This window comes from Coregonus lavaretus (genome assembly GCF_964263955.1).
Source record: "Coregonus lavaretus genome assembly, contig: HAP1_SCAFFOLD_2356, whole genome shotgun sequence".
Taxonomy (NCBI): domain Eukaryota; kingdom Metazoa; phylum Chordata; class Actinopteri; order Salmoniformes; family Salmonidae; genus Coregonus; species Coregonus lavaretus.
In genome coordinates, this window is record NW_028164549.1 from 19817 (window position 1) to 82736 (window position 62920).

Here is a 62920-nt window from a genome sequence, read left to right on the forward strand (position 1 = left end):
ACGGTGTACCAGTACCGAGTCGATGTGCAGGGGTACGAGGTAATTTAGGTATATACTGTATGTACATATAGGTAGTGATAAAGTGACTAGGCAACAGGATAGATAATAACCAGTAGCAGCAGTGTATGTGAGTCAAAAGAGTTAGTGCAAAACGGCTCAATGCAGATAGTCTGGGTAGTTTTGGTTAACTAATTAACGAACAATTTAGCAGTCTTATGGCTTGGGGGTAGAAGCTGTTCAGGGTCCTGTTGGTTCCAGACTTGGTGCATCGGTACCGCTTGCTGTGCGGTAGCAGAGAGAACAGTCTATGACTTGGGTATCTGGAGTTTGACCATTTTTAGGGCCTTCCTCTGACACCGCCTGGTATAGAGGTCCTGGATGGCAGGGAGCTCGGCCCCAATTATGTACTGGACCATAAGTACTACCCTCTGTAGCGCCTTGCGGTCGGATGCCAAGCAGTTGCCATACCAAGCGGTGATGCAGCCAGTCAAGATGCTCTCAATGGTGCAGCTGAAGTACTTTTTGAGGATCTGAGGGCCCATGCCAAATCTTTTTAGCTTCCTGAGCATTGTCGTGCCTTCTTCACGACTGTGTTGGTGTGTGTGGACCATGATAATTCCTTAGTGATGTGGACACCGAGGAACATGAAGCTCTCGACCCGCTCCACTACAGCCCCGTCATTTCCTGTAGTCCACAATCAGCTCCTTTGTCTGGCTGACGTTAAGGGAGAGGTTGTTGTCCTGGCACCACACTGCCAGGTCACTGACCTCCTCCCTATAGGCTGTCTCATCATTGTCTGTGATCAGGCCAACCACTGTCGTGTCGTTAGCAAACTTAATAATGGTGTTGGAGTCGTGCACGGCTACACAGTTGTGGGTGAACAGGGAGTATAGGAGGGGACTAAGCACGCAACCCTGAGGGGCCCCTGTGTTGAGGGTCAGTGTGGCGGATGTGTTGTTGCCTACCCTCACCACCCAGGGGCGGCCCGTCAGGCAGTCCAGGATCCAGTTGCAGAGGTGTTGATGTGAGCCATGACTCGCCTTTCAAAGCATTTCATGGCTACAGATGTGAGTGCTACGGGGTGATAGTCATTTAGACAGGTTACCTTGGCGTTCTGGGGCACAAAGACTATGGTGGTCTGCTTGAAACATGTAGGTATTACAGACTGGTTCAGGGAGAGGTTTAAAATGTCAGTAAAGAAACTTGTCAGCGCATGTTCTGAGTATGCTTCCTGATAATCCATCTGGCCCTGCGGCCTTGTGAATGTTAACCTGTTTAATAATAATAATATGCCATTTAGCAGACGCTTTTATCCAAAGCGACTTACAGTCATGTGTGCATACATTTTTACGTATGGGTGGTCCCGGGGATCAAACCCACTACCCTGGCGTTACAAGTGCCATGCTCTACCAATTGAGCTACAGAGGACCATGTTTAAAAGTCTTACTCTATCTTATTCCTGAATTGACACTTTGCCTGTTTGATGGCTTGTCCGATGTAGTAGCAGGATTTCTTATAATTGTCCAGATTGGTGTCCCGCTCCTTGAAAGCGGCAGCTTTAGCCTTTAGCTCAGTGTGGATGTTTATTTTTTAGTATTTATTTTATTTTATTTTTTTGATATATATATATACTTTTTCTTGTTTCAATTTTTTTTTAGGGGGTAGATCAGCTTTAATATTGCAGATAAATTGTAACTTCCATAATTGTCTGCATCACTTCCAATCCCCATATGTTTTTTTCCGCAAATATATATATATACACTACCGTTCAAAAGTTTGGGGTCCTTGTTTTCGAAAGAAAATCATTTTTTTGTCCATTAAAACAACATCAAATTGATCAGAAATACAGTGTAGACATTGTTAATGTTGTAAATGGCTATTGTAGCTGGAAACGGCTGATTTTTTATGGAATATCTACATAGGCGTACAGAGGCCCATTATCAGCAACCATCAGTCCTGTGTTCCAATGGCATGTTGTGTTTGCTAATCCAAGTTTATAATTTTAAAAGGCTAATTGATCATTAGAAAGCCCTTTTGCAATTATGTTAGCACAGCTGAAAACTGTTGTGCTGATTAAAGAAGCAATAAAACTGGCATTCTTGAGACTACATTTTACATTACAGTCATTTAGCAGACGCTCTTATCCAGAGCGACTTACAGTTAGAGAGTGCATACATAATATTTTTTTTTTTTCATACTGGCCCCCAGTGGGAATCGAACCCACAACCCTGGCTTTGCAAACGCCATGCTCTACCAACTGAGCTACATCCCTGCCGGCCATTGCCTCCCCTACCCTGGACGACGCTTGGCCAATTGTGCGCCGCCCCATGGGTCTCCCGGTCACGGCCAGCTACGACAGAGCCTGGATTCGAACCAGGATCTCTAGTGGCACAGCTGTGGCCTTAGACCACTGCGCCACTCGGGAGCATCAGCAATTGGAGTATCTGGAGCATCAGCAATTGTGGTTATGATTACAGGCTCAAAATGGCCAGAAACAAATAACTTTCTTCTGAAACTCGTCAGTTTATTCTTGTTCTGAGAAATGAAGGCTATTCCATGCGAGAAATTGCCAAGAAACTGAAGATCTCGTACAACGCTGTGTACTACTCCCTTCACAGAACAGCGCAAACTGGCTCTAACCAGAATAGAAAGAGGAGTGGGAGGCCCCGGTGCACAACTGAGCAAGAGGACAAATACATTAGAGTGTCTAGTTTGAGAAACAGACGCCTTACAGGTCCTCGACTGGCAGCTTCATTAAATAGTACCCGCAAAACACTAGTCTCAATGTCAACAGTGAAGAGGCGACTCTGGGATGCTAACCTTCTGGGCAGAGTTGCAAAGAAAAAGCCATATCTCAGACTGCACATCTTAATCTTTTATTTTTATTGGCCAGTCTGCTATAGGCTTTTTCTTTGCAACTCTGCCTAGAAGGTCAGCATCCCGGAGTCGCCTCTTCATGTTTTTCTTTATTTTTACTATTTTTTACATTGTAAAATAATAGTGAAGACATCAAAACTATGAAATAACACATATGGAATCATGTAGTAACCAAAAAACTAATCAAAATATATTTTCTATTTGAGATTCTTCAAAGTAGCCACCCTTTGCCTTGATGACAGCTTTGCACACTCTTGGCATTCTCTCAACGAGCTTCATGAGGTAGTCACCTGGAATACATTTCAAATAATAGATGTGCCTTGTTAAAAGTTAATTTGTGGAATTTCTTTCCTTCTTAATGTGTTTGAGCCAATCAGTTGTGTTGTGACAAGGTAGGGGGGTATACAGAAGATAGCCCTATTTGGTAAAAGACCAAGCCTATATTATGGCAAGAACAGATCAAATAAGCAAAGAGAAATGACAGTCAATATGGAAAATTTCAAGAACTTTGAACGTTTCTTCAAGTGCAGTCACAAAAACCATGAAGCGCTATGATGAAACTGGCTCTCATGAAGACCACCACAGGAATGGAAGACCCAGAGTTACCTCTGCTGCAGAGGATAAGTTCGTTAAAGTTACCAGCCTCTGAAAAGCAGCCCAAATATATGCTTCACAGAGTTCATGTCACAGACACATCTCAACATCAACTGTTCAGAGGATACTGTGTGAATCAGGCCTTGATGGTTGAATTGCTGCAAAGAAACCACTACTAAAGGACACCATTAAGAAGAAGAAGATAACTACTTGGGCCAAGAAACATGAGCAATGGACATTAGACCGGTGGACATTTCTCCTTAGGGCTGGTGTCCAAATTTGAGATTTTTGGTTCCAACCGCTGTGTCTTTGTGTGACGCGGTGTGGATGAACGGATGATCTCTGCATGTGTAGTTCCCACCGTAAAGCATGGAGGAGGAGATGTTATGGTGTAGGGGTGCTTTGCTGTGATTTATTTAGAATTCAAGGAACACTTAACCAGCATGGCTACCACAGCATTCTGCAGCGATACGCCATCCCATCTGGTTTGGGCTTAGTGGGACTATCATTTGTTTTTCAACAGGACAATGACCCAACACCTCCAGGCTGTGTAAGGGCTATTTGACCAAGAAGGAGAGTGATGGAGTGCTGCATCAGATGACCTGGCCTCCACAATCCCCTGACCTCAACCCAATTGAGATGGTTTGGGATGAGTCGGACGGCAGAGTGAAGGAAAAGCAGCCAACAAGTGCTCAGCATATGTGGGAACTCCTTCAAGACTGTTGGAAAAGCCTTCCAGGGGAAGCTGGTTGAGAGAATGCCAAGAGTGTGCAAAGCTGTCATCAAGGCAAAGGGTGGCTATTTGAAGAATCTCAAATATAAAATATATTTCGATTTGTTTAACACTTTTTGGGTTACTACATGATTCCATATGTGTTATTTCATAGTTTTGATGTCTTCACTATTATTCTACAATGTAGAAAATAGTAAAAAATAATGAAAAACCGTTGAATGAGTAGGTATGTCCAAACTTTTGACTGGTACTGTATCTATTCAAATATCTTGCATATCTTAATTTCCATCATTATCAATTAATATGTGTAGTAATGTCGGCAGTTCATGCGAAGGATTGTTACCTATAACCCGGATTGCCAATGCATTACATTACATTTTTGTCAAGCAATTACTATTTTAGCAAACAATTATTGTGGTTCATCCTATATTCTCCCTAACATCCTTACCCTCTTGCAACAGATGTGGGGTACATACACACACACACACACACACACACACACACACACACACACACACACACACACACACACACACACACACACACACACACACACACACACACACACACACTTACACACTCAACCCCTTTCCTCCACAATCAATCATAAGCTCAGATGCTCAATGGTTGTGCCATCCCAGAGCCCAACTCAAGAAAGGACCTGATTTATGAATGCATATACAGTTACAGCTGTTTGAGAAAGCATGCAAGATTGAGGAAAAATTTTCAAATATTTGAGATTTGATTCACCTATATCAAGTCCTAGGTGATGGAGATCAGATCCACCCCCTTCCCCTGAAACACACACACTCTGGTCCTCCATTGTAACCATTTTCCCAAGCACCTCCATGCAGTAATATGGCCCTTCTCTGATTGTCCGAGTGTGACCCCCTCCCCATGGGTTACTGCAGCCAGTGTTGCCAGCACTGCCACTACCTGGGTGGGGGTACCCCACCGGAATCCCCACCGGCTAGGTACAAGTTCGTCAAGGTTCTCATTAGCAGCTTTGAGAATGTCCTTGTATATTATGCTCTCCAATCAGGGGGCTCTGGCTTTGTAGGACCAACCCTGCCAGGCAGGCTCAAGAATCTTGAGGGGGCGGTGCTGCTCTAGTAGGTCTCTGACCGCATTTATCTTTCTGTTTTGGCTGCATATAGGCAACTTACAGCAGGGCCATAAAACAGATAGGGACTTCTCTTTGGTGTATGGGTCGCTCAGGTGGGTGTCTAGGATATAGGTTTGGGGACTGTTCCATCATGATTGGACAATAAAAAATAAATTAGATGTATACTTTATTTTAAAATGTATATCCCTCATCTGCACAAAATTGAAAGCTCTCTCTCACAACCCCTACTCACAGACACAAATTGGTTCTGGAATATGTAACCATTTCCTTTCTCACTCACTTAACGCCACACTTTTCCAAACACAAAAACGCACACCACATCTTCCATCACAATACATCCACACATACCCACATACTGTGCCTTCTATGTCTTCTGTTTGCTATGTTTTTATCTCCACTATGTTGATTGAGTACTTTTGTGTTCTAATTAGTTATATTTGAAGATTTATTATTTCACTAGTTATCCTTTCTTGTAATGCCGTCTTATCCCTTTATAAAATACTATAAATACTATAAATGTGTTTTATTAGTACAATCCCTACCATGGCTAGTATTAGTACAATCCCTACCATTAGAACTTTCAGAATAGCCATGGAGTAGTCTTTGTGTCGCGGAACATTTGGTTGTCAATATACAGTTTATCGACTACGAGAGCAACACGCTTCCCTTTTAATCTATTTACCTTGAAGATTGGGTACAGAACTTTGCGCCGTTCTGCAATCTCCCTCGGGAACTGATCATTCACGCCTATTTTCATGCCAGCAAGTCTTTCACCTAGGCTTTTAACCATTACTTGATCCTTAAAGAAAGCAAATTTGGCAACGATTGGACGCTCATATCTCTGTCCTCTTTGTCTGAAATGTTTGAGTTGGATTTTATCGACAGCCTCGAGTGGGATTTGAAGCGCCGTAAGAAAGAAGTCCTTCACTATTTTTTCGGGAACCTCTCCTTCTTTTTCTTGGAGACCCGTAAGTACTAGATTTTCTCTCATAGATCTAGTTTGTATGTCTAGTAAGGCTTCTCTCAGAAAGATGTTCTCCTTTTTAAGTTAATTAACGTCCGTTTCTATCTTAGTGACTGTCCCTTTTAGCTTTTTTGTATCTTTCTCCATTATCACAGGTTTTTCGTCAATCATTTCATGGCTCGCCTTCAACTCCTTTAAATCCTTAGTGACTAATTCTAGTATGCCCAGTTTGTCATTTATCGACTTCAACAGATCGCTTTCCACACTTACCTGTCCAAGTGGTGAAAAGCATAAATAATCTGTATCTGTCGAGGAGTCGCGGTTTCTCTTGGAGATTGACTCTCCTCGTTTATCCTCCGTCATGTTTGAGTGTTGCTCGTTGTTGTAATATTTGTCGATATATTTCTCTAGCCTTATGATTTGTTTTGTGTTATTATCCAGATTTAATGTTATTACCCACGAGTATATGAAGTGCTAATATCTAGTCTAACTTACTGATATTGAATATTGCGTTTTTATCTTGAGGTGATTCACACCGCTGTGTGTTCAATACGCTGTCTTGTCACGTGACCACAGTCTTGCAGTCTCTCAGTGTGGATGTTGCTTGTAATCCTTCTGGTTGGCATATGTACGTATCCACTGTGGGGATGACGTCGTCGATGCACTTATTAATGAAGCCGGTGACTGATGTGGTAAACTCCTCAATGTTATCGGATGAATCCCGGAACATTTTCCAGTCTGTGCTAGCAAAACAGTCCTGTAGCTTAGCATCCGCTTCATCGGACCGCTTCCTTATTGAGCGCGTCACTGGTACTTCCTGTTTGAGTTTTGGATTGTAAGCAGGAATCAGGAGGATAGAGTTATGGTCAGATTTGCCAAAGTGAGGGCAAGGGAGAGCTTTGTATGTGTCTCTGTGTGTGGAGTAAAGGTGGTCTAGAGTTTTGTCTCCTCTAGTTGCACAGGTGACTTGCTGGTAAAAATGAGGCAAAACGGATTTCAGTTTCCCTGCATTAAAATCCCTGGCCACTAGGAGCGCCGCCTCTAGATGAGCGGTTTCCTGTTTGCTTATGGCTCTAAACAGCTCGTTGAGTGCGGTCTTAGTGCCAGCATCGGTTTGTGGTGGTAAACAGACAGCTACGAAAAATATAGATTAAAACTATTTTGGTAAATAGTATGGTCTGCAGCTTATCATTAGGTATTCTAACTCAGGCGAGCAAAAACTAGAGACTTCCTTAACATTAGAGATCGCGCACCAGCTGTTGTTGAGAAAGTTACACACCCCTCCCCCTTAACCTTACCCAAGGCTGACGTACAGTCTTGACGATGCATAGAAAAACCAGCCTGATGTATATTATCCATGTCCTTGTTCAGCAATGACTCCGCGAAACTTGGATATTACAGTTCTTCAGGTCCCGTTGATAGAATAGTCTAGAACTGAGCTTTTCCACTTTGTATTCTAGTGATTGTACATTCACCAATAGAATGGAGGGTAGAGGCGGTTTATTTAGTTTCCGACATCAGGATGCCCGCTCATTTGCCTCTCTTGCGCCGTCTCTTCCTCTTTCGAGTCCCGGGGATTAGGGCCTGTTGCGGAACGAGCAGTACATCCAGAGATGCCTACTCGTTGAAGTAGAAATGTTCATAAGCTGTTTTCTGTCATAGGAAATGATGGCGGAAACATTATGTACAAAAAAAGTTAAGAAAAGCACACACAAAATAGCAGAATTGGTCAGGAGCCCATAACACGGCTGCTATCCACTGCAGCACCATCTCCTCCAAATGTGAGTTTGTCTCTATATCTGCTTCAATGTGTGATAAATAAACAAGCAGCCGTATTACCCCAGACGCCAATTTCAGAGCCAGCCGAAAGTTGTTTTCCACATTATATTAAAAAGGCAATTTCGTGATGAAATATGTGTTCATGCATCAAACAAGCTTTATTGGAATGCTTATGAAACAAAGTCAATAGCAGGAAAACAGACTTTCAGCTACAAGCAAATTAATGGGTGGTTTTCATTCAGGTAATGCTGTTCAGCATGGTTTGGGATCAATTCCATTTCAATTCCAATTAATTAGTATTTCAGCATGATCACTTTGCTCGCATCTACACGCTCTCCTCCTCTCACCTTTTCCCTTCGCTTCTGGACTTCAATGCACAACACAACAGCTGTCTGTGAACAGGCGAAAAAACCTTTCCAAGCCAAACTTTCATACCATAACCGCTAACCGCTACACACAGCCTACATCGTTGTCACCATATTAGCTAACGTCTTAGTCAACATAGCTACTAGAACTAACGCATTAGTAAACCCACTACAATCATGCAGTACAGTGTACAGCAAGCAGTTTAGCAGTTAAACTGGCAGACCCAGGTGGCAATACATTTATAAAACCAAAAGCTTACTTTGACTTGGAAGAGTTCCAGTGTTGGATAGCCATAGCCAGCTAGCTAACATAGCATCCCTCTCTGTTTGAGCTGGGTGTTGGAGTAGGCTAAACTACAGTATATTATTAAATCAGTATAAATATTATCCTCACATGAATATATATTTATATGTACACTGTGTAAGAAAACCTGACATTCAGCATGCACGCTGGAGGCAAAATAAGTTGTATATTAAACCCAATTAAGCCATCAAATGTCAACAGTAGCAACCCTCACTAACAACCATGTTGTCTGTCCCTGTTGTAATTTCACAGGTGTCACTAGAAAGTCTAATTTCCCACGCACAGAGAGAAGACTGTGATATACAACTGTCTCCTATTTGACAGTAAATAAGGGGAACATCCTGTTTGCCAAATGTCCTGTTGGACACTGAATATGGTGGGCATGTTAATTTGAAGATTAGTGAGAACTGAAGCATTCATGTGAAAGACAGTGTTAATGTGTATGCACACATGACTGTAAGTCGCTTTGGATAAAAGCATCTGCTAAATGGAATATATTATTACTATTATTCAATTATGAATATAGCCACGGCCAGGTAGAAACTGTATCAGACAAATCAAATGTTACTTTCTGGGGGGGGGGTCTCAAAATAAGGAGCAAGAGGAGTTTTGAGAATGATGTGTCTAACGCTGTGTATTAACAGATGAATGTTGAGTATATCAAGGAGAATTACACAGGCCCGGGGAATCGAACCCAAAATCCTGCCATTGCAAGCGCCATGCTCTACCAACTGCAGTAACTCTTTGATTACAACTGCTAGACTATGTTACTGTATCTAGCCTCTAACATGTTAGACTGTATCTCACCTAGTTTGTCCTCTGTGTAGACATTAGGCTCCAGTAGGTTCTGTAGCTCAGTGCTCTGGATAAGGTAACTCTTCAGCTGGGTCATCATCTGCCTGATTTCCTGCAGCATCTCAGTGCTGGAGCTGTGCTTCCCCATGGTCTCCAGGATATACACCCTGTGGTCAGATACATTCATTGATTAGTCCATCAAGGGTGTCCGAATCGATTACAAAATTAGGGTAATTGAACACATTTTCCATTTCCCATTGGACAGGGATATGAGTAGGTGTCCACATACTTTTGGCCATTTTAGTGTAGCTGGCTGCATTCGCTAACTAAGTAAGTAAAAGTGAAAGTGAAATAAATACAATGAAATATAGCTATTTCTCTCTCACTCTCTCTCTTGCTTCTACTTCATTTTTGAATAAATTAATTTGTTCAAAACTGTTCAACTATTGTCTTTCTCTCTCTTTGAGTCAACTACTCACCACATTTTATGCACTCAATGCTAGCTCACTGTAGCTTATGCTTTCAGTACTAGATTCATTCTCTGATCCTTTGATTGGGTGGACAACATGTCAGTTCATGCTGCAAGAGCTCTGATAGGTTGGAGGACGTCCTCTGGAAGTTGTCATAATTACTGTGTATGTCTATGGAAGGGGGTGAGAACCAAGAGCCTCCTAGGTTTTGTATTGAAGTCAATGTACCCAGAGGAAAACGGAAACTATGTCACGGTTTCGGCCGAGGCGGCTCCTCCTCCTTGTTCGGGCAGGTTTCGCCGGTCGTCGTCTCCGGAGTTCTAGCTGCCACCGCTCGATGTTTCGTGTTTGTTTGGTTTTGTCTGTTAGTCACACCTGTTTTGTGTTAGGTCTCATTTAGCACCCTATTTAGTTTCCTTGTTATTAGGTTTGTGTTGTGTGTGATTGTTCGTGTCGTGGTTGCGCTACCCGTGTCGGTACGCTATTTTCCTGAGCTTCCTCCTTGTTGTGTTGAGGAGAGATTTACGCACCTGTGTGTGCGCTTGTATTTACGCCTGTGTGCGTCTTTTGCCTCCGGGCTGTTTTGGATTACTTTTTCGTGCTCAGTAAAGTCTTGTTGGACTTACCCTCTGCTGCCTGCGCCTGATTCCACACCACACCCATACACAGCACCGTGACAGAATCACACACCATTAGATGGAATCAGCAGGAGCACCCGTCGACCCCATGGAGGAGCGTCTCCTTGGACACGAGCACCGGATCAACCGTATCGGGCACGCCTTGGAGGGCGTCATGGACACCCTTCGTCGATGGGAGACCAGCGGGGTTCCCATAGCCCCACCTATCGCACCATCACCTTCACCACCGGACAACCAGCCCGTCCATCGACCGGAACCCAGTGGGATTCGGCTCTCGCTCCCGAGGGCGTACGACGGCACCGCTGCCGGGTGTCAGGGGTTCCTCCTACAAGTGGAGCTCTACATTGCCACCATACACCCGGCGCCCTCGGGATACGAGAGCGTTTCCGCCCTCATCTCCTGTCTCACCGGCAAGGCGTTGGAGTGGGCCAACGCCGAGTGGAGGGGAATAGACTTCGCCACCGTCACCTATGCGGAGTTCTCCCGTCGCTTCCGTGCGGTCTTCGACCATCCACCAGAGGGGAGAGCGGCGGGGGAACGTCTATTCCACCTCCGACAGGGGATGAGGAGCGCTCAGGCGTTCGCGCTGGAGTTCCGGACTCTAGCGGCTGATGCGGGGTGGAATGAGAGGGCCCTCATAGACCACTTCCGATGTAGCCTTCGGGAGGACGTCCGCAGGGAGTTAGCCTGCAGGGACAGTACACTAACATTTGACCAGCTGGTGGACATGGCCATCCGACTGGACAACCTGCTGGCGACCCGCGGACGTCCCAGGTGGGGGCTCCCCATTCCACCCTCCAGCGCCTCCGAGCAGTGTCTGATGGAGCTTGGAGGTGCTGGCGCTAGAGGGAGAAGAGGTAGGAGCCCGAGGGGGGCAGTCTCCTGCACCAAGTGTGGGCGCGGAGGGCACACCGCGGCTAGGTGCTGGGGAGGGTCCCCTGGTGAGGGAGAGAGCAGGTCGTACAGTGGGGAGTCCACCCAGGTGAGTAGGCGCCCTACTTACCCAGAGCTTTCTGTTGTTCACATTACCTTACCTGTTTGTTTCCCACAGGTTGCACCTCGGTCCCAGCATAAGGCGCTAGTCGATTCAGGCGCAGCTGGGAATTTTGTAGACCGGAGATTCTGTGTTAAGTTAGGGATTCCCCTCCTTCCAGTCGACAAACCCTTTCCTGTACATGCCCTAGATAGTCGTCCGTTAGGATCTGGGTTGATTGGGGAGGTCACAGCGCCACTTCGGATGATGACGCAGGGGGGTCATGAGGAGACGATTCAACTCTATCTTATCGACTCTCCTGCGTATCCGGTGGTACTGGGGCTTCCCTGGTTGATGACCCATGATCCTACTATTTCGTGGCGAGAGAAAGCTCTTAAAGGGTGGTCTGCTCAGTGTGAGGGGTTATGTCTGGGTGTTTCCGTAGGGGCGACCTCGGTGGAGAGTCCGAACCAGATGTCAGCACTGCACATTCCTCCTGAGTATGAGGATTTGGCGCTCGTGTTCAGTAAGACCAGAGCGGCACAGTTGCCACCTCATAGACAAGGGGATTGTGCGATAGACCTCCAGACAGGAGCAGCGCTTCCGCGGAGCCATGTGTATCCTTTGTCACAGGAGGAGAAAAGGGCAATGGAGACTTACATTGCCGAGTCTCTGAGACAGGGATACATACGGGCCTCCACTTCTCCCGCGTCCTCGAGCTTCTTTTTTGTGAAGAAAAAGGATGGAGGTTTGCGTCCGTGTATTGATTACCGCGGTCTCAATCAGGTGACGGTGAAGTACAGCTATCCACTTCCTCTGATTGGGACCATGACGGAGTCCTTACGCGGGGCAAGGTTCTTCACAAAATTGGATCTCAGGAGCGCATATAACTTGGTGCGCATTAGGGAGGGCGATGAGTGGAAGACAGCATTTAGTACTACATCCGGCCATTACGAGTATCTCGTCATGCCATATGGGTTAATGAATGCTCCATCAGTCTTCCAATCGTTTGTAGACGAACTTTTCCGGGACATGCAGGCGCAGGGAGTAGTGGTGTACATAGATGATATTCTTGTGTACAGTGCTACTCGGGCCGAGCATGTAGCCCTGGTGCGCAGGGTATTGAGGAGACTGTTGGAGCATGACCTGTATGTCAAAGCTGAGAAATGTCTGTTCTTCCAGGAGTCAGTTTCCTTTTTGGGTTACCAGTTGTCTGCGTCAGGGGTGAGAATGGAGGTGGACCGAGTGTCCGCCGTGCGTAATTGGCAAACCCCAACTACGGTTAAAGAGGTGCAGCGGTTCTTGGGTTTTGCGAATTACTACCGGAGGTTTATCCGGGGTTTTGGACAGGTGGCAGCTCCCATAACGTCTCTTCTGAAGGGGGGTCCGGTGCGCTTGCAGTGGTCAGCTGAGGCGGACAGGGCCTTTGGGAGACTGAAGGACCTGTTTACCTCGGCCCCGGTGTTGGCGCACCCGGATCCCACTTTACCCTTCCAAGTTGAGGTGGACGCGTCTGAGGCCGGTATCGGGGCAGTTCTTTCTCAACGATCCGGTACACCACCTAAGCTCCGCCCCTGTGCTTTTTATTATAAGAAGCTCAGTCCGGCGGAGCGGAATTATGACGTAGGGGACAGGGAGCTGTTAGCCGTAGTACAGGCCCTAAAGGTGTGGAGGCATTGGCTTGAGGGGGCTCAGCACCCTTTCCTCATTTTGACTGACCATCGTAACCTGGAGTACATTCGGGCAGCTAGGAGACTGAATCCTCGCCAGGCTCGATGGACTATGTTTCTCGCCCGGTTTGTGTTCAAGATCACTTACATCCCTGGGTCCCAGAACGGGAAGGCAGATGCTCTGTCCCGTCGGTATGACACGGAGGAGAGGTGCGTGGAGTCCATTCCCATACTACCGGAGTCTTGTCTGGTGGCACCGGTGGTGTGGGAGGTCGATGCGGAGATCGAGCGGGCGTTACGCACCGAGCCTAGTCCTCCACAGTGTCCGGTGGGTCGGGTGTACGTCCCGCTCGAGGTCCGGGATCGGCTGATTTATTGGGCTCACACGTCCCCCTCCTCTGGACATCCGGGTATTGGCCGGACGGTGCACTGCCTTAGTACGAAGTACTGGTGGCCAACGTTAGCCAGGGATGTGAGGGTTTATGTCTCCTCCTGCTCAGTATGTGCCCAGTGTAAGGCGCCCAGACACTTGCCCAGGGGTAAATTACAGCCCCTGCCCGTTCCACAACGACCCTGGTCTCACCTCTCGGTGGATTTTGTTACCGATCTTCCCTCCTCCCAGGGGAATACCACCATCCTGGTCGTTGTGGATCGGTTCTCGAAGGCCTGTCGTCTCCTTCCCATGCCGGGTCTGCCTACGGCCCTACAGACCGCTGAGGCTCTATTTACTCACGTCTTCCGGCATTACGGGGTGCCCGAGGATATAGTGTCCGATCGAGGCCCCCAGTTTACCTCCAGAGTCTGGAGAGCATTTATGGAACGTTTGGGGGTCTCGGTGAGCCTTACCTCGGGTTACCACCCGGAGAGTAATGGGCAGGTTGAACGAGTCAACCAGGATGTGGGTAGGTTTCTGAGGTCATATTGTCAGGGCCGGCCGGAGGAGTGGGCGAGATATGTGCCCTGGGCCGAGATGGCACAGAACTCTCTCCACCACTCCTCCACCCAACTAACCCCTTTTCAGTGTGTATTAGGGTACCAGCCGGTTCTGGCACCATGGCATGAGAGCCAGATCGAGGCCCCCGCTGTGGATGAGTGGGTGCGGCGCTCGGAGGAGACGTGGGACGCTGCACACGTCCATCTGCAGCGTGCCATACGTCGACAGAAGACGAGCGCCGACCTACACCGCAGTGAGGGGCCAGTGTACGCACCTGGAGATCGAGTCTGGCTCTCAACCAGAAACCTGCCCCTCCGCCTGCCCTGCCGGAAGCTGGGTCGGCGGTTTGTGGGGCCTTTTAAAGTCCTGAGGAGATTGAACGAGGTGAGTTACAGGTTAGAACTACCTATTGATTACAAGAATATTAACCCCTCGTTCCATGTGTCTCTCCTCAGGCCGGTGGTATCTGGTCCACTCCAGGACTTTGAGATTGAGGAGACTCCTCCGCCCCCGTTGGACATCGAGGGGGCTCCGGCGTACACGGTTCGGACCATCCTGGATTCGAGACGCCGGATGGGGGGTCTCCAATATCTCGTGGAGTGGGAGGGGTACGGTCCGGAGGAGCGGTGCTGGGTGCCAAGGAGGGACATTCTGGATCCGTCCCTGATGACCGAATTCCATCGTGGTCATCCTACGCGCCCTGCTCCGCGTCCCCCTGGTCGTCCCCGAGGCCGGAGGCGGCGCGCGGCTGGAGCCGCGCGTCAAGGGGGGGGTACTGTCACGGTTTCGGCCGAGGCGGCTCCTCCTCCTTGTTCGGGCAGGTTTCGCCGGTCGTCGTCTCCGGAGTTCTAGCTGCCACCGCTCGATGTTTCGTGTTTGTTTGGTTTTGTCTGTTAGTCACACCTGTTTTGTGTTAGGTCTCATTTAGCACCCTATTTAGTTTCCTTGTTGTTAGGTTTGTGTTGTGTGTGATTGTTCGTGTCGTGGTTGCGCTACCCGTGTCGGTACGCTATTTTCCTGAGCTTCCTCCTTGTTGTGTTGAGGAGAGATTTACGCACCTGTGTGTGCGCTTGTATTTACGCCTGTGTGCGTCTTTTGCCTCCGGGCTGTTTTGGATTACTTTTTCGTGCTCAGTAAAGTCTTGTTGGACTTACCCTCTGCTGCCTGCGCCTGATTCCACACCACACCCATACACAGCACCGTGACAAACTAGCTGTCCTCCAGCTACTCCATGGTGCTACACAGACAGTGCTGTTGAGGCTACTGTAGACCTTCATTGCAAAACAGTGTGTTTTAATCAATTATTTGGTTAATATACTGTGGGGAGAACAAGTATTTGATACACTGCCGATTTTGCAGGTTTTCCTACTTACGCTGCAGGATTTTAATCCATGACGGCGTAGTGTGTTACTAATGGTTTTCTTTGGGACTGTGGTCCCAGCTCTCTTCAGGTCATTGACCAGGTCCAGCCGTGTAGTTCTGGGCTGATCCCTCACCTTCCTCATGATCATTGATGCCCCACGAGGTGAGATCTTGCATGGAGCCCCAGACCGAGGGTGATTGACGGTCATCTTGAACTTCTTCAATTTTCTAATAATTGCGCCAACAGTTGTTGCCATCTCACCAAGCTGCTTGCCTATTGTCCTGTAGCCCATCCCAGCCTTGTGCAGGTCTACAATTTTATCCCTGATGTCCTTACACAGCTCTCTGGTCTTGGCCATTGTGGAGAGGTTGGAGTCTGTTTGATTGAGTGTGTGGACAGGTGTCTTTTATACAGGTAACGAGTTCAAACAGGTGCAGTTAATACAGGTCATGAGTGGAGAACAGGAGGGCTTCTTAAAGAAAAACTAACAGGTCTGTGAGAGCCGGAATTCTTACTGGTTGGTAGGTGATCAAATACTTATGTCATGCAATAAAATGCAAATTAATTACTTAAAAATCATACAATGTGATTTTCTGGATTTTTGTTTTAGATTCCGTCTCTCACAGTTGAAGTATACCTAGGATAAAAATTACAGACGTCTACATGCTTTGTAAGTAGGAAAACCTGCAAAATTGGCAGTGTATCAAATACTTGTTCTCCCCACTGTATTTAGTATAGTTTTATCTAAAAAGGAAAACTTTGTTAATGTTTCGCTATTAAATTTTTCTGAAATTCACTGAGGATGGTCCTCTCCTTCCTCTGCTCCTCTCCTCTCTGCAAACCGCATAGCCCCTGACCTCTCCTCCTCTCCCCTACAGCACACAGTCTAGCCCTTCTCCTCCTCTCCTCTCCTCCTCTCCTCCCCTCTGCCTCTCCTCCTCTCCTCTCCCACACACAAAACCCCCACACTCCTCCCCTCCTGTCCTTCTCTCTAACACACATAGCTCTTCTCTCCTCTCCGCTTCCCTCCACACACCTCCTAGTCTCAGTGGTTCGTGGTGATAATCTCTCTGTTCCCAGAAGGCCCTGGCTCCCCGCTGCTTTAGGCTCATCATCCCTTATTATTACACTTCCTCAATAGAAGCCTGCGGTTGCTATGGAAGCCAGCAGCAGCTCTGGTCTAGGCACTGCCTGGTGAGTGTTAGACATAGAAATAGAATCCCTAGAATGGACTTGATTTCCATTCTAGTTATTCTATTTATGGCATTAGCTGTATTGGGAGATAAACAGTGTCTGGGATTTTTTGTGATATTTGGGGGCAGAAACGAGCTGACGAGGGAAAAGTTTTGTTGACGTGTGGCTTGATTAAACCATATTATGAAGTAAATGTGCGGTGAGTGGTTGAAATTGAGAGCCCTCTTATTGAACTGCGGTAAGTTGTATGCAATAATATTGCAATGATTTGACTGTTTTATGCGGAAAGAGTTTATTTGTTTATTTGGATCCCCATTAGCTTTTGCAGAGACAGTAGATCTTTTTCCTGGGGTCCACAAAAAACACAAAACATGACAAGTAACAAAACACTGGTACACTGATAGACAAGGACAGTCACACGAAGGTATATAGTGGGGTAAAATTTGAAAGCCCTCGCTTAATTTGCGGGAAATTCTTGATTTTGCAACCCCCAAAAAAATAAGAGGAGGGACTAGATAAGCCCTGGATGTACCTCACTTTACTGTTACAGCAGGCGGCAGCCACTTACAGTATCATGCAAAGGTCAAAGAAATACACTGGTATGAAATATTGAATACCTGAAGAACATTACATGGTGGAAAAAGGGAGTGTTATCTTTCCAGTCTGAACCTAGAGAGGACAGTAACAATATATTGAGAAGGTTTAAGGTAATGAACGTGGAAGTGTTTGGCAGCTCTGTAGGTATGGGGTTGTATTGGCATGTTTATTGAGTCTACTCTCCATTCCCTTTATTGTAGTTTTTCCAATGCCAGCCCACTAAGCCGGATTAACACAGGCGTATATTTGCAATTCAGCTAAATGGAAATTTCACAGGATATATATATATATTGTGTGTGTGTGTGTGTGTGTGTGTTATACACACATAGGTGTGTATCCATCGTCTTCTGTATGTGGTTACCTTTATAACATGAATCCAAGTCATACTACTGCCCCCTGCTGTAACAGTGTGTAATCACAGGAGATTAGACGCAGCATACAACTAGAACACAGATTGGGCTAAACTAACCACTTATTCTGTTCTCTCTCCCCAGACTCTACAGACTGACAGAGGAGAAACAGTTACTCTGGACTTGTACAGGACTCATCACAGGAACTACGCATCTCTCTCTCTCCGAGGCCTGTCTCATCAGTAGATTCTCTTTAGAAGCCCCACAGTGAAGACACAGTGATACCTTTGGACAATTGAAGCAAGCACACACATTTTCCTCAGGAAAATGCTGCTAACTGATGCTGACTCACATGATCAGCTGACACCAATAGACGTGGTCCTTCCGTGAGGACTCGGCCACTAGAAAGTCTACAACTGAAGATACGTGGATTTGTCATTTTCCTATGGAGCAATAAAGCCCAACTGCTATGTTCATTGTATTACTGAGGGGATTCCCAGGTTATGGAGTTGTGTAGTGAGACCTTGATGTCAGCAGTAGCACAGCAGACTCAATGGAACTGCGCTGAGATAGGGGATGCACCAGTCTGCATGGCTTAAACAGACCATAATATATCAATGCAATTATCCCAAGTGCATTTTTTTCAACAATGTAAAAAAATCTGAATGTATCTGTTAATTTAGTTGGGATTGATCAGGTACACTTGACTTTTGCCCCTAAAATAACTGACTGAGAAAACTGTAAACTGCAACTTTTGTTTTGGAGGACTACAACAGGAAGTTCAGCTCTGTAAAACTACAACCCCCATTACCCACCATGGTGTTGCCGCAGCCAGACAAGCGCCACGTGTGCCTGACCACCATGGTGATCATGACCAGCATGGCCTTTATGGACGCCTACCTGGTAGAGCAGAACCAGGGGCCCAGGAAGGTAAGAGGCCTTAAACATTTTTTTATTAAGCTGTAGTCTGTGATTCAAAAAAGAATAAAACTATACATCATTAATTTAAAAGTCCGAAAATAGATGTACCATTCGTAGACTGTAGCTTTGAATTACAAAATTATTTAAAGTTGGCCTTTTAATCAGTGATTTTACTGTTTTGACATCCTTTTTTTTTTTTTTCATCTCTTTCATTGCCTTTCAATTGTTTGCTTTTTATTTATTTCAATATATTGTTTTACTGTAGAAACTGTTTTGCGATTTTAATGTTAGGTAAATGAAGTATGATGTGTATTTGTAGATCGGGGTGTGCATCATCGTGCTGGTGGGAGACATCTGTTTCCTCATCGTGCTGCGCTACGTGGCGGTTTGGGTCGGGGCTGAGGTGAAGACCGCCCGTCGCGGCTACGCCATGATCCTCTGGTTCCTCTATATCTTTGTCCTGGAGATCAAGCTCTACTTCGTCTTCCAGGTAGGGAGACGGCTGGGCCAGAAACCAGAGGGTCATGAGTTCCAATACCAGTGCCTACCGGGGAAAATCTGGTGGGGAGTGGGCCGGTGTAATAGGACTTTCCAGGTGAACAAAAAGGAGAGCAGTCATTGATGAAGTCATTCAAAATCAATACGGTTTAATTACAAGAATTCAGGGAGACACCTCCAGAACAGATGCATAGAACATTTCTAACTGGCCTCTTGGAGACCCTTAATATCCTAATCAGACAGCACCAAGTGTACCTTAAACACCAGCCAGAGAGGCTTCTGGAAGTCCAAACAAAAGACATTGACTGTCAGCTGCAAAAGAATCACACAGTGTTTCACATAATAAAATGATTATCAGTGTCCTCAGTCCTTGCACCTCCAGTCTGGCGTCAATCACTATCAGCAGATATTAGTTTAATCCATAACATCTAGTCTAGTGACCATCAACCCGAGTGTTACAAACAGAACGCTGGAAATCATGTGTAGTACAGAAAGGGAAGATATAGAAATATGCTAAACATTGCATTAAACACTCTAAACTGAATATTAACTTTATTCATCTTAAATATTGCCATTACAGCCGGCAACTGGAGTGTTGCTGGCATCAGTATCCCAGATACCATCTCCTTTCGTTGTACCCTTGAGCAGGATACTTCGCCCCTAAACTGCTCCAGGGACGCTGCACTGTGGCTAACCGTGGGGTGTGTATGTGTGTGTATTGGCTGGGGGGCGGGGAGGGGATGCTGCAACCTGATCTCATAGTTTAATGTCGGGACTTGACAGGGCTGGATACTGACAGAGATCCTGAAAAAGACACATTTCAATATCTCTCTGACAATTAACAACAAAGAATGTCTTATATCTTCTAGAACTACAAGGCGGACAGGAAGAGCCTGGAGACAGTGGCCCGGAAGGCTCTAACCTTACTCCTCTCTGTGTGCGTCCCGGGGCTGTACCTGGTCCTTGTGGCTCTGGACAGCATGGAGTACGTGAGAACCTTCCGGAAGAAGGAGGACATGCGGGGGAGGCTGTTCTGGGTGGCCCTGGACTTGCTGGATGTTCTGGACATCCAGGCCAACCTGTGGGAGCCCCAGCGGACGGGCCTGCCCATCTGGGCCGAGGGACTGATGTTCTTCTACTGCTACATCCTCCTCCTTATCCTGCCCTGCGTATCCCTCTCTGAGATCAGTGTCCAGGGGGAACACGTCTCGCCTCAGAAGATGATGCTGTACCCTGTTCTTAGTCTCGTTACTATAAACATAGTGACTATCTTGATCCGCGGGGTCAACATGGTGCTGTTCCAGGATAGTAGGGTTTCCACAATTTTCATAGGGAAGAACGTGGTGGCCATAGCCACGAAGGCCTGTACGTTTCTGGAGTACAGGAGGCAGGTGAAGGAGTTCCCTCCACAGGACCCTAGCATGGCAGGTATAGCATTAGAGCTGCAGCAAGGGAACTCTGTGGGTCACAGCCACGGGCACAACCAGACCTTACCCAATGCCACCACTAGCCTCCCCGATGAACTCTCACCGACCGAGGTCATAGACACATGACCCTCGCCCATGGATAGTTAGATCCTTTTCACACTGTAATGCCGAGCGGATCCATGCTGTGATGTCTTTGGTATTTTTCTTTCACACTGTGCTTTCCAGCAACTACCAGTGCAGTACAGCTTGGCTTAGCTTGGCTCAGTAGTGTGAAAATGGTGGCACGTGTCTGACCCTGGGCACAGCTAGACTGGACTAGACTTCTCAGAGCTCAGTATGACCCCAACCAAGACTGTTCCCGTCCTATGGGGTGGCAGAAGCAGAAAGAAACACCATGTTTCACTGAGGCCGCTCCAGCTCAGGAAAACGGCCCAGCGCCTTGCCAGCCAGCCTACCAGATGAACTGATGAGATCATTCTGATAAAGACTGATGTGTTTTTCTATTTTATTGTGTGTGTTTCTATACTTCTCTATGGTGGACTAGCAGACAGACAGACACATACTGGAGACCTCAGATACAAAGCCCAGCTCAGCTGACAGGAGCTTATAGTCTACCAGTTAACCAGACCTTTGTGCAAATACTACTCAAAATAATTTCAAATACTATTTCTGGACTTGATTGAGCTTGCCTGGCACAATGGAACCAATTGAATAGTGGCAATACTGAAAACCACACCCATCTGGCACTCCAGGCAGGCTAGAGCAAACATTAAACGTTTTTGAAAGATTTCCAGTAGTATTTGAACCCAGGTCTCCTGTAAACTCCTTGTCCTTTTTGACTCACTGGGATTTTTTGTAATTCCAAGACAATGTTTTTAAGTGATGGTGTAATGCTGTAATTCTCTTTGTCATTTTAAATATATATATATATATATATATATATATATATATATATATATATATATATATATATATATATATATATATATATATATACACATACATACATACAGTGTATATATATATACACTGTCATTGAAGCAGCATTCATTTGAGGAATTTCAGAGTGAGGATGGTTAGAGGGAAACAAAGAGAGGGAGGGGTGGACGGTGGAAGAGAAAGCAAGAAGAGAGAGAGGGAGTGAGTTAGAGAGAAAGAAAGAAAGATGGGAGGGAGGGTGGGAGTGGGAGGAAAAGGGCTTGGGAGAGCGGCAGTGTGTGTCGGGGGTGGTGGGTGGGAGGAATGGAGGGATGGAGGATGGGTAAAGGGCTGGGGAGAGGGGCAGTGTGTGTCGGGGGTGGTGGGTGGGAGGAATGGAGGGATGGAGGATGGGTAAAGCTGCTTATTAGGTGTAAGCCTCTCAGAAAGGGATCCAATTACCATGCTACTGTGAGGCTTTTAAAGTACGAGACCAGACCATATGTATGGTGTCCATATTAGGACATCCTTAGAGTCACAAGAAGGTGGTGTCAGACACCTGGGCCCGTATGTATCAAGCATCTCAGAGTAGGAGTTCTGATCTAGGATCAGTTTTGCCTTATAAATCATAATGAATTAGAGGAATGACCTGATCCTAGTTCAGCACTCTGACTCTGAGATACTTTGTGAATACGGGCCCTGACTATACCCACTCCTTGTGACTCAGAGGCTGTCCTAATATGGGCACTAGATGAAACACCTCTGTGTTTCCCTGAGCTCAGCACTAATGGAATAATAAAGAGGGTCCACAGCCCTTATAGTTTCTCAATGTGTCTTAGTATGTGTGCTTATGTAGCATTGTGTGTTTGTGTGTGTGTTTGTGTGTGCTTATGTAGCATTGTGTGTGTGTGTGTGTGTGTGTGTGTGGGTGGGGGGGGGGGGGGGGGGGGTGAGTGCTTGTTTTTGTGTGATACACATACCTTATAAAACTCTACTTTAAAAATATACAATGAAAAATCCATATGCTCTTTCTTTGGCAGGAAACATGCATGCATAATATTTAGTATAAAACATGAAAGACCAAGCTCTCAAACAACATTCAAATTACCATAGATGTGTTTAGCTGAGAGATACACAATGTCTTAACTTTTTTTTTATGGTGGAAACAGAATATACTAAAAGGCCAAAAGTGCTCGTCGAATATCTCATTACAAAATCATGGGCATTAATATGGAGTTGGTTCCTCCTTTGCTGCTTCTGGGAAGGCTTTCCACTAGATGTTAGAACATTGCTGTGGGGACTTGCTTCTATTCAGCCATAAGAGCATTAGTGAGGTCGGGCACTGATGTTGGGCGATTAGGCTTGGCTAGCAGTCGACGTTCCAATTCATCCCAAAGGTGTTCAGTGGCTTTGAGGTTAGGGCTCTGTGCAGGCCAGTCAAGTTGTTCCACACTGATCTCGACAAACCATTTCTGTATGGACTTCGCTTTGTGCACGGGGGCAATGTCATGCTGAAACAGGAAAGGGCCTTCCCCAAACTGTTGCCACAAAGTTGGAAGCACAAAATCTTCTAGAATGTAATGTATGCTGTAGCATTAAGATTTCCCTTCACTGGAACTAAGGGGCCTAGCCCGAACCATGAAAAACAGCCCCAGACCATTATTCCTGTTCCACCAAACTTTACAGTTTGCACTACGCATTTGGGCAGGTAGCGTTTTCCCGGCATCCGTCAAACCCAGATTCGTCCGTCGGACTGCCAGATGGTGAAGCGTGATTCATCACTCCAGAGAACGCGTTTCCACTGCTCCAGAGTCCAATGGCGGCGAGCTTTACACCACTCCAGCCGATGCTTGGCATTGCGCATGGTGATCTTAGGCTTGTGTGCGGCTGCTCGACCATGGACACCCATTTCATGAAGCCCACGACGAACAGTTCTTGTGCTGACGTTGCTTCCAGGGGCAGTTTGGAACTCGGTAGTGAGTGTTGCGACCGAGGACAGACGATTATACAGTACTGTCCCAGGCTATACAGTACCATGTCCCAGGCTATACAGTACCATGTCCCAGGCTATACAGTACCATGTCCCAGGCTATACAGTACCATGTCCCAGGCTATACAGTACCATGTCCCAGGCTATACAGTACCATGTCCCAGGCTATACAGTACCATGCAAAATGCACAATAAGATGCTGAAGTCTTACTTAGTTCCTGTAAATAAGTATTTGGGTGCTGTGGCCCAGGAGTATGAAAAAGACGACCAGGGGAGGTCATACAGTAACATGGCCAGGAGAGGGAACAGATTACAGCAATAAGAAAAAAAGGGTACCGTATAGTAGGATAGAGAAGCAGCATCAATGGAGGGGAATCATTGGTTTGCAGAAAGCAATTTAGAGTCTGCCGATTGGGTGAGTCTGCCAGGTAGCACCACTGGGTCCGGTGATAAATAATAGTCTCTGCTGTCCTGGGTCTACTTATCTATCACAGCAGAGCAGAGAGCTAGCCGGGTCTCTGGGTCTCTAGCTGATTCTGATTCTATGGCCACTTCCCCTTGGACCCTAGACAAGAAATAACCAATGAGCATTGTTGCAGATGACTACAAAACGGATATCCAAACAGGACAGATGAAGAGGCAAGCCTTAATCTTTAACTCTTATATGTTAAGTCCCCTATTTGGGGGACTTTGAGCAGTTCTGGACCGGTTCCAACAGACTTGTCTTGGGGTTCGGAGTCTTATAGTGCAAGAAAGCCCCATCCAAGGTTGCCATGTCTGCAGTTTTCCTGAAACTGGGCTACTTTGATAACGATTTTGAAGGGGTGAAAATGTATTGGTCGCGGGATGCAGGTTTTTGGGCTACATCTAAATTGCCCCGCGGCTGCCATGGCATTTCTCTTTTTTTTAAAATCTATAATGCACACACACATAAACGCACACACACACGCACACTCAGGCACACACTCACGCACACATACAGAAAAACACACACAAACACACATACAGGGCTCATCGTTGCTGAATGACAGCTCTCTGCTTATTATAGCCACAAGTCTGCCTATATTGTCATAAGCACATGTAAAACATGATAATAAACATTAGAGAGAGAGAGAGAGAGAGAGAGAGAGAGATATTAACTCATAAATCACAGGTCTGCCGCATTACCAAATTAATGGTCCACTCTCCAAAAGTAATGGGGTCAGGCTGGTGTATTTAGCTTCGGCACCCATTTATTTTCTCATCATAAGTTTATTAAAATATTCAATTTTTAACACATCATAACTTGGATGTTGGGGGAATAGATCATCATCTGCTGTCCAAGTTCTTAGCTAAGGGTTTGTGCTCCCCTAGACGCACACACACACACACACACACACACACACACACACACACACGCAGGCACGCGCACACACACGCACACACACACACGCACGCACACACGCACGCAGGCACGTGCACATACACACATACACACACACACACACGCGCACATACACACACACACACATGTGTGCACACAATTCAGGCCGGGATTCAATGCGAAGCGCGTTGTAGAGTCCTGTCGACAATGCACCTTTTAAAGTCAATGTTCCCGCGCAGATGTCGGCTCATTCGGAATTGACCTTCAAATCAAGCACCCTGCAACCCGCCTCAGGTTGAATTCTGGCCGCAGGTCCCTTTGAGAAGTAAATTACAAACTGCTTTTCAATTTACCCTAACCCTGCTGTATATTACATTACGTGTCAAACTCATTCCACGGAGGGCAGAGTGTCTGCAGGTTTTCACTCCTCCCTTGTAGTTGATTGATGAATTAAGGTCACTAATTAGTAAAGATACTCCCCTAACCTGGTTGTCTAGGTCTTAATTGAAAGGAAAAACCAAAAACCCGCAGACACTAGGCCCTCCATGGAATGAGTTTGACACCTCTGCCTTACACCTTCCACCAGACTGCAGAGACCATCAGTTAAGTGCATCAGCTAAAAAAAATGTGTGAATTTCCATATGACCAAAAAAAAATTTTTAAACATAAGAACATAGGAACCATGGAGGAATAATAACCATATTAATACAATGATCAATCGTTTGCTTGATTTCCTCATTATGAACAGCCCCATGGTAGACCCACAGCTGAACAACGATGGCACCATCGCAATGGAAGTCTCTCAATGTATTTATTAGTTCAATCAACAATTGAACTGGATCAAAACAATCATGTAAACAAATGCATGTAAAAATCCTGTGTCAATTGATGCTCCACATTCACAGTTTATCCTTCATCAAACATCACATAAAGATCTGATAAATATCTTTATTGACTTTTAAATTCGGAAAGAAAACGTAATTATTTAAATCAGGGTACGCTATGAATTGTTTTGTTGAAATCAGGGTACGTTATTTATGTACAGGCTTAGAGCAGTCATCTTACTACTGGGAGTTGACGACCAAAAAGTTTCTGCATATAGGAGATAAGCCACTTCTGTCTCTCAATGGTGGTTAACAGCTTACTCTTCTCCCTGAACACTGCATCATCTGCCACCACGATGTTCCTCTTCTCCTCATGCAGAGCCCAGTCACCCAGCCAGCCATTGGCCATGTCCTCATCCATCTGCGACTGGCCCACCATTGGGAGCCACTGCTCCCCCAGGAGCTCTGCCTTGCTCTTGGCCGCACCAAGGTCTTGGGCTGACATCATCTGAATGCTCCAATCACGGAGCGAGATGGAGGGCCAGAGAACCTCCCACTCCTCCCTCTTGTTGGAGTCTCCTGAATCGCCTGGAGGGGTGCCTCTGGAAGCAGACAGAAGAACAGGAATGATAGAACTCACTTCCAATATAGGAACAATGGATCTCACGAGGAACCATTTCTATATATAGAACTCTTCCATATAAGAACAATGGATCTCACTAGGAACGATAGAACCATTTCTATTGATAGAACTCACTACAATTACAGGAACAATAGTGCTCACTACCATAGAAAGATTGATCTCACTACCATGGTGTCTTAGTCTCAAATTACAACAGTAAAAGGGTAGATAAAGATCAAATCAAATCAAAATCAGATCAAATTTTATTGGCCACATGCGCCGAATACAACAGGTGCAGACATTACAGTGAAATGCTTACTTACAGCCCTTAACCAACAGTGCATTTATTTTTAATAAAAAAGTAAAATAAAACAACAACAAAAAAAGTGTTGAGAAAAAAAGAGCAGAAGTAAAATAAAATAACAGTAGGGAGGCTATATATACAGGGGGGTACCGGTGCAGAGTCAATGTGCGGGGGCACCGGCTAGTTGAGGTAGTTGAAGTAATATGTACATGTGGGTAGAGTTAAAGTGACTATGCATAAATAATTAACAGAGACGCAGCAGCGTAAAAAGATGGGGTGGGGGGGCAGTGCAAATAGTCCGGGTAGCCATGATTAGCTGTTCAGGAGTCAAGATGAAGATGAAGGGAGCTCACACTTTTGGGGAAAAGGGGGAGAAACAGGATGGACTATCTGGGTGAATTTCTAAATTGTTTACTTGTTCCTCATGACCTCTTTCAACCGACTCACCTCGCCTCCTTTTCAAAATGTCAGAAGAAACAAGTTCTGTCCTCAATCCGTGGAGAAGATGAAAGATAGGGGACGGGAAGAATGAGGATTCACTCTCTGTCTTACTTCTGTCTTACAGGGAGGAAGGACAGGTAATTGGGACACTGAGTGAGTCTTACCTGTGTATGGGTCGGAGGCATGGCTGAGGGTAGCTGGAGGTCACCAGAGTCATGGCCATTATGGTCAGCAGCAGGAGGGTGAGGCGTGAGGCAGCGGGAGGAGCCAAACCAGCCATCCTTAAATCCACTCGACTGGCCCACCAACCAACACCAGCCAGCCAATCGGAAGAAAACATATTAGTGTTTTATTCTCTTGTGATACAGTACATTCATATTCACTCACTCTTTCAATCTCGGATAACCCAGAACTAAAGTCTTGTATAATTGGTCAGATGCTTGATTAAGTTCTGGGTCCATACGTGTTAAAAGAAGAGATAAAATGAGGATTGGAACCAGAACGAAGAGCTCCACCCTCTCTCTTTGCAAGTTACGGGCCGAAAGTCCCATCCTCTTCCGAAATTCGAAAGATGCTAACACCTGCGAAATCATGATTTGTCCAAATAGCCAGTGACGGAAAAACCCACCAGAACTAACGTTGCTCGTCATCTCATGCATCCTGTTGTGTCATGCCAGATCAACGGTACCATTTGTGCTTACGCAGTCTGTTCACGAGAGATGACTCACTCTTTTAATATTACTTTCACATTTACACTCAGTGAAATAATGAAGGTCACACACTTTAAACTCCTACTTTACTAGATAAACTCAGTACCTTCTCATATACCAATTGTCTAGCATATAATGCAAACACGCTATCAGTACACTAGATATTCTCACTGAATTATACATCAATGGGTTACTGCGTTAACACTCACATCACACACTCCAGAAATCAACATGCACTGTGATACATTATATACATTTGAATTGTAACCTAGTAATGTGCTGTATTACGAAATAAGTGCTAAATTGCTGTCAATATTATTTATACTAGGCGTACTCTATTTCTTCAATTTTTTGGTGACTTTTCTTCTGCCTAAAAACATAAGCAATCTCAAAGACACCAGTGTCACGTTCGTCGGTAAGAGAGGAGGACCAAGGCGCAGCGTTGAATGCGAACATATTTATTATAGGTGATACACGATCAAAACGATAACGTGACAGTCAACGGTCTAACACAAACCAACTAGAACAAGATCCCACAACTATTGTGGGAAAACAGCCTGTTTAAATGTGGTTCCCAATCAGAGACAACCAGCCACAGCTGACACTCGTTGCCTCTGATTGAGAACCACACTGGCAACATAGAAAAGAAACAACTAGACCTACAACACAGAAATCTACACACCCTGGCTCAACATAACAGTGTCCCCAGAGCCAGGGCGTGACAGTACCCCCCCCTAAAGGCGCGGACTCCGACCGCGCCAACCAAATACCACAGGGGAGGGACCGGGTGGGCACTCCGCCTAGGCGGTGGATCCGGCTCCGGGCCTGATCCCCGCTCCCTCTCCAACCCCCCAAAGTACCCCTGGTCCGGTCTGGCCCCGCTGGCCGGAGCTGGACTGCACATTGGTGGAGCGGATTGCTCTAGCTCCGGCGTGAAGCATCTGACCGGTGCCGGACTGACGACGCACACCACTGGCTTGGTGTGGGGAACAGGCACGGGCCGTGCCGGGCTGACGACGCACACCACTGGCATGGTGTGGGGAACAGGCACGGGCCGTGCCGGGCTGATGACGCACACCACTGGCTTGGTGTGGGGAGCAGGAGCGGGCCGTGCCGGGCTGACGACGCACACCACTGGCTTGGTGTGGGGGGCAGGAGCGGGCCGAACCGGGCTGGCGATGCGCACCACTGGCTTGGTGTGGGGAACAGGCACGGGCCGTGCCGGGCTGACGACGCACACCACTGGCTTGGTGTGGGGAACAGGCACAGGCCGTGCCGGGCTGGAGACTCGCACCATTGGCCTGGTGCGGGGAGCAGGAACAGGCCGGACCGTACTGGGGACACACACCACTGGCCCTACGCAGGGATCTGGAACGGGCCGGACCGGACTGGTAACACACCCCAGTACCCTTCGCCGTGCCTCTACACCTTCCATCCCCTCTTCGACCAGTGGCCCCCGTAACCTGGCGGCCTCCTCTGCCAACCCGCTGGGCCGCTCTGTCGCGGTCTCCTGCTGGCCCGTCGTCCACAGCGTTAGCCCCCCCCCCTAAAAATGTTATGGGCTTCACTCCTACCCGTGGACCAGGTCTCCATACTTCTCGCCAGCCTTTCGCCCTTCTGCTTCCACGTCAAGCCCCTCTCTTCCTCACCCGGCTTGACCCAGTCGAGGAGGCGCTGGATATCCGCTAGGGTTTTCCCTGGCGATGGCTCCTGGACCCGCTGCTTGGTCCCGTTCTGGTGGGATCTTCTGTCACGTTCGTCGGTAAGAGAGGAGGACCAAGGCGCAGCGTTGAATGCGAACATATTTATTATAGGTGATACACGATCAAAACAACAAAACGATAACGTGACAGTCAACGGTCTAACACAAACCAACTAGAACAAGATCCCACAACTATTGTGGGAAAACAGCCTGTTTAAATGTGGTTCCCAATCAGAGACAACCAGCCACAGCTGACACTCGTTGCCTCTGATTGAGAACCACACTGGCAAAATAGAAAAGAAACAACTAGACCTACAACACAGAAATCTACACACCCTGGCTCAACATAACAGTGTCCCCAGAGCCAGGGCGTGACAACCAGAGAGCAGTGTAAATTCATCATATTAAATATAATACAATAAATAAACTATACACAAAAAAGCGAGACTAAAGTAACATTCAATACAAAACATTTAATTCAAGTATTACAAAGTAATTTCCAAAGTAATTTCATGAAGGTTTATCTTACCCTTGTCTCAAGTGCATTGTGGTCAGGAACCAAAGTCTTCAGCTTGTTTCTCCAGTGAGTCTCCTGCCTCTGGCTTCACCTCTTACCACAGGGTCTCTTACTGTATGTGTGTGGTGGAGAGGCTAAGTACTCTCAGGTGTGTGTGAATACGGACTGTCTGTACACAAGGGTATGTACAGCTCACAATAGAAGGAGTCAGAGTTTGCCTGCTCTTATAAACCCTTGGGGAAGGGATGCTTCTGATGGATGGTAGGGTAGAGTAGAGTATGGAAAGCAGATGGTATTAGATAAAAGGCCACATCTCGTTGTCTTTTTTTAAAAGCTACCTGAAACATCACTAACGACACCTTGGATGGATGTATTTGGTATGATTCTTAATTTATACAGGAGGACTCAAAGAGAGAGAGAGAGAGAGAGAGAGAGAGAGAGAGAGAGAGAGAGAGAGAGAGAGAGAGAGAGAGAGAGAGAGAGAGACACTAGCTTGGACGTTACAGAGCCTGATGTCTTGAGGGATGAAAGAAAACATTTTAGAACATAGATACATGTGCCCAGCCCCTGGGAAATCAAAACTGTGTTTTAATCTAGCAACCAACACCATTATGTTGAGTCCATGACCCTGGAAGTCCTCGCAACCTTTCCTGAACCCAGGGTGGAATATCAGCGCAACAAAAATAGGGACTAAGACCTGCTTGACTCAAAGGGAAAATTGAATATGTATTACGGAATACATTAGAATGCTGGTTGTTGTCATGAATGTCTGTGGAATGCGGTAGGCCAGAGTCAAGCGCAGGACACAGAATGAAATGAAAATCTACTTTACTGTATAGTAAAGAACCAAGCAAAACCTCCAACACAGGGAGGAGCAAACCCGCTCACAAACGTCACTCGAAACAAGTAACAAACACGCACAACACACAGTGGGGCGAACAGGTTAAATAGGGAAGGACATAATACCATAATGGGAAACAGGTGTGCAACACTAGACAACAACCAGATGAACATAGAAACATGAAACATAGATCGGCAGCAGCTAGTATTCCGGTGACGACGAACGCCGTAGCCTGCCCGAACCAGAAGGAAGGGCAGTCTTGGCAGAACCCGTGACAGTTGTTGCATTCATTCTGTTAGCTGCCTACGCACACCGTGGAACACAGGGACACAGGGAGAAGCGATGCATTGGTCTCATTAAAATTGAAGAGTCCCTTTACACACCTGTCAAATACGACAAATCACTCTCAATGAACACACACATAGGCACACACACACACACACACACACACACACACACACACACACACACACACACACACACACACACACACACACACACACACACACACACACACACACACACACACACACATCTAAACAAATCTGGTTCCACCAATAAGGTGAGTGTTAAACCAGAAAATACCCTCTAAAGTACCTGTGACAACTATTACATACTATTCCACTTCACTTTGTAAATGGTTTCTTTAGCTATCTATTGGCCAAACAAATAAATGCTGTATGCACAATGTACCAAGCTCGATCCATAATGTTTCAACATCTATACCCATCCCTGTGTTTCAACATCACTGAACACCTTACTCATAGAAGCAGAAAAGGTCTGATTGATGGCCCCAAAGATCTGGACGTTGTCATCTTTGTGAGACGATCCATAGGCATTTGCATACACCTGGTCTCGTTACCCAGGTGGAACATCATTAGGTAGTCATTTAAAAATAATGGCCGGCGTGGAAGTAGCTGTTTCTCAGAACAATAACCTTATACCTCCTTGCCTGCCACTTATTATGGACTGATAGAACAGAAGGAAGGAGAGGGGGAAAGACGAAGAGGGGAAGGAGGAGAGAGGGGGAAAGAAAGAGAGGGGGAGAAAGATAGAGATAGAAAGAGAGGGAGAATGTGTGAGAGAGAGAGGGTGTGTAAGAGAGAGAGAGTGTGTGTAAGAGAGAGAGAGGGTGTGTAAGAGAGAGAGAGGGTGTGTAAGAGAGAGAGAGGGTGTGTAAGAGAGAGATAGATGGTGTGTAAGAGAGAGCGGGTGTGTAAGAGAGAGAGGGGGTGTGTGTGAGAGAGAGGGTGTGTAAAAGAGAGAGGGGGTGTGTAAGAGAGAGAGGGTGTGTAAGAGAGAGAGAGGGTGTGTGAGAGAGAGAGGGTGTGTAAGAGAGAGAGATGGTGTGTAAGAGAGAGAGAGAGTGTGTAAGAGAGAGAGAGGGTGTGTGAGAGAGAGGGTGTGTAAGAGAGAGAGAGGGTGTGTAAGAGAGAGAGAGGGTGTGTAAGAGAGAGAGAGGGTGTGTAAGAGAGAGAGGGTGTGTAAGAGAGAGAGAGGGTGTGTGAGAGAGAGAGGGTGTGTAAGAGAGAGAGATGGTGTGTAAGAGAGAGAGATGGTGTGTAAGAGAGAGAGGGTGTGTAAGAGAGAGAGAGGGTGTGTGAGAGAGAGAGGGTGTGTAAGAGAGAGAGAGGGTGTGTAAGAGAGAGAGGGGGTGTGTAAGAGAGAGAGAGGGTGTGTAAGAGAGAGAGAGATGGTGTGTAAGAGAGAGAGGGTGTGTAAGAGAGAGAGAGGGTGTGTGAGAGAGAGAGGGTGTGTAAGAGAGAGAGAGGGTGTGTGTAAGAGAGAGAGAGAGTGTGTGTAAGAGAGAGAGAGGGTGTGTAAGAGAGAGAGAGGGTGTGTAAGAGAGAGAGAGGGTGTGTGAGAGAGAGAGGGGGTGTGTGTAAGAGAAAGAGAGGGTGTGTAAGAGAGAGAGAGGGTGTGTGAGAGAGAGAGGGTGTGTAAGAGAGAGAGGGTGTGTAAGAGAGAGAGAGAGAGTGTGTAAGAGAGAGAGAGAGTGTGTGTAAGAGAGAGAGAGGGTGTGTAAGAGAGAGAGAGGGTGTGTAAGAGAGAGAGAGGGTGTGAGAGAGAGAGAGGGTGTGTAAGAGAGAGAGGGTGTGTAAGAGAGAGAGAGGGTGTGTGAGAGAGAGAGGGTGTGTAAGAGAGAGAGAGGGTGTGTAAGAGAGAGAGGGGGTGTGTAAGAGAGAGAGAGGGTGTGTAAGAGAGAGAGGGTGTGTAAGAGAGAGAGAGGGTGTGTAAGAGAGAGAGGGGGTGTGTAAGAGAGAGAGAGGGTGTGTAAGAGAGAGAGATGGTGTGTAAGAGAGAGAGGGTGTGTAAGAGAGAGAGAGGGTGTGTGAGAGAGAGAGGGTGTGTAAGAGAGAGAGAGGGTGTGTGTAAGAGAGAGAGAGAGTGTGTGTAAGAGAGAGAGAGGGTGTGTAAGAGAGAGAGAGGGTGTGTGAGAGAGAGAGGGGGTGTGTGTGAGAGAGAGGGTGTGTAAGAGAGAGAGAGAGAGTGTGTGTAAGAGAGAGAGAGGGTGTGTAAGAGAGAGAGAGGGTGTGTAAGAGAGAGAGAGGGTGTGTGAGAGAGAGAGGGTGTGTAAGAGAGAGAGGGTGTGTAAGAGAGAGAGAGGGTGTGTGAGAGAGAGAGGGTGTGTAAGAGAGAGAGAGGGTGTGTAAGAGAGAGAGGGGGTGTGTAAGAGAGAGAGAGGGTGTGTAAGAGAGAGAGGGTGTGTAAGAGAGAGAGAGGGTGTGTAAGAGAGAGAGGGTGTGTAAGAGAGAGAGAGGGTGTGTGAGAGAGAGAGGGTGTGTAAGAGAGAGAGAGGGTGTGTGAGAGAGAGAGGGTGTGTAAGAGAGAGAGAGGGTGTGTGTAAGAGAGAGAGAGAGTGTGTAAGAGAGAGAGAGGGTGTGTGAGAGAGAGAGAGGGTGTGTGTGAGAGAGAGGGTGTGTAAGAGAGAGAGGGTGTGTAAGAGAGAGAGAGAGTGTGTGTAAGAGAGAGGGAGAGTGTGTGTAAGAGAGAGAGAGGGTGTGTGTAAGAGAGAGAGAGGGTGTGTAAGAGAGAGAGAGGGTGTGTGAGAGAGAGAGGGTGTGTAAGAGAGAGAGGATGTGTAAGAGAGAGAGAGGGTGTGTAAGAGAGAGAGAGAGGGTGTGTAAGAGAGAGGGGTTGTGTAAGAGAGAGAGGGTGTGTAAGAGAGAGAGGGTGTGTAAGAGAGAGGGGTTGTGTAAGAGAGAGAGAGGGTGTGTAAGAGAGAGAGGGGGGGTGTGTAAGAGAGAGAGAGGGTGTGTAAGAGAGAGAGAGGGTGTGTAAGAGAGAGAGAGGGTGTGTAAGAGAGAGAGGATGATAGATGGGGGAAGCGAGGTGATGAGGGGTAAGTAGTCCGCGAGAAGGTACCTTACAAAGCGATGGGGTCACACTATTCTAAAACCTCCTTATAATGTCATTGTGTCGAGCAGAGTAGGGCTAACAGAGTGTCATTGTGTCGAGCAGAACAGGGCTAACAGAGTGTCATTGTGTCGAGCAGAACAGGGCTAACATAGTGGCATTGTGTCAAGCAGAACAGGGCTAACAGATTGGCATTGTGTCAAGCAGAACAGGGCTAACAGAGTGTCATTCTGTCGAGCAGAACAAGGCTAACAGAGTGTCATTCTGTCGAGCAGAACAGGGCTACCAGACTGTCATTGTGTCGAGCAGAACGGGGCTAACAAAGTGTAATTGTGTCGAGCAGAACAGGGCTAACAGAATGTCATTGTGTCAAGCAAAACAGGGCTAACAGAGTGTCATTGTGTCAAGTAGAACAAGGGCAAACAGAGTGGCATTATGTCGAGCAGAACAGGGCTACCAGACTGTCATTGTGTCGAGCAGAACAGGGCTAACAGAGTGGAATTTTGTCGAGCAGAACAGGGCTAACAGAGTGTCATTGTGTCAAGCAGAACAGGGCTAACAGAGTGTCATTGTGTCAAGTAGAACAGGGCTAACAGAGTGTCATTCTGTCGAGCAGAACAGGGCTACCAGACTGCCATTGTGTCGAGCAGAACAGGGCTAACACAGTGTCATTGTGTCGAGCAGAACGGGGCTAACTTTTGCTTTATTGGGTGCAGGGACAATGGTGGCCATCTTGAAGCATGTGGGGACAGCAGACTAGGATAGGAGAGATTGAATATGTCCGTAAACACACCAGCCAGCTGGTCTGCGCATGCTCTGAGGACACGGCCAGGGATGCTGTCTGGGCCGCGTCGGTGGCACTGTGTTATCCTCAAAGGGGGCGAAGAAGGTGTTTAAAAAAACGTACAAAATGGAATTCAAATAATTCAACCGATGTTGTTCAAAAGCTGAAAAATAACCAACATTTCAGTTAATCGCTCAGCACTAATACATATGTAAGTAAGGTTTGAAATGATTATGTTTTAGTCAAATATTATATATGTTTGGACTTCTTGCGTTCAATTTGCAGTCTACAAATTATTTTTAATTATGTTCCAGCCCCCGACCATCGCGCAAGAAAAAAATCTGCCCGCAGCTGAATCTAGTTGATGAACCCTGGTTTAGGAGATATATCAGTGAAGACCCCCTCTTCCAGGGCAATAGGAGACGCTGCATGTATTTCTGTACACTGCCAGGGGGAGGAAGAATCATGTCTAAACCAATTTAGGATGGGGCAAAACGCTAGTGCCTGGAAATACAATTTAAAGTTGGGTCCTCTTTGCAAGTTTGTTAATTTTGCCATACCTTGCCATATACTATTCATTTCGAAACCTCACTGTGAATTGTATCCCAATATCCAGAAGGGGGAGCCATGGGAAGCATTGAAGTACAGAAATTCAGCCATGGCAATATATTCATTTTGACAATAGATATTCTGCCGGTTAAAGCAACTGGGATATTATTCCATCTACTGAGGTCAGATTGAATAGATTTTAGCGTTCTGCTAAAGTTTTTGGCAATGGTTTTATCTAAGAAAGGAAATATATCTACTCCCAAATACTGAAAATAGGAAATATTGGAATTTCTGAAATGATTCTTTGTGCGTTTCATCTCTTAATATTTCCACATAAAACCATTTCACCTTTCACCTTTTAAAAACAAAACAATTCACTTATCAATGTGAAAAAACAACAATCAAAGCCATAATGCTATATAAGGTCATTATGACAGTTTTATTAATTACAGTATAATAAGGCTGTACACCATCAGTGCCTGGTAGACTTGTATTTGAACTTAATGAATGGCATTGTAGCAGATCCCCTCCAGAATGAGACTTGAAAGGTTCTTCCAGGACACCAATGTAATGTGGCCACAGCACAGCTACAAGAGTATACAAACCAGCACAGCAAATATGGATGTACAGTACAGGGAGTAGCAGAGTCGTTCTTGAGCATATAAACCTAGTGAGATAATTATTGGCAAGGATACTGTCATGCTAAATTCAATTAGCAAAACCAATGAACAGCTGATTGTCAGTCTGAACTGTGGCAGAAGCAAATAATCTGTTAAATATGAAAACAAACACCGTCCGGACAGGATACATGGATTGCGTCCCAAATAACACCCTATTCCCTACATAGTGCATTACTTTTGACCAGAGCCCTATGGGCCCTGGTCAAAAGTAGTGCACTACATAGGGAATAGGGTTCCATTTGGGATACAAGCAGAGACTCCTTGTCCTGATCCCTTACAGTTTAATTATACAGCCTATTGTGCCCTTTCAAACTAGAGGAGGACGATATCCTCTTTATCTCTGTAGCTTTGGTCAACTTTGCAGAGAGAGGAAGGCAGACTCACAGAGCTAGATGAGTTACCATAGAAGTAATATAGAAGCTGAAGTGAACTTGAGTGGATCCCCTGTGTGATATTTAACGTCTGAAGTATGAACCAGTCCTACATGAGTTGATGGTGGTGGGTCTTCTTCACTGAGCAATATGAGTTACAATAGAAGTCATACAGATGTACTGTCTTAATTTGATCGCTCTGTTGTCGCAGAGAGTTTTCCTGCGCAGCCTTTTTCAAAGGCTTCTAAAGTTTGTAATTTCCACTTTGAAATGCTAGACTTGATTTGCCCTAACGAAAAATGTGTCAACCCTACAAAAATGTCCATTAATTATAACCCACATAATAATTCACATTTCCTGTTGCTGCAGGATTATTGTCCTGCTGTGAGAAATGGATCAAATTAAGATAGAGCACATCTGTATAGAAGCTAATGTCAACTTGAGTCTCCTGTTGTGTGATTTGATATTTAGACCTGAAGATCAAGGTGCACATCTGTATAGAAGCTAAAGTCAACTGGAGTCTCCTGTTGTGTGATTTGATATTTAGACCTGAAGATCAAGGTGCACATCTGTATAGAAGTTAAAGTCAACTGGAGTCTCCTGTTGTGTGATTTGATATTTAGACCTGAATATCAAGGTGCACATCTGTATAGAAGTTAAAGTCAACTGGAGTCTCCTGTTGTGTGATTTGATATTTAGACCTGAAGATCAAGGTGCACATCTGTATAGAAGCTAAAGTCAACTGGAGTCTCCTGTTGTGTGATTTGATATTTAGACCTGAAGATCAAGGTGAGGTGATGGTGGTGGTTCTCTTCTTTCAGAATGTCTCCACATGTTGTCAATGGCAGACCTAAACATTGTGTATATGGTTGTGTATAAGGCAAAAACTAATGTTTCATTTAAAATGGCAATAATGATTGAGCCGGAAGCCATTGTATTCACTTGAGCAGCTCCTTGATCCTTTGAGTCCCACGTACGCATGCACACACGCACACACGCATGTACGCACGCACACACCCATGCACCCGCACACTGATGTCATCATATCTCCATCAGACTCTCCTCCTCCTCAGGCTCTGGCTCGGCTGCGGGAGCAGGCTCCTCGCTCTCCGCCTCCTGTCCTTCTGCCTCCTGTCCTTCTGCCTCCTGTCCTTCTGCCTCCTGTCCTTCTGCCTCCTGTCCTTCTGCGTCCTGTCCTTCTGCCTCCTGTCCTTCTGCCTCCTGTCCTTCTGCCTCCTGTCCTTCTGCCTCCTGTCCTTCTGCGTCCTGTCCTTCTGCCTCCTGTCCTTCTGCCTCCTGTCCTTCTGCCTCCTGTCCTTCTGCATCCTGTCCTTCTGCCTCCTGTCCTTCTGCGTCCTGTCCTTCTGCGTCCTGTCCTTCTGCGTCCTGTCCTTCTGCGTCCTGTCCTTCTGCCTCCTGTCCTTCTGCGTCCTGTCCTTCTGCCTCCTGTCCTTCTGACTCTGTCCTTCCAGGCCGGTAGACAAAGTAGTACTCCTTGTGGGGCTCACTGTGGTGAAGACTGGACTTGATAGTGAGGGGGAACTCCTCAGGGGCCAGAAGCTGATGGTGGCCCTCCACCAGCACACTCAGGCTGTAAAATAGAATAGAACAGAATAGAATAGAACAGAATAGAACAGAATAGAATAGAACAGAACAGATAGAACAGAATAGAATAGAACAGAACAGAATAGAACAGAATAGAACAGAATAGAACAGAATAGAATAGAACAGATAGAACAGAACAGAATAGAATAGAACATATAGAACAGAACAGATAGAACAGAACAGAACAGAGCAGAATAGAATAGAACAGAATAGAACAGAACAGAATAGAACAGAACAGAACAGAACAGAATAGAATAGAACAGAATAGAACAGAACAGAATAGAACAGAGCAGAATAGAACAGAACAGAACATAACAGAATAGAACAGAACAGAATAGAACAGAGCAGAACAGAACAGAGCAGAACAGAACAGAACAGAATAGAATAGAACAGAATAGAACAGAACAGAATAGAACAGAACAGAATAGAACAGAGCAGAACAGAACATAACAGAATAGAATATAACAGAACAGAATAGAACAGAACAGATATAACAGAACAGATAGAACAGAACAGAACAGAATAGAACAGACCAGAACAGAATAGAATAGAACAGAATAGAACAGAACAGAATAGAACAGAGCAGAATAGAACAGAACAGAATAGAACCGAACAGAATAGAACAGAGCAGAATAGAACAGAGCAGAATAGAATAGAATAGAACAGAATAGAACAGAACAGAGCAGAATAGAACAGAACAGAATAGAACCGAACAGAATAGAACAAAGCAGAATAGAACAGAGCAGAATAGACCAGAACAGAATAGAACAGAGCAGAATAGAACGGAATAGAATAGAACAGAATAGAACAGAAGATAATAGGTTAGAATGGAATAGAATATAACAGAATAGAATAGAATGGAATAAATACTTCATTTTGTGAGTTAGGGTCAGCATACACATATTGATATGCTCAGGGTCAGCCACGGAGCAACGCCCCTGGATGGAGAGAGCAGTTTTGAAGGGGTTAAGTGCCTTGGTCAAGGGCACAATGGCAGGAGATTGTACCTGTAGGACTCTGGCTCTGCCACCTCAAACTTGACAGCACACTGGGAACACAGGTCCTGGGCTGTGGTGTTGGGGTGGACCCCCAGCGTCTTAGTGTTACACCCCACCTCCAGGAACGACACGTTGATGAAGTCCTGCAACGGGACAGCGCAGAAAGAGGAATGACATGAAATATCATATGACAATTTGTTTTATTGTCAACATAATGACAATACAATTTCAAAGAATACTGATATAGTCATAATGATCAAATGTCAAAATACTGCAGTGACATTTTCTATTCTATTACTCTGCGTCAAGCCTGACTTGTAAAGACCAACTGGACTACCGGGCCTAGTTTAGGGGGTCTCTTTTCCCAGCCTAACCCTAACCCTAACCCTAGCTTTATCCCTAATCCTAACCCTAGCCTTATCCCTAACCCTAACCCTAATCCTAAACCTAGCCTTATCCCTAACCCTAACCCTAATCCTAACCCTTATCCCTAACCCTAACCCTTATCCCTAACCCTAACCCTAAACCTAACCCTAACCCTAGCCTTATCCCTAACCCTAACCCTAACCCTAACCCTAATCCTAACCCTAACCCTAATCCTAACCCTAACCCTAACCCTAATCCTAACCCTAGCCTTATCCCTAATCCTAACCCTAATCCTAACCCTAATCCTAACCCTTATCCCTAACCCTAACCCTAATCCTAACCCTTATCCCTAATCCTAACCCTAATCCTAACCCTAGCCTTATCCCTAACCCTAACCCTAATCCTAACCCTAGCCTTATCCCTAATCCTAACCCTAATCCTAACCCTAGCCTTATCCCTAATCCTAACCCTAATCCTAACCCTAGCCTTATCCCTAACCCTAATCCTAACCCTAACCCTAGCCTTATCCCTAACCCTAACCCTAACCCTAATCCTAATCCTAACCCTAACCCTAATCCTAATCCTAACCCTAGCCTTATCCTTATCCTTATCCCTAACCCTAACCCTAATCCTAACCCTAACCCTAACCCTAACCCTAACCCTAACCCTAACCCTAGCCTTATCCCTAACCCTAACCCTAATCCTAACCCTAGCCTTATCCCTAACCCTAACCCTAACCCTAACCCTAACCCTAACCCTAACCCTAATCCTAACCCTAACCCTAACCCTAACCCTAACCCTAGCCTTATCCCTAACCCTAACCCTAATCCTAACCCTAGCCTTATCCCTAACCCTAACCCTCTGTGTGTGCTACCCTGGTGGTCCTGACATGTACTGACCTGTACAGATGAACGTGACACGCTGGCTTTGTTCAGGGTGCGTCTCTTCTCCCAGCGGTGGATAGAGTCCTGGATCTCCAGACTGAGCTGCCGTGTCACAACCTGCTTGTCATAGTTCTTTATGTGCTCCAACGCTCCATACATAGTCGTCAGGTAGTAGGAGCCTGGTGACACACACAAGATAGTCATCATTAGTAGGCACATACACTGCATCTAACAGTGGTACTATGTGTGCGTCAGTGCTGTTATGTGTGTGTTCGTATGTGTGTGTGTACGTGTGTGTGTGTGCGCGTGTGTATGGAATTTAGTTTGTCCCTACCCTCTCCTAGCTGCAGTGCAGGGTCCATCAGCTCCATCATATACTCTACATCCAGTAGCAGGAAGGCCATGTTGCTCCTGGCCAGGACGTACATCAGCACCGGGAGGAAGTCATCTGCACCATGGGCCCTCCCTGCTGAACACATCAACCACCATCTTAGTCAGTTCACCTGACAATCAGGTATTTGTCAATCAGGTATTTGTGAGGCAGTACTGATCAATCATCCTCAACTTCAATCTCCACTCTCAGTCAGGTATTTGTAGACACTGGTGTCGTCCGGCAGTAATGATCAATCATTATCAATGTCAATCTGCACTTGTACACTAGCCCTGACTTTCGTTTGCAGATAGTCGAGTAATAATTAAAAAGAGACTTGGGAGGATGGCATCATGAGACTACTCTTACACTAACAAACAACATGACAAAGTTAATCATAATTCAACCACCAAAATCTACCCAGAAACAAAGACAGCACCTCACCTGGACAGCCTATAGACATGGATTCATAGATGATCTTGCAGGTCTTAAGGAGCAGATCAATCTTCTTCTGAGGGGAGTACTCCTGGTGGAGGGTCATCAACTTCAGCTGGATCTAAAATAGATGGATGGACGGATGGACGAACAGATGGATAGATGTACTTTGTTAATCCCTGAGGGGAAATTCATGTCATACAGCGGCAGACAAAACCCCCACTGTACAAGACAAAAACAGAATATAAAGTCAGGAGCCATATAAAAGTGAATGCCCTGGTCAACAGTAAATCCCTACATTAGTGCCATTAAGGTGTCATTTCAGATGCAGCCCATAACTGTCTACCTTCTCCATGACAGGGGTCTCTGGGATGCTGGTGGTGATCCCCAGTTCTGTGGTGGTGGTACCCAGGACGACACTCTGGTTCTCCCTCAGTCTCTTCAGACAGCCGTCCCTGGCGTGGATGTTTTTCAGGCCTGAATACACAGCCTCCTGCAGAGGCTTCAGCATAGCCTTACACAGGGCAGCCTCAATAATCACCTCTGGAGAACAACATGACAAAACAGTGGCCACCATTTCTATTTGAGAAGAGAGCTTGTTGCAGGCAGCTACATTTAGTCTTCAGTGCAATGCAAAGTAGGAAACTAGAATGTGGTTCCTCATTGGTGCTGGTTATACTCGCTGAGCAAATCTGGAAGCTGTTAAAAAAATTATTAATGAATGTATTTTTGGTGGATGATCACCTCTGGAGAGGAATGACACACATCACGCTGGTTAGAAATCAATGGTCTCCCTTGGAGCGGTCTATGTCTATGGCACTCTGCGTCCTTACACAGGGCTAAATATGTATTGATTTGACTTTATCTTAGATTCCCTGTCTATTCGACGCCATCTGACACATGTATTTTTGCCTGCAGTTATAGTTCTTTATGGACAAAAGATAACCAAATGGTTATTAATTCAGTATGAATATTATCCTCACTTGAATATATACGGTATTTATATGTACACTTTGTAAGAAAACCTGACATTCAGCATTCACGTTGGAGGCTAAATAAGTTGTATATTAAAGCAATAAGGCCCGAGGGGGTGTGGTATATGGCCAGTATATGGCACCTGTGCGTCAATCTGAGTAACATAATAAAACAATCCCCATCAAAATCTGTCAGTTTAAGCAGCATCATATGATGCAAAATGCATCATACGGGGAGGATTTCTGTATTTTCAAAGTAACATTTCTTGAAAACTTGATCGCTGACAAGCAAAACATTTGGGACTATGTCAACAATGGACAAATGAAACAAATACCAAAATATAGTTTTTGGGTGGAGTTTTCCTTTAAGCTAGAGTGTTTTTTGCATGGGCTGTGTTTCAATCCAACGCATCCGCCTACACCAGGGTTCTTCAATTCTGGTCCTGGAGGGCCGAAACACTTCTGTTTTTTATTTCTACCTGGTAGTTAATTGCACTCACCTGGTGTCCCAGGTCTGAATTAGCCCCTGATTAGAAGGAGAGGGTGAAAAACAGAGGTGTTTCGGCCCTCCAGGACCGGAATTGAAGAACCCTGGCCTACACTATATATACAAAACTATGTGGATACCCCTTCAAATTAGTGGATTCGGCTATTTCAGCCACACCTGTTGCTGACAGGTGTATAAAATCGAGCACACAGCCATGCACATTTCTGCCCTGCTTGAGCTGCCCCGGTTAACTGTAAGTGCTGTCATGAAGTGGTAGGCCACACAATCTAACAGAATAGGACTGCCGAGTGCTGAAGCACGTAGCGCGTAAAAATCGTCTGTCCTCGGTTGCAACACTCACTACCGAGTTCCAAACTGCCTCTGGAAGCAATGTCAGCACAATAACTGTTCGTAGGGAGCGTCATGAAACGGGTTTCCATGGCCAAGCAGCCGCACACAAGCCTAAGATCACCATGCGCAATGCCAAGCGTTGGCTGGAGTGGTGTGAAGCTTGCCGCCATTGGACTCTGGAAAGTGGAAACACGTTCTCTGGAGTGATGAATCACGTTTCTCCATCTGGTAGTCCGAAGGACGAAATCTGGGTTTGGTGGTTGCCAGGAGAACGCTACCTGCCCGAATGCATAGTGCCAACTGTAAAGTTTGGTGGAGGAGGAATAATGGTCTGGGGCTGTTTTCATGGTTCGGGCTAGGCCCCTGAGATCCAGTGAAGGGACAACTTAATGCTACAGCATACAATGACATTCTAGAAGATTCTGCGCTTCCAACTTTGTGGCAACAGTTTGGGGAAGGCCCTTTCCTGTTTCAGCATGACAATGCCCTCGTGCACAAAGCGAGGTCCATACAGAAATGGTTTGCCGAGATCAGTGTGGAAGAACTTGACTGGCCTGCACAGAACCCTGACCTCACCTTTGGGATGAATTGGAACGCCGACTGCGAGCCAGGCCTAATCGCCCAACATCAGTGCACGACCTCACTAACGCTTTTGTGGCTGAATGGAAGCAAGTCCCCGCAGCAATGTTCCAACATCTAGTGGAAATAATTCCTAGAAGAGTAGAGGCTGTTATATCAGCAAAGGGGGGACCAACTCCATATTAATGCCCATGATTTTGGAATGAGATGTTCGACGAGCAGCTGTCCACATACTTTTGGTCATGTAATGTATGTCAGCTAATTAATTCAGTATGAATATTATCCTCATTGCATATATACTGCATTTATATGTACACTGTGTAAGAAAACCTAACACTCAGCATTCACACTGGAGGCAAAATAAGTTGTATATTAAACCCAATTAAGCCATCAAATGTCAACAGTAGCAACCCTCACTAACAACCATGTTGTCTGTCCCTGTTGTAATTTCACAGGTGTCACTAGAAAGTCTAATTTCCCACGCACAGAGAGAAGACTGTGATATACAACTGTCTCCTATTTGACAGTAAATAAGGGGAACATCCTGTTTGCCAAATGTCCTGTTGGACACTGAATATGGTGGGCATGTTAATTTGAAGATTAGTGAGAACTGAAGCATTCATGTGAAAGACAGTGTTAATGTGTATGCACACATGACTGTAAGTCGCTTTGGATAAAAGCGTCTGCTAAATGGAATATATTATTATTATTATTATTAAATTATGAATATAGCCACGGCCAGGTAGAAACTGTATCAGACAAATAAAATGTTACTTTTTTTGGAGGGGGGGTGGGTCTCAAAATAAGGAGCAAGAGGAACTCAGTGTTTGAGTGTGTAAGGAGTCTCGAGAATGGTGTGTCTAACGCTGTGTGTTGACAGATGAATGTTGAGTATATCAAGGAGAATTACACAGGCCCCGGGGAATCGAACCCAAAATCCTGCCATTGCAAGCGCCATGCTCTACCAACTGCAGTAACTCTTTGATTACAACTGCTAGACTATGTTACTGTATCTAGCCTCTAACATGTTAGACTGTATCTCACCTAGTTTGTCCTCTGTGTAGACATTAGGCTCCAGTAGGTTCTGTAGCTCAGTGCTCTGGATAAGGTAACTCTTCAGCTGGGTCATCATCTGCCTGATTTCCTGCAGCATCTCAGTGCTGGAGCTGTGCTTCCCCATGGTCTCCAGGATATACACCCTGTGGTCAGATACGTTCATTGATTAGTCCATCAAGGGTGTCCGAATCGATTACAAAATTAGGGTAATTGAACACATTTTCCATTTCCCATTGGACAGGGATATGAGTAGGTGTCCACATACTTTTGGCCATTTTAGTGTAGCTGGCTGCATTCGCTAACTAAGTAAGTAAAAGTGAAAGTGAAATAAATACAATGAAATATAGCTATTTCTCTCTCACTCTCTCTCTTGCTTCTACTTCATTTTTGAATAAATTAATTTGTTCAAAACTGTTCAACTATTGTCTTTCTCTCTCTTTGAGTCAACTACTCACCACATTTTATGCACTCAATGCTAGCTCACTGTAGCTTATGCTTTCAGTACTAGATTCATTCTCTGATCCTTTGATTGAGTGGACAACATGTCAGTTCATGCTGCAAGAGCTCTGATAGGTTGGAGGACGTCCTCTGGAAGTTGTCATAATTACTGTGTATGTCTATGGAAGGGGGTGAGAACCAAGAGCCTCCTAGGTTTTGTATTGAAGTCAATGTACCCAGAGGAAAACGGAAACTAGCTGTCCTCCAGCTACACCATGGTGCTACACAGACAGTGCTGTTGAGGCTACTGTGGACCTTCATTGCAAAACAGTGTGTTTTAATCAATTATTTGGTTAATATACTGTGGGGAGAACAAGTATTTGATACACTGCCGATTTTGCAGGTTTTCCTACTTACGCTGCAGGATTTTAATCCATGACGGCGTAGTGTGTTACTAATGGTTTTCTTTGAGACTGTGGTCCCAGCTCTCTTCAGGTCATTGACCAGGTCCAGCCGTGTAGTTCTGGGCTGATCCCTCACCTTCCTCATGATCATTGATGCCCCACGAGGTGAGATCTTGCATGGAGCCCCAGACCGAGGGTGATTGACGGTCATCTTGAACTTCTTCAATTTTCTAATAATTGCGCCAACAGTTGTTGCCTTCTCACCAAGCTGCTTGCCTATTGTCCTGTAGCCCATCCCAGCCTTGTGCAGGTCTACGATTTTATCCCTGATGTCCTTACACAGCTCTCTGGTCTTGGCCATTGTGGAGAGGTTGGAGTCTGTTTGATTGAGTGTGTGGACAGGTGTCTTTTATACAGGTAACGAGTTCAAACAGGTGCAGTTAATACAGGTCATGAGTGGAGAACAGGAGGGCTTCTTAAAGAAAAACTAACAGGTCTGTGAGAGACGGAATTCTTACTGGTTGGTAGGTGATCAAATACTTATGTCATGCAATAAAATGCAAATTAATTACTTAAAAATCATACAATGTGATTTTCTGGATTTTTGTTTTAGATTCCGTCTCTCACAGTTGAAGTATACCTAGGATAAAAATTACAGACTTCTACATGCTTTGTAAGTAGGAAAACCTGCAAAATTGGCAGTGTATCAAATACTTGTTCTCCCCACTGTATTTAGTATAGTTTTATCTAAAAAGGAAAACTTTGTTAATGTTTCGCTATTAAATTTTTCTGAAATTCACTGAGGATGGTCCTCTCCTTCCTCTGCTCCTCTCCTCTCTGCAAACCGCATAGCCCCTGACCTCTCCTCCTCTCCCCTACAGCACACAGTCTAGCCCTTCTCCTCCTCTCCTCTCCTCCTCTCCTCCCCTCTGCCTCTCCTCCTCTCCTCTCCCACACACAAAACCCCCACACTCCTCCCCTCCTGTCCTTCTCTCTAACACACATAGCTCTTCTCTCCTCTCCGCTTCCCTCCACACACCTCCTAGTCTCAGTGGTTCGTGGTGATAATCTCTCTGTTCCCAGAAGGCCCTGGCTCCCCGCTGCTTTAGGCTCATCATCCCTTATTATTACACTTCCTCAATAGAAGCCTGCGGTTGCTATGGAAGCCAGCAGCAGCTCTGGTCTAGGCACTGCCTGGTGAGTGTTAGACATAGAAATAGAATCCCTAGAATGGACTTGATTTCCATTCTAGTTATTCTATTTATGGCATTAGCTGTATTGGGAGATAAACAGTGTCTGGGATTTTTTGTGATATTTGGGGGCAGAAACGAGCTGACGAGGGAAAAGTTTTGTTGACGTGTGGCTTGATTAAACCATATTATGAAGTAAATGTGCGGTGAGTGGTTGAAATTGAGAGCCCTCTTATTGAACTGCGGTAAGTTGTATGCAATAATATTGCAATGATTTGACTGTTTTATGCGGAAAGAGTTTATTTGTTTATTTGGATCCCCATTAGCTTTTGCAGAGACAGTAGATCTTTTTCCTGGGGTCCACAAAAAACACAAAACATGACAAGTAACAAAACACTGGTACACTGATAGACAAGGACAGTCACACGAAGGTATATAGTGGGGTAAAATTTGGTCTCTATGCAGGGTATATTTGTCTCTTTCTCTCTAGAGAAGTCGTCTCTCTGCAGGGTATATTTGTCTCTTTCTCTCTAGAGAAGTCATCTCTCTGCAGGGTATACTTGTCTCTTTCTCTCTAGAGAAGTCATCTCTCTGCAGGGTATACTTGTCTCTTTCTCTCTAGAGAAGTCATCTCTCTGCAGGGTATACTTGTCTCTTTCTCTCTAGAGAAGTCATCTCTCTGCAGGGTATATTTGTCTCTTTCTCTCTAGAGAAGTCGTCTCTCTGCAGGGTTTATTTGTCTCTTTCTCTCTAGAGAAGTCATCTCTATGCAGGGTATACTTGTCTCTTTCTCTCTAGAGAAGTCGTCTCTCTGCAAGGTATACTGTACACCTCTCTCTTCAGTTTGTCCTTGAACCAGAACCATACTTAAATTTCACAGGATATATATATATATTGTGTGTGTGTGTGTGTGTGTGTGTTATACACACATAGGTGTGTATCCATCGTCTTCTGTATGTGGTTACCTTTATAACATGAATCCAAGTCATACTACTGCCCCCTGCTGTAACAGTGTGTAATCACAGGAGATTAGACGCAGCATACAACTAGAACACAGATTGGGCTAAACTAACCACTTATTCTGTTCTCTCTCCCCAGACTCTACAGACTGACAGAGGAGAAACAGTTACTCTGGACTTGTACAGGACTCATCACAGGAACTACGCATCTCTCTCTCTCCGAGGCCTGTCTCATCAGTAGATTCTCTTTAGAAGCCCCACAGTGAAGACACAGTGATACCTTTGGACAATTGAAGCAAGCACACACATTTTCCTCAGGAAAATGCTGCTAACTGATGCTGACTCACATGATCAGCTGACACCAATAGACGTGGTCCTTCCGTGAGGACTCGGCCACTAGAAAGTCTACAACTGAAGATACGTGGATTTGTCATTTTCCTATGGAGCAATAAAGCCCAACTGCTATGTTCATTGTATTACTGAGGGGATTCCCAGGTTATGGAGTTGTGTAGTGAGACCTTGATGTCAGCAGTAGCACAGCAGACTCAATGGAACTGCGCTGAGATAGGGGATGCACCAGTCTGCATGGCTTAAACAGACCATAATATATCAATGCAATTATCCTAAGTGCATTTTTTTCAACAATGTAAAAAAATCTGAATGTATCTGTTAATTTAGTTGGGATTGATCAGGTACACTTGACTTTTGCCCCTAAAATAACTGACTGAGAAAACTGTAAACTGCAACTTTTGTTTTGGAGGACTACAACAGGAAGTTCAGCTCTGTAAAACTACAACCCCCATTACCCACCATGGTGTTGCCGCAGCCAGACAAGCGCCATGTGTGCCTGACCACCATGGTGATCATGACCAGCATGGCCTTTATGGATGCCTACCTGGTAGAGCAGAACCAGGGGCCCAGGAAGGTAAGAGGCCTTAAAAAAAATTATATTAAGCTGTAGTCTGTGATTCAAAAAAGAATAAAACTATACATCATTCATTTAAAAGTCCGAAAATAGATGTACCATTCGTAGACTGTAGCTTTGAATTACAAAATTATTTAAAGTTGGCCTTTTAATCAGTGATTTTACTGTTTTGACATCCTTTTTTTTTTTTTTTCATCTCTTTCATTGCCTTTCAATTGTTTGCTTTTTATTTATTTCAATGTATTGTTTTACTGTAGAAACTGTTTTGCGATTTTAATGTTAGGTAAATGAAGTATGATGTGTATTTGTAGATCGGGGTGTGCATCATCGTGCTGGTGGGAGACATCTGTTTCCTCATCGTGCTGCGCTACGTGGCGGTTTGGGTCGGGGCTGAGGTGAAGACCGCCCGCCGTGGCTACGCCATGATCCTCTGGTTCCTCTATATCTTTGTCCTGGAGATCAAGCTCTACTTCGTCTTCCAGGTAGGGAGAAGGCTGGGCCAGAAACCAGAGGGTCATGAGTTCCAATACCAGTGCCTACCGGGGAAAATCTGGTGGGGAGTGGGCCGGTGTAATAGGACTTTCCAGGTGAACAAAAAGGAGAGCAGTCATTGATGAAGTCATTCAAAATCAATACGGTTTAATTACAAGAATTCAGGGAGACACCTCCAGAACAGATGCATAGAACATTTCTAACTGGCCTCTTGGAGACCCTTAATATCCTAATCAGACAGCACCAAGTGTACCTTAAACACCAGCCAGAGAGGCTTCTGGAAGTCCAAACAAAAGACATTGACTGTCAGCTGCAAAAGAATCACACAGTGTTTCACATAATAAAATGATTATCAGTGTCCTCAGTCCTTGTACCTCCAGTCTGGCGTCAATCACTATCAGCAGATATTAGTTTAATCCATAACATCTAGTCTAGTGACCATCAACCCGAGTGTTACAAACAGAACGCTGGAAATCATGTGTAGTACAGAAAGGGAAGATATAGAAATATGCTAAACATTGCATTAAACACTCTAAACTGAATATTAACTTTATTCATCTTAAATATTGCCATTACAGCCGGCAACCGGAGTGTTGCTGGCATCAGTATCCCAGATACCATCTCCTTTCGTTGTACCCTTGAGCAGGATACTTCGCCCCTAAACTGCTCCAGGGACGCTGCACTGTGGCTAACCGTGGGGTGTGTATGTGTGTGTATTGGCTGGGGGGCGGGGAGGGGATGCTGCAACCTGATCTCATAGTTTAATGTCGGGACTTGACAGGGCTGGATACTGACAGAGATCCTGAAAAAGACACATTTCAATATCTCTCTGACAATTAACAACAAAGAATGTCTTATATCTTCTAGAACTACAAGGCGGACAGGAAGAGCCTGGAGACAGTGGCCCGGAAGGCTCTAACCTTACTCCTCTCTGTGTGCGTCCCGGGGCTGTACCTGGTCCTTGTGGCTCTGGACAGCATGGAGTACGTGAGAACCTTCCGGAAGAAGGAGGACATGCGGGGGAGGCTGTTCTGGGTGGCCCTGGACTTGCTGGATGTTCTGGACATCCAGGCCAACCTGTGGGAGCCCCAGCGGACGGGCCTGCCCATCTGGGCCGAGGGACTGATGTTCTTCTACTGCTACATCCTCCTCCTTATCCTGCCCTGCGTCTCCCTCTCTGAGATCAGTGTCCAGGGGGAACACGTCTCGCCTCAGAAGATGATGCTGTACCCTGTTCTTAGTCTCGTTACTATAAACATAGTGACTATCTTGATCCGCGGGGTCAACATGGTGCTGTTCCAGGATAGTAGGGTTTCCACAATTTTCATAGGGAAGAACGTGGTGGCCATAGCCACGAAGGCCTGTACGTTTCTGGAGTACAGGAGGCAGGTGAAGGAGTTCCCTCCACAGGACCCTAGCATGGCAGGTATAGCATTAGAGCTGCAGCAAGGGAACTCTGTGGGTCACAGCCACGGGCACAACCAGACCTTACCCAATGCCACCACTAGCCTCCCCGATGAACTCTCACCGACCGAGGTCATAGACACATGACCCTCGCCCATGGATAGTTAGATCCTTTTCACACTGTAATGCCGAGCGGATCCATGCTGTGATGTCTTTGGTATTTTTCTTTCACACTGTGCTTTCCAGCAACTACCAGTGCAGTACAGCTTGGCTTAGCTTGGCTCAGTAGTGTGAAAATGGTGGCACGTGTCTGACCCTGGGCACAGCTAGACTGGACTAGACTTCTCAGAGCTCAGTATGACCCCAACCAAGACTGTTCCCGTCCTATGGGGTGGCAGAAGCAGAAAGAAACACCATGTTTCACTGAGGCCGCTCCAGCTCAGGAAAACGGCCCAGCGCCTTGCCAGCCAGCCTACCAGATGAACTGATGAGATCATTCTGATAAAGACTGATGTGTTTTTCTATTTTATTGTGTGTGTTTCTATACTTCTCTATGGTGGACTAGCAGACAGACAGACACATACTGGAGACCTCAGATACAAAGCCCAGCTCAGCTGACAGGAGCTTATAGTCTACCAGTTAACCAGACCTTTGTGCAAATACTACTCAAAATAATTTCAAATACTATTTCTGGACTTGATTGAGCTTGCCTGGCACAATGGAACCAATTGAATAGTGGCAATACTGAAAACCACACCCATCTGGCACTCCAGGCAGGCTAGAGCAAACATTAAACGTTTTTGAAAGATTTCCAGTAGTATTTGAACCCAGGTCTCCTGTAAACTCCTTGTCCTTTTTGACTCACTGGGATTTTTTGTAATTCCAAGACAATGTTTTTAAGTGATGGTGTAATGCTGTAATTCTCTTTGTCATTTTAAATATATATATATATATATATATATATATATATATATATATATATATATATATATATACACATACATACATACAGTGTATATATATATACACTGTCATTGAAGCAGCATTCATTTGAGGAATTTCAGAGTGAGGATGGTTAGAGGGAAACAAAGAGAGGGAGGGGTGGACGGTGGAAGAGAAAGCAAGAAGAGAGAGAGGGAGTGAGTTAGAGAGAAAGAAAGAAAGATGGGAGGGAGGGTGGGAGTGGGAGGAAAAGGGCTTGGGAGAGCGGCAGTGTGTGTCGGGGGTGGTGGGTGGGAGGAATGGAGGGATGGAGGATGGGTAAAGGGCTGGGGAGAGGGGCAGTGTGTGTCGGGGGTGGTGGGTGGGAGGAATGGAGGGATGGAGGATGGGTAAAGGGCTGGGGAGAGGGGCAGTGTGTGTCGGGGGTGGTGGGTGGGAGGAATGGAGGGATGGAGGATGGGTAAAGCTGCTTATTAGGTGTAAGCCTCTCAGAAAGGGATCCAATTACCATGCTACTGTGAGGCTTTTAAAGTACGAGACCAGACCATATGTATGGTGTCCATATTAGGACATCCTTAGAGTCACAAGAAGGTGGTGTCAGACACCTGGGCCCGTATGTATCAAGCATCTCAGAGTAGGAGTTCTGATCTAGGATCAGTTTTGCCTTATAAATCATAATGAATTAGAGGAATGACCTGATCCTAGTTCAGCACTCTGACTCTGAGATACTTTGTGAATACGGGCCCTGACTATACCCACTCCTTGTGACTCAGAGGCTGTCCTAATATGGGCACTAGATGAAACACCTCTGTGTTTCCCTGAGCTCAGCACTAATGGAATAATAAAGAGGGTCCACAGCCCTTATAGTTTCTCAATGTGTCTTAGTATGTGTGCTTATGTAGCATTGTGTGTTTGTGTGTGTGTGTTTGTGTGTGCTTATGTAGCATTGTGTGTGTGTGTGTGTGTGTGTGTGGGTGGGGGGGGGGGGGGGGGGTGAGTGCTTGTTTTTGTGTGATACACATACCTTATAAAACTCTACTTTAAAAATATACAATGAAAAATCCATATGCTCTTTCTTTGGCAGGAAACATGCATGCATAATATTTAGTATAAAACATGAAAGACCAAGCTCTCAAACAACATTCAAATTACCATAGATGTGTTTAGCTGAGAGATACACAATGTCTTAACTTTTTTTTTATGGTGGAAACAGAATATACTAAAAGGCCAAAAGTGCTCGTCGAATATCTCATTACAAAATCATGGGCATTAATATGGAGTTGGTTCCTCCTTTGCTGCTTCTGGGAAGGCTTTCCACTAGATGTTAGAACATTGCTGTGGGGACTTGCTTCTATTCAGCCATAAGAGCATTAGTGAGGTCGGGCACTGATGTTGGGCGATTAGGCTTGGCTAGCAGTCGACGTTCCAATTCATCCCAAAGGTGTTCAGTGGCTTTGAGGTTAGGGCTCTGTGCAGGCCAGTCAAGTTGTTCCACACTGATCTCGACAAACCATTTCTGTATGGACTTCGCTTTGTGCACGGGGGCAATGTCATGCTGAAACAGGAAAGGGCCTTCCCCAAACTGTTGCCACAAAGTTGGAAGCACAAAATCTTCTAGAATGTAATGTATGCTGTAGCATTAAGATTTCCCTTCACTGGAACTAAGGGGCCTAGCCCGAACCATGAAAAACAGCCCCAGACCATTATTCCTGTTCCACCAAACTTTACAGTTTGCACTACGCATTTGGGCAGGTAGCGTTTTCCCGGCATCCGTCAAACCCAGATTCGTCCGTCGGACTGCCAGATGGTGAAGCGTGATTCATCACTCCAGAGAACGCGTTTCCACTGCTCCAGAGTCCAATGGCGGCGAGCTTTACACCACTCCAGCCGATGCTTGGCATTGCGCATGGTGATCTTAGGCTTGTGTGCGGCTGCTCGACCATGGACACCCATTTCATGAAGCCCACGACGAACAGTTCTTGTGCTGACGTTGCTTCCAGGGGCAGTTTGGAACTCGGTAGTGAGTGTTGCGACCGAGGACAGACGATTATACAGTACTGTCCCAGGCTATACAGTACCATGTCCCAGGCTATACAGTACCATGTCCCAGGCTATACAGTACCATGTCCCAGGCTATACAGTACCATGTCCCAGGCTATACAGTACCATGTCCCAGGCTATACAGTACCATGTCCCAGGCTATACAGTACCATGCAAAATGCACAATAAGATGCTGAAGTCTTACTTAGTTCCTGTAAATAAGTATTTGGGTGCTGTGGCCCAGGAGTATGAAAAAGACGACCAGGGGAGGTGATACAGTAACATGGCCAGGAGAGGGAACAGATTACAGCAATAAGAAAAAAAGGGTACCGTATAGTAGGATAGAGAAGCAGCATCAATGGAGGGGAATCATTGGTTTGCAGAAAGCAATTTAGAGTCTGCCGATTGGGTGAGTCTGCCAGGTAGCACCACTGGGTCCGGTGATAAATAATAGTCTCTGCTGTCCTGGGTCTACTTATCTATCACAGCAGAGCAGAGAGCTAGCCGGGTCTCTGGGTCTCTAGCTGATTCTGATTCTATGGCCACTTCCCCTTGGACCCTAGACAAGAAATAACCAATGAGCATTGTTGCAGATGACTACAAAACGGATATCCAAACAGGACAGATGAAGAGGCAAGCCTTAATCTTTAACTCTTATATGTTAAGTCCCCTATTTGGGGGACTTTGAGCAGTTCTGGACCGGTTCCAACAGACTTGTCTTGGGGTTCGGAGTCTTATAGTGCAAGAAAGCCCCATCCAAGGTTGCCATGTCTGCAGTTTTCCTGAAACTGGGCTACTTTGATAACGATTTTGAAGGGGTGAAAATGTATTGGTCGCGGGATGCAGGTTTTTGGGCTACATCTAAATTGCCCCGCGGCTGCCATGGCATTTCTCTTTTTTTTTAAATCTATAATGCACACACACATAAACGCACACACACACGCACACTCAGGCACACACTCACGCACACATACAGAAAAACACACACAAACACACATACAGGGCTCATCGTTGCTGAATGACAGCTCTCTGCTTATTATAGCCACAAGTCTGCCTATATTGTCATAAGCACATGTAAAACATGATAATAAACATTAGAGAGAGAGAGAGAGAGAGAGAGAGAGAGATATTAACTCATAAATCACAGGTCTGCCGCATTACCAAATTAATGGTCCACTCTCCAAAAGTAATGGGGTCAGGCTGGTGTATTTAGCTTCGGCACCCATTTATTTTCTCATCATAAGTTTATTAAAATATTCAATTTTTAACACATCATAACTTGGATGTTGGGGGAATAGATCATCATCTGCTGTCCAAGTTCTTAGCTAAGGGTTTGTGCTCCCCTAGACGCACACACACACACACACACACACACACACACACACACACACGCAGGCACGCGCACACACACGCACACACACACACGCACGCACACACGCACGCAGGCACGTGCACATACACACATACACACACACACACACGCGCACATACACACACACACACATGTGTGCACACAATTCAGGCCGGGATTCAATGCGAAGCGCGTTGTAGAGTCCTGTCGACAATGCACCTTTTAAAGTCAATGTTCCCGCGCAGATGTCGGCTCATTCGGAATTGACCTTCAAATCAAGCACCCTGCAACCCGCCTCAGGTTGAATTCTGGCCGCAGGTCCCTTTGAGAAGTAAATTACAAACTGCTTTTCAATTTACCCTAACCCTGCTGTATATTACATTACGTGTCAAACTCATTCCACGGAGGGCAGAGTGTCTGCAGGTTTTCACTCCTCCCTTGTAGTTGATTGATGAATTAAGGTCACTAATTAGTAAAGATACTCCCCTAACCTGGTTGTCTAGGTCTTAATTGAAAGGAAAAACCAAAAACCCGCAGACACTAGGCCCTCCATGGAATGAGTTTGACACCTCTGCCTTACACCTTCCACCAGACTGCAGAGACCATCAGTTAAGTGCATCAGCTAAAAAAAATGTGTGAATTTCCATATGACCAAAAAAAAATTTTTAAACATAAGAACATAGGAACCATGGAGGAATAATAACCATATTAATACAATGATCAATCGTTTGCTTGATTTCCTCATTATGAACAGCCCCATGGTAGACCCACAGCTGAACAACGATGGCACCATCGCAATGGAAGTCTCTCAATGTATTTATTAGTTCAATCAACAATTGAACTGGATCAAAACAATCATGTAAACAAATGCATGTAAAAATCCTGTGTCAATTGATGCTCCACATTCACAGTTTATCCTTCATCAAACATCACATAAAGATCTGATAAATATCTTTATTGACTTTTAAATTCGGAAAGAAAACGTAATTATTTAAATCAGGGTACGCTATGAATTGTTTTGTTGAAATCAGGGTACGTTATTTATGTACAGGCTTAGAGCAGTCATCTTACTACTGGGAGTTGACGACCAAAAAGTTTCTGCATATAGGAGATAAGCCACTTCTGTCTCTCAATGGTGGTTAACAGCTTACTCTTCTCCCTGAACACTGCATCATCTGCCACCACGATGTTCCTCTTCTCCTCATGCAGAGCCCAGTCACCCAGCCAGCCATTGGCCATGTCCTCATCCATCTGCGACTGGCCCACCATTGGGAGCCACTGCTCCCCCAGGAGCTCTGCCTTGCTCTTGGCCGCACCAAGGTCTTGGGCTGACATCATCTGAATGCTCCAATCACGGAGCGAGATGGAGGGCCAGAGAACCTCCCACTCCTCCCTCTTGTTGGAGTCTCCTGAATCGCCTGGAGGGGTGCCTCTGGAAGCAGACAGAAGAACAGGAATGATAGAACTCACTTCCAATATAGGAACAATGGATCTCACGAGGAACCATTTCTATATATAGAACTCTTCCATATAAGAACAATGGATCTCACTAGGAACGATAGAACCATTTCTATTGATAGAACTCACTACAATTACAGGAACAATAGTGCTCACTACCATAGAAAGATTGATCTCACTACCATGGTGTCTTAGTCTCAAATTACAACAGTAAAAGGGTAGATAAAGATCAAATCAAATCAAAATCAGATCAAATTTTATTGGCCACATGCGCCGAATACAACAGGTGCAGACATTACAGTGAAATGCTTACTTACAGCCCTTAACCAACAGTGCATTTATTTTTAATAAAAAAGTAAAATAAAACAACAACAAAAAAAGTGTTGAGAAAAAAAGAGCAGAAGTAAAATAAAATAACAGTAGGGAGGCTATATATACAGGGGGGTACCGGTGCAGAGTCAATGTGCGGGGGCACCGGCTAGTTGAGGTAGTTGAAGTAATATGTACATGTGGGTAGAGTTAAAGTGACTATGCATAAATAATTAACAGAGACGCAGCAGCGTAAAAAGATGGGGTGGGGGGGCAGTGCAAATAGTCCGGGTAGCCATGATTAGCTGTTCAGGAGTCAAGATGAAGATGAAGGGAGCTCACACTTTTGGGGAAAAGGGGGAGAAACAGGATGGACTATCTGGGTGAATTTCTAAATTGTTTACTTGTTCCTCATGACCTCTTTCAACCGACTCACCTCGCCTCCTTTTCAAAATGTCAGAAGAAACAAGTTCTGTCCTCAATCCGTGGAGAAGATGAAAGATAGGGGACGGGAAGAATGAGGATTCACTCTCTGTCTTACTTCTGTCTTACAGGGAGGAAGGACAGGTAATTGGGACACTGAGTGAGTCTTACCTGTGTATGGGTCGGAGGCATGGCTGAGGGTAGCTGGAGGTCACCAGAGTCATGGCCATTATGGTCAGCAGCAGGAGGGTGAGGCGTGAGGCAGCGGGAGGAGCCAAACCAGCCATCCTTAAATCCACTCGACTGGCCCACCAACCAACACCAGCCAGCCAATCGGAAGAAAACATATTAGTGTTTTATTCTCTTGTGATACAGTACATTCATATTCACTCACTCTTTCAATCTCGGATAACCCAGAACTAAAGTCTTGTATAATTGGTCAGATGCTTGATTAAGTTCTGGGTCCATACGTGTTAAAAGAAGAGATAAAATGAGGATTGGAACCAGAACGAAGAGCTCCACCCTCTCTCTTTGCAAGTTACGGGCCGAAAGTCCCATCCTCTTCCGAAATTCGAAAGATGCTAACACCTGCGAAATCATGATTTGTCCAAATAGCCAGTGACGGAAAAACCCACCAGAACTAACGTTGCTCGTCATCTCATGCATCCTGTTGTGTCATGCCAGATCAACGGTACCATTTGTGCTTACGCAGTCTGTTCACGAGAGATGACTCACTCTTTTAATATTACTTTCACATTTACACTCAGTGAAATAATGAAGGTCACACACTTTAAACTCCTACTTTACTAGATAAACTCAGTACCTTCTCATATACCAATTGTCTAGCATATAATGCAAACACGCTATCAGTACACTAGATATTCTCACTGAATTATACATCAATGGGTTACTGCGTTAACACTCACATCACACACTCCAGAAATCAACATGCACTGTGATACATTATATACATTTGAATTGTAACCTAGTAATGTGCTGTATTACGAAATAAGTGCTAAATTGCTGTCAATATTATTTATACTAGGCGTACTCTATTTCTTCAATTTTTTGGTGACTTTTCTTCTGCCTAAAAACATAAGCAATCTCAAAGACACCAGTGTCACGTTCGTCGGTAAGAGAGGAGGACCAAGGCGCAGCGTTGAATGCGAACATATTTATTATAGGTGATACACGATCAAAACGATAACGTGACAGTCAACGGTCTAACACAAACCAACTAGAACAAGATCCCACAACTATTGTGGGAAAACAGCCTGTTTAAATGTGGTTCCCAATCAGAGACAACCAGCCACAGCTGACACTCGTTGCCTCTGATTGAGAACCACACTGGCAACATAGAAAAGAAACAACTAGACCTACAACACAGAAATCTACACACCCTGGCTCAACATAACAGTGTCCCCAGAGCCAGGGCGTGACAGTACCCCCCCCTAAAGGCGCGGACTCCGACCGCGCCAACCAAATACCACAGGGGAGGGACCGGGTGGGCACTCCGCCTAGGCGGTGGATCCGGCTCCGGGCCTGATCCCCGCTCCCTCTCCAACCCCCCAAAGTACCCCTGGTCCGGTCTGGCCCCGCTGGCCGGAGCTGGACTGCACATTGGTGGAGCGGATTGCTCTAGCTCCGGCGTGAAGCATCTGACCGGTGCCGGACTGACGACGCACACCACTGGCTTGGTGTGGGGAACAGGCACGGGCCGTGCCGGGCTGACGACGCACACCACTGGCATGGTGTGGGGAACAGGCACGGGCCGTGCCGGGCTGATGACGCACACCACTGGCTTGGTGTGGGGAGCAGGAGCGGGCCGTGCCGGGCTGACGACGCACACCACTGGCTTGGTGTGGGGGGCAGGAGCGGGCCGAACCGGGCTGGCGATGCGCACCACTGGCTTGGTGTGGGGAACAGGCACGGGCCGTGCCGGGCTGACGACGCACACCACTGGCTTGGTGTGGGGAACAGGCACAGGCCGTGCCGGGCTGGAGACTCGCACCATTGGCCTGGTGCGGGGAGCAGGAACAGGCCGGACCGTACTGGGGACACACACCACTGGCCCTACGCAGGGATCTGGAACGGGCCGGACCGGACTGGTAACACACCCCAGTACCCTTCGCCGTGCCTCTACACCTTCCATCCCCTCTTCGACCAGTGGCCCCCGTAACCTGGCGGCCTCCTCTGCCAACCCGCTGGGCCGCTCTGTCGCGGTCTCCTGCTGGCCCGTCGTCCACAGCGTTAGCCCCCCCCCCTAAAAATGTTATGGGCTTCACTCCTACCCGTGGACCAGGTCTCCATACTTCTCGCCAGCCTTTCGCCCTTCTGCTTCCACGTCAAGCCCCTCTCTTCCTCACCCGGCTTGACCCAGTCGAGGAGGCGCTGGATATCCGCTAGGGTTTTCCCTGGCGATGGCTCCTGGACCCGCTGCTTGGTCCCGTTCTGGTGGGATCTTCTGTCACGTTCGTCGGTAAGAGAGGAGGACCAAGGCGCAGCGTTGAATGCGAACATATTTATTATAGGTGATACACGATCAAAACAACAAAACGATAACGTGACAGTCAACGGTCTAACACAAACCAACTAGAACAAGATCCCACAACTATTGTGGGAAAACAGCCTGTTTAAATGTGGTTCCCAATCAGAGACAACCAGCCACAGCTGACACTCGTTGCCTCTGATTGAGAACCACACTGGCAAAATAGAAAAGAAACAACTAGACCTACAACACAGAAATCTACACACCCTGGCTCAACATAACAGTGTCCCCAGAGCCAGGGCGTGACAACCAGAGAGCAGTGTAAATTCATCATATTAAATATAATACAATAAATAAACTATACACAAAAAAGCGAGACTAAAGTAACATTCAATACAAAACATTTAATTCAAGTATTACAAAGTAATTTCCAAAGTAATTTCATGAAGGTTTATCTTACCCTTGTCTCAAGTGCATTGTGGTCAGGAACCAAAGTCTTCAGCTTGTTTCTCCAGTGAGTCTCCTGCCTCTGGCTTCACCTCTTACCACAGGGTCTCTTACTGTATGTGTGTGGTGGAGAGGCTAAGTACTCTCAGGTGTGTGTGAATACGGACTGTCTGTACACAAGGGTATGTACAGCTCACAATAGAAGGAGTCAGAGTTTGCCTGCTCTTATAAACCCTTGGGGAAGGGATGCTTCTGATGGATGGTAGGGTAGAGTAGAGTATGGAAAGCAGATGGTATTAGATAAAAGGCCACATCTCGTTGTCTTTTTTTAAAAGCTACCTGAAACATCACTAACGACACCTTGGATGGATGTATTTGGTATGATTCTTAATTTATACAGGAGGACTCAAAGAGAGAGAGAGAGAGAGAGAGAGAGAGAGAGAGAGAGAGAGAGAGAGAGAGAGAGAGAGAGAGAGAGAGAGAGAGAGAGAGAGAGAGAGAGAGAGAGAGAGAGAGAGACACTAGCTTGGACGTTACAGAGCCTGATGTCTTGAGGGATGAAAGAAAACATTTTAGAACATAGATACATGTGCCCAGCCCCTGGGAAATCAAAACTGTGTTTTAATCTAGCAACCAACACCATTATGTTGAGTCCATGACCCTGGAAGTCCTCGCAACCTTTCCTGAACCCAGGGTGGAATATCAGCGCAACAAAAATAGGGACTAAGACCTGCTTGACTCAAAGGGAAAATTGAATATGTATTACGGAATACATTAGAATGCTGGTTGTTGTCATGAATGTCTGTGGAATGCGGTAGGCCAGAGTCAAGCGCAGGACACAGAATGAAATGAAAATCTACTTTACTGTATAGTAAAGAACCAAGCAAAACCTCCAACACAGGGAGGAGCAAACCCGCTCACAAACGTCACTCGAAACAAGTAACAAACACGCACAACACACAGTGGGGCGAACAGGTTAAATAGGGAAGGACATAATACCATAATGGGAAACAGGTGTGCAACACTAGACAACAACCAGATGAACATAGAAACATGAAACATAGATCGGCAGCAGCTAGTATTCCGGTGACGACGAACGCCGTAGCCTGCCCGAACCAGAAGGAAGGGCAGTCTTGGCAGAACCCGTGACAGTTGTTGCATTCATTCTGTTAGCTGCCTACGCACACCGTGGAACACAGGGACACAGGGAGAAGCGATGCATTGGTCTCATTAAAATTGAAGAGTCCCTTTACACACCTGTCAAATACGACAAATCACTCTCAATGAACACACACATAGGCACACACACACACACACACACACACACACACACACACACACACACACACACACACACACACACACACACACACACACACACACACACACATCTAAACAAATCTGGTTCCACCAATAAGGTGAGTGTTAAACCAGAAAATACCCTCTAAAGTACCTGTGACAACTATTACATACTATTCCACTTCACTTTGTAAATGGTTTCTTTAGCTATCTATTGGCCAAACAAATAAATGCTGTATGCACAATGTACCAAGCTCGATCCATAATGTTTCAACATCTATACCCATCCCTGTGTTTCAACATCACTGAACACCTTACTCATAGAAGCAGAAAAGGTCTGATTGATGGCCCCAAAGATCTGGACGTTGTCATCTTTGTGAGACGATCCATAGGCATTTGCATACACCTGGTCTCGTTACCCAGGTGGAACATCATTAGGTAGTCATTTAAAAATAATGGCCGGCGTGGAAGTAGCTGTTTCTCAGAACAATAACCTTATACCTCCTTGCCTGCCACTTATTATGGACTGATAGAACAGAAGGAAGGAGAGGGGGAAAGACGAAGAGGGGAAGGAGGAGAGAGGGGGAAAGAAAGAGAGGGGGAGAAAGATAGAGATAGAAAGAGAGGGAGAATGTGTGAGAGAGAGAGGGTGTGTAAGAGAGAGAGAGTGTGTGTAAGAGAGAGAGAGGGTGTGTAAGAGAGAGAGAGGGTGTGTAAGAGAGAGAGAGGGTGTGTAAGAGAGAGATAGATGGTGTGTAAGAGAGAGCGGGTGTGTAAGAGAGAGAGGGGGTGTGTGTGAGAGAGAGGGTGTGTAAAAGAGAGAGGGGGTGTGTAAGAGAGAGAGGGTGTGTAAGAGAGAGAGAGGGTGTGTGAGAGAGAGAGGGTGTGTAAGAGAGAGAGATGGTGTGTAAGAGAGAGAGAGAGTGTGTAAGAGAGAGAGAGGGTGTGTGAGAGAGAGGGTGTGTAAGAGAGAGAGAGGGTGTGTAAGAGAGAGAGAGGGTGTGTAAGAGAGAGAGATGGTGTGTAAGAGAGAGAGGGTGTGTAAGAGAGAGAGAGGGTGTGTGAGAGAGAGAGGGTGTGTAAGAGAGAGAGATGGTGTGTAAGAGAGAGAGATGGTGTGTAAGAGAGAGAGGGTGTGTAAGAGAGAGAGAGGGTGTGTGAGAGAGAGAGGGTGTGTAAGAGAGAGAGAGGGTGTGTAAGAGAGAGAGGGGGTGTGTAAGAGAGAGAGAGGGTGTGTAAGAGAGAGAGAGATGGTGTGTAAGAGAGAGAGGGTGTGTAAGAGAGAGAGAGGGGTGTGTAAGAGAGAGAGAGGGTGTGAGAGAGAGAGAGGGTGTGTTAAGAGGAAGAGGTGGTGTAAGAGAGAGAGAGGGTGTGTGAGAGAGAGAGAGGGTGTGTAAGAGAGAGAGAGGGGTGTGTATGAGAGAGAGAGAGGGTGTGGTAAGAGAAGAGAGGGTGTGTAAGAGAGAGAGAGGGTGTGTGAGAGAGAGAGGGTGTGTAAGAGAGAGAGGGGTGTGTAAGAGAGAGAGAGAGAGGTGTGTAAGAGAGAGAGAGGGTGTGTAAGAGAGAGAGAGGGTGTGTAAGAGAGAGAGAGGGTGTGTAAGAGAGAGGGAGAGGGTGTGAAGAGAGAGAGGGTGTGTGGACGAGAGAGAGGGTGTGTATAAGAGGAGAGAGGTGGGTGGATGTGAGAGAGAGGGGTGTGTA

At 45.9% G+C, this 62920-nt stretch overlaps 3 protein-coding genes and 2 pseudogenes across 5 annotated transcripts; 2 read left to right on the forward strand and 3 right to left on the reverse strand.

Annotated features, from left to right (window-relative positions):
- Positions 1–18542: 18542 nt before the first annotated feature.
- Positions 18543–20698, forward strand: LOC311116906 (transmembrane protein 121-like; the record flags this gene model as incomplete). The annotated part of the gene is made up of 3 exons (XM_084191930.1): positions 18543–18656; positions 18967–19137; positions 20015–20698. 3 exons carry the CDS (start codon positions 18543–18545, stop codon positions 20696–20698), a joined length of 969 nt encoding a protein of 322 aa, XP_084048056.1.
- Positions 20699–25907: 5209 nt separating this feature from the next.
- LOC311116911 (tuberoinfundibular peptide of 39 residues-like) lies at positions 25908–27314 on the reverse strand (annotated as a pseudogene). The gene is made up of 2 exons: positions 27199–27314; positions 25908–26269 (listed from the first exon to the last, which is right to left on the reverse strand). The product of its transcript is annotated as a tuberoinfundibular peptide of 39 residues-like (transcript).
- An 8593-nt stretch (positions 27315–35907) lies between these two features.
- LOC311116910 (ras and Rab interactor 3-like) lies at positions 35908–44790 on the reverse strand. Its single transcript, XM_084191932.1, has 7 exons — positions 44639–44790; positions 41550–41746; positions 41213–41324; positions 40733–40867; positions 40414–40577; positions 39158–39291; positions 35908–38136 (listed from the first exon to the last, which is right to left on the reverse strand). Exons 1-7 carry the CDS (start codon positions 44772–44774, stop codon positions 37587–37589), a joined length of 1428 nt encoding a protein of 475 aa, XP_084048058.1. The 5' UTR covers positions 44775–44790; the 3' UTR covers positions 35908–37586.
- A 3662-nt stretch (positions 44791–48452) lies between these two features.
- LOC311116908 (transmembrane protein 121-like) lies at positions 48453–50609 on the forward strand (the record flags this gene model as incomplete). Its single annotated transcript, XM_084191931.1, has 3 exons — positions 48453–48566; positions 48878–49048; positions 49926–50609. The coding sequence occupies 3 exons, from the start codon at positions 48453–48455 to the stop codon at positions 50607–50609; spliced, it is 969 nt and encodes a 322-aa protein (XP_084048057.1).
- Positions 50610–55865: 5256 nt separating this feature from the next.
- On the reverse strand, positions 55866–57272 carry LOC311116907 (tuberoinfundibular peptide of 39 residues-like; annotated as a pseudogene). The gene is made up of 2 exons: positions 57157–57272; positions 55866–56227 (listed from the first exon to the last, which is right to left on the reverse strand). The product of its transcript is annotated as a tuberoinfundibular peptide of 39 residues-like (transcript).
- Positions 57273–62920: the final 5648 nt, after the last annotated feature.

Excerpts from the sequence above, each read along its gene's own strand:
- LOC311116910 (XM_084191932.1), bottom strand. The coding sequence starts at position 44,774 with ATGGGGAAGCACAGCTCCAGCACTGAGATGCTGCAGGAAATCAGGCAG. Across the intron at positions 40,868-41,212 it reads CATGTCTATAGGCTGTCCAG|CAGGGAGGGCCCATGGTGCA; the intron begins GTGAGGTGCTGT and ends TGATGTGTTCAG. Across the intron at positions 38,137-39,157 it reads GCAGAGCCAGAGTCCTACAG|CCTGAGTGTGCTGGTGGAGG; the intron begins GTACAATCTCCT and ends TCTATTTTACAG.